This window comes from Nicotiana sylvestris, chromosome 8 (genome assembly GCF_000393655.2).
Source record: "Nicotiana sylvestris chromosome 8, ASM39365v2, whole genome shotgun sequence".
Taxonomy (NCBI): Eukaryota; Viridiplantae; Streptophyta; class Magnoliopsida; order Solanales; family Solanaceae; genus Nicotiana; species Nicotiana sylvestris.
The window spans coordinates 167,201,745-167,257,809 of NC_091064.1; the positions used below are offsets into that span (position 1 = coordinate 167,201,745).

The following is a 56,065-nucleotide window of genomic DNA, read 5'->3' on the forward strand; positions in this document are numbered from 1 at the left end:
GCAAGAATAACATGATCTATTCCTTTTATTTTTCTTTTTAGTAAAGTTTTTATTTTTATTATCATATTAGTTTAACTTTCTTACGCATTTATGATGTACATGTATGAATTAATTTTTTTTAACTTTTATTTTTCTTATCAACAACTACAAAAGTTTGTATATTTCTTTTTCCTTTATCAATGAATTTTACTAATTTTACCTTTCAAAATTCGCGCGGTCAAATTCACTAGTTTGTCTATAAAAGTTTTATATAGCTCTCTAAATAACATTTATGTTGCTACTTGCTTGATTGTGTAATTGTCAAGATCTACGGATACGTACTAAAGATTAATGTTGGCTAGTATTAATATTATTTTTATTGTCTTTAAAGTGGGAAGCTCCAAATTCAAGCCACCAGCCAATTTTGAGCTATATTCTGTCTTTAGAGCACGTCTTCAATTTACACGACATTTTTTCTTCTTATTTATAGTTTTTGGGATTTTTCTTTAGTCCGTTGGCCAAAATAAATTACATGCGTTAGCCCAAATATACAAAATTTATGTACTAACTATGCATATTATACGTATACTTAATATATAAAAATGTACATTTTCTGATAATTTTTTGTGGTAGTCCAAGAATATAATTATTCTTGTTTTCCCCTATTTTACCTTCATGGAATTAAAGAAAATACTTTTAATATTTTATATAAAGATATTAAAGTTAAAATTTTAAAAAGAAAGAGGGTAGAATATGAGTAAATGTTTGATTCTTGTTTTGTTTCGATCCGGTTAGTGGTCTCGAGTTTCACTTTTGTCCGTATTTTGTTTTGATATTCTCGAATCTAAAATCGGTAAATGTTTGATTCTTGTTTTGATCGTATTTGTCGTTTTGTTAATTTTTCGGTTTGTTCATGTGAAATTGTTAGTTTAAATGTCGTTAGATTCAAATTGAAATTTAATTAATTATTTCTTCAGTTTGTTTCATGTGTTGTTATGTATTTTTTCAGAAATTGTTAATGTTGGTTAAATCATTTGAATCCGTCATGTTTGTTGTTTAATATAGATTTAATTCGTGTTCATTTTTGTTTGAAGTTCGTTTTTAATTCAGTGATTTAATGTGAAGTTATGTTTTGGTTTTTAATTTTTTGATTCAATGTATCTTTGTTATAATTTTGTTGGATTTAATTTAAAAAGATCAATTGATTATTTGAAGTTTAGTGATTTGAATATGTTTATTTGTTTTGTTTAAGCTTAATTCGAGTTTAATTCGAATTTGAATAAAACTTGCTTGTTATTGTTGTTGAATCTTTTCATTTATGTCCATACTTTGTTTGATTGTTCTTGAATCCGAAATTAGTATAAGTTTGATCTTCTTGTTTGTTGATTATCATTTTTGATTATTTCTTCAGTTTGTTTCATGATCTTGTTTAGTTTTAATATAGAAATTGTTGGTTGTAATGTTGTTAGATTTAATTTTAAGTTCAAATGATTATTGAGAAATCTGAATATACTTGTTTTTTTGTTGTTGCTATTGAATCTGAAAGTAGGTTTGTTTGTTGTTAAAAATATTGTTCAATCAAAATAATTTTAGTTGTTTCTTTGTTGTTCATCATTTAGTTTGAATTTGTTGTTGAAATTTGTTTAGAAATTGGTCATATTTGCTGTATTTTGGTTGAAATTGATTAGGTGAATTGGTTATAGCTGATGGGGGTAGTTTGGTAAATTATAGTACGTTCAGGGGTAAAATGGTAATTGCAGTAAGGTCGGAGGGGTATTTTCGGAATTGAACATTTGATATAATTGTTTAATGTAATGGGGGGCAAGACATAAATTAGTGGGGGAATAATGTAATTGTTTATATTAAGCATGGGGGCAAGATGTAATGGGGTGGGGTTGATATATTTGTTTAATGTAGTGGGGACAAAATATTAGGTAGTGGGATTAAAAGGGGATGAGTGGGAAGATAGTGGGTTTTATGTTTAAAAATGCTGAAATATAGTAATAAATAGGGGACTTGATCAGATTTTTAGAAAAACAGAGACAGAAAAAAAAAAAGATAGAGAGGAGAGAAGAAGGAGGACAGAGATAAAAAAAGAGAGAGCTGAATATTGAAGATAGAGAGAAAAATTCCGAAAATACTAAGACTCCAAAAATAAAAAGAAAAACATTCTGGAAATTCAAAAGAAGAATAGTATACACCTGATATACAATCTAAATATTTTGATATACGGATTCAGAAATTAAGGGTTGAACAATTAATTAGTCTTTCAAATCTGAAAAGATTCCCTTGGCTTCTGTCCGTTGACTGTTGTCGGTGTTTCTGGATTTTTATCTTGATTCAAAATCTGTCACTGGTTTCTCGTTGCTGGTTATTGGTTGCTGGGTGTTGCTGTTGTTGTATGCTACTGAATTTCTGCTGATCTCACTTTTCTTTTGCTTCCAATATCAGGTACACAACTGACACATTGATTATTGTAAATTGAAACATGTAGCATGAATACGAAAAATGAAGAGTTGAAGTTCTAAATTTATTTTAATTATATTCTGAATTTTATTTGTATATATAAATTATTTAGCTTACTCTAATCAGAATCATGTAGCTATTTAATATGTATAGTGAAACATCTGACGATAGCTTAACGGACGAACTATCTATATATTGCCTAAAAATAAATAAATGGTGTAGAAACTTCGTCTAGTTAATTCGTTATTGTTGGATGATTACCATGTCTCAAAAAGCACGTTAGTTCATCAAGCGAATAGACCATTTTGGAACTTGTAGGAATGTTATTTAGTTAAATACTATTGGTTAATTTCAGCATGTAAATGGTTTAGAATTAAAATTATATTGTTAAGTTTTTTTTTTAATTTGACAAACTATGAATATGCCTAGTATAATGTAATTAGGTAGTAACATGTGAATAAGATGGCCCAGGTCTAGTTTTATGCCATACACGTTGGGCCTGGGCCCGCATTGGCAACGGACCGTCCAGTTTGCATCATTTTTTAGATTTTATGAATCATATTTGAAACCCAACTATAATAACTCAAGCATGTAAATAAATTAAGACATTTTCTCTTTCATTTTGTAGAGACAAATTTAATAGAGAAAAATGTAGGCATTTTAGGATTGTCCTTTAAAAATAAATGAGATGAGCCTCGCCCAATAAAACGCACTAATTGTGGGGCCCTCAATAAACGTTAAATTGAATATTTAGAATTCGGGATGGACTGTTTAGTGAATTTCACTGCCTTCCCCAAAGATAATAACGCGTTAGACTCTTTAGGCGCATTTTAATAATCTTACCTTCTTAAACTCGGGTGTGCATTTCATGCGACCCAAATCCAAATCCCAAAACATTGAATAAAATATGTTCCGGATTGCGGGTGCATTTCATGTGACGCAATCCAAAGACATATTTTTTAAACGATGTTCACATTCCTTTAAAAATATAATAAAAGCGGTAAAGAGTTAAAATTTGCACATGAGCTCATAATTGTATAAAATCAGATAAATAAGCCTAATATGACAGTTGAGCGACCGTGCTAGGACCACGGAACTCGGGAATGCCTAACACCTTCTCCCGGGTTAACAGAATTCCTTATCCGGATTTCTGGTTCGCGGACTGTAATACATAGTCATTCTTTTCCTCTATTCGGGATTAAATTGGTGACTTGGGACACCCTAAATCTCCCAAGTGGCGACTCTGAAATAAACAAACAAATCCCATTTCGATTGTCCTTTAATTGGAAAAAACTCCTTCACCCCTCGCGGGGACGGAAAAAGGAGGTGTGACAGCTCTGGCGACTCTGCTGGGGACAAAACCAGAACCACTGGTTCAGGGTTAGAAATCGAGCTTAGAATAAATTATTATATTTAGCTTTATCTGATTTTGTTACATGATCTGTGCTTAATGTGCTAACTAACTGCTTTTACCGCTTTGATATTTTGTGAACTATATATAAACTGTGCCGAAACCCATATCCTCTCTGAGTCTTCTGAATCATGAAGAAGGGTGTACTTCGTACGACTTCTTTTCTGTATTGTGTCAAATCCCAATTTAGAACGAGGTTCGGACAAGTTGCTAAGCCGGTGAAGCTTCTGTATTCCCGGTACGCTGCCCCCTCGGCCCGAGCTGTTCGCTCGGGTATGCCAGGTCTAGAACAAACACCCAGGTTCTGAACCTAGTATAACAAAGCCACATGCCGGATCCCTAGTAGGAACGTTTATTTGCATCATGCGCATTTGACTTAGGCGACTCAACACAGGGGTTGAGTCCGTCTAGGACTAGCAACCTGAAGTGAAAAGACCATCCTGCGTGTGCTTTATGCATTTACTTGTTTCAGACTTGCATGCTGACCGGCTTCGAAAATCGGGAATATTGGAAAATTGCGAAAAAGATGGAAGTAACTGTGTAGAGAGTTAATTGCCTATTTTTTTAAATAAAAAAAAAAAGAAAGAAAAGAAAAACCCCAATGCCCCAAATACTGGCGAAATTCTGCCGAAATTTTGGAAAAAAGGAAAAATATTTTTTTTTATAGTTTGTTTCACTCAAAAAAGCAAAAGAAAAAATAGAAAAGAGCCTCTTATTTTTAGGTTGAAGAATAGGTTAGTCATTTTATTGAAACGAAAAGAAAAGAAAAAATCTTCACTTTGTCTTGTTTTCAAAATGAAAAAAAAAAAAGAAAAAGAAAAATCGTTTGTCTTGCCATGAAAAATGAAAATGAAAAAAAGAGTCTTGTTTTAATATGATTTTTTTTATTTATTTGTTTATGAAAATGCCAAAAATGAAAATAGAAATAGTCTTGCGTTGAACGTGGATTTATTATTTGTTGCAATATATATATATATAAATCCAAAAAGTATTTTTCTTTATTTCCTTTCTAGAAAAGTTTTTTTTAGACCACCAATTTTTGAGAAAAAATCCAAAAATATTTTCCATTATCGATGTCTTTAGAAAGTCTTTTTAATTGTTTTTTAAGAAAAAAACAATAAAAAAAATATTTTCTTTTAATTTCTTCCAAAAAAAATCCGAAAATATTTTCATTCTTCTTTCAAAATTGAAAAGAAAAGTCAAAATTCAAAAATATTTTTTAGAAGCATTTCTTTCATTGAAAGTAAAATTCCAAAAATATTTTCTTTCTTCTTTAAAAGTTTCTCTTTCAAAATTCAAAAAAAAAATTCTTTAGAAATCCTTCTTTGAAAAAATGCTCCATTTCTTCTTTATAAGTCTTTCCTTCAAAAAGTAAATAATAATAAAATAAAAAAATAAAAATAATAAAAAAAAGTTTATTTACTTTATTCATGATGTCCCGAACTACGCGGGTTTGATTCTCACCGGATGTGAGATACGTAGGCAACCCTCATCGGGTCCAACCTCCCCTTTTGCTAAAATAACCAAAAACAAATAAATAAACAAAAAATATGTCAAAGTTTTAATTTTGTCATAAATAAGTCGGGTGATGCTGTTTTGTCAAAAATAGCCGAATGTTCCCGAAAGGGACGCCGGAAGGCTGACTTTGCATAAACAGCCACTTTTTGGGTCATGTTTAAGATTTGGTCCAGTTGACCCCCACAGCCTTAAAAATCTTCGTCCCCGAGGCGTTGAAAGACCGTGTTTTCAATATTGAGTTTTCTATTTTTGAAAAAATGATAAAAAGAGTCATAAATAAGTCGGGTGATGTTGTTTTTGTCAAAAATAGCCGAATATTCCCGAAAGGGACGCCGGAAGGCTGACTTTGTATAAACAGCCACCTTGGGTCATTTTTTTTAGGATTTTGGTCCAGTTGACTACACAGCCTTAAAAATCTTCGTCCCCGAGGCGCTGAAGGGCCGTGTTTGCAACACCAAGTTTTCATTATAATTTGAAAAAAAAAAACAAAGAGTCAGCAGTCAGGTGAACACCGTTCGGATTTTTAGTCAAAAATAAGCCAAGCCAGCTTCGGCCGCGTCTTAAACCGTTCTTGCCGAAATAGCCTCAGAGTATCTTTCAGTTGTCGAAAGGCTATTTTCGTAAAAGAATGGGCAAGTTTGTAAAGTGTCATAAAATAATCCTCCCCCACCTCAAAATTCATATGAAATTTGGAAGGGGCCACATTTGCAAAAAATAACCGTTTGGTTGCATTTGTCAAACGGGGAAAGGAACTGGCCGTTTGTTTTTGAGTTTGTAATTCTTTGATTAGAGTATGCGAGTTATTTGATTTTCGAGGCCGTTTGTTGTCTTTTGTCAAAGTCTGTTAGTATGGTCAGTTTTTTTTAAACTTTTGTAATCAAGTTTGTTTTAATATGAAAATTGAAAATTCCAAAACAAAAAAAATGTTTTATTATTATTTATCTTTTATTGGTCCGAACTACGCAAGGTCCGATTCATGCGGGGTCATGATACGTAGGCAATCTCCATAAGATTCGACCACCATTGAAAAAAAAAATAAAGGAAGTGTGGGAGATTTTCAAAGGGGCACAATTACAAGAAGCCGGAACGACGCACTTAACTGAAGTGAAGGCATGATAGAACGTTTTAACTGCTTAGGTGTACTGTATCTCTGATATATGATTATCTGTCAAATGCCCTAACACTAATGTGATGGCTTCACTTTGGTGTGTTCATTTCAAAAAGTGGTTGGTTGTGGTAACTCCTCCCTGCAAAGCAAAGTCAAAAGACAATGACTCAGAACCTCAGAACCAAGTGGGTCGGTACTGATGACCGACAACAACTGGTCGAACGGAACAACGGGTTGGTAGAAGAAGTGAAAATGCTGAGACAGCATGTGGCAGACATGTATCAGGCATGGATGACTGGGAAAGCACCACCCCTCCACCGCCAAGCTTCTTGAACTCTGTCATTACCCAAGCACCCAATACCATAACGGAAGATCCCCCATACTCTCCATCCCAACCCACTTATGGCAGCTTTCCCAGCTACCCGAGTAGCTCCATCACTCGTCAACACTACTCCCCTCCTCGACACTACTTCTCTCCACGAGACTCCCAAAGACATGCTTCACTTTCCAAATACCCAGCTCCACAGAAGGCCTATCCACCCTCACAAGCCTACCGGAAGCCCCCTGGATCAGGTTTCCGGCCCAATCAAGCATTTAGGAACGAGAGGTTGCTGAAACGAGGAAAGGCTCTCACCCCTATCGGAGTATCTTATGCAAGTCTGTTTGAAAGGCTAAGGCATGCTGGCTTGATTGATCCGCTCCCCCCATATACTCCAGATCCACGTGCAAGAAACTTTGATCCAGCAGCACGATGAGCATACCACTCCAATGTCAGAGGGCACAACATTGAGAGCTGTCGTAATCTGAAAAGGGAAGTAGAAATAATGATCCAAAAAGGGTGGATTGTGATCAATAACAGTGACATGGAGCACTCGGACCCTATCGAGAACTTGTTGACGGAGGTTGATGATGTTGAAGCTAGTAATGGTCTTGGCAGTATTGATGCAAAACTCAGTGGCTAAGATGCCAGGTTTGATAATTGGGAGAGCGCTCCGTTCCTTGGTTAGCAAGAGAGAAGCTTTTGGTGGCTTATTTTGTTGTCATTTCTGTTGTCCGGATTATTCTTAGGGTTGTAATCCGGATATTGTCTTGTGTCAAACTTTCTTATCTTTCCATTTTGTCATAGCGGTTTGGTTTAAGTTTTGTCCAGGCTATTTTAGGATTTTATTCTAGTTTGTTTCGTTTGTTTTGTTATTCAAACCATTTCATCGGTAGTCTAATACAAAATCCGGTCTTTTATTATTTCCATTCATCTTTTTGTTTGATCCTTTTATCATTTTGTTAAGCGCCGATTCTAGTGACATGACATGTGTGCACAGTTGGGCCTAATCTTAAAAGTTAATCATAAAACCCTGGGAAGGTGATCAAAACATTTAAAGGAAATAAAGACGGTTTGAAATTATTCGGAGCTCGAGTCATATGGAACTAGGGCAAGTAAAACACAAAGAAAATCGTTAAAAGCAAGATTCGCCTTTCATGATAATGAGAGTGAGAGTGTCGCCCAACGGTGCTTTAGAAATGACAAATGAAAAGCAAATGTTGAATATAATTGTCAAGTCCAGCACCATCAGAAGAGACTATAAATCTATGTTCAATTGTGTTGTTTGCACTTGGCATGTTTTGAAGACTGGAATGACAAAGACATTTCGTTCTGCTACCTAAACACTTTATCCTTCGTTACCCCTTTTAAGCCTTGTTTATTTTATTTTATTTTCTTCTTTCATACCCCTCTTTCGGAATCAGTAGCAAAGAGTAGAAACACAAACATAAAAAGATAAGAAAAGAAAAAGAAAAAGAAAAAAAACACAAAAAGAAAAAGAAAAAAAATCAACAAAAACGAAAAAATGATGAAAAGAAAAGAGAAAAATGATAACAAAAAAAACAAAAGAAAGTCAGAAGAAAACAGAGGAATTGGGAACTACGTTCGACCTGATTCCTCAAAGAGGATACGTAGGCGCCTCACGGCTCGGTCATGGTGTAATAAAAATTAAAAAAATAAATAAATAATCCCCAAGCAAGAAATTGGGGCAAGGGTTGCGCTTGTTGTAAACAAATATGGTTCCGAAGGTTGTAATTTTGAACCTCAAATTGATTTGTTTTTGAGCCTTTAATACCCTTTCTTTCTAGCCTATCCAAAAACCTACATTATGGTCCAAAGAAAGACCTTCTGATCAGTCTACAAAAGACGCCAAGTCAGACAAATGAGAGTCTTATCGGTGAACATAACACTCTGTTCCACAGCAGAAGGGACTCTAATCCCCAGCAAAGAGAATCATACCGGCAACACTCCAAATCCCCAACTGGAAAGTGATACAAATGAGAGAGTTTTATCGGTGAAAATCTTCACGGACACCATAAGGCGATGAAAGCTGGAAAAAAAACAAAATGAGAGAGGCTTGATAGTGAAAACCCTTCGGGCACTACAAGTCGAATAAGATTGAGAATCAGATGGGGAATCGCCAAATGAAGATCTTGAAAGACAATTGACGGTAGAGGATAGGCCACATGCGCATGTCATGACCATTAGAGTCGGTATCTGCGTTTGATAGGTTTTTATTTATAGTTTCTCTTGTTAAAGAGTCATCTTTTCCTTTGTCTTTTATTCGGTTCCCTTTTTGTTTATCTTTCTCCTTTCATAGAAAAATTCCCAAGTAGAGTCTGTTTGGTCAGAACAAGTGAGAAATAACTTCAAAATCTGCCATCAACTTTACAATTATGCAAGATGAGATCTGACTAGTACATCCAAGTGGTATAGTCAGCAAGGAACAAGCGCAAGGCCAGTGTCAAGAAAGATATCCCCAACAAAAGGATTGACGAGTGTCAAGAGGTATATCCTTTCCGAAATCAAAGGTTATTAAACCTCAAGGCCAAGGCCCAGGGACAAATCAAGAAGAGCAATGGGCATGATTTGGGAAATTCATACGAGACTAAAAGGTCGGGAAAATGACAGTTTCCGAACTATGCCACAAAAGAAGAGGGATATCCCCAGCAGAAAGGGATCATTCCCAGCAAGTAATATCATCCCCATGAAGTTTTTTGGAACACAGAGCAGGGAAGGAGAAAGGGAAAAACCATCCCCAGTAGGAGTATCAGAACCAACCACCACAGTCAAATCTTAAAAGGAAATGACATTAATGGCGGAAAGGCATGCCACAAGGGAGATTGTCAAACTGGGGCAGAAAATTTTCCTTTCATTTAGAAATTTTCTGGAAGTCAGATACCCATTCGGGGAAGAATAAAGATAGCACCAGTCTTAAGGTAAGTGGTCTTTGAACCAGTTTTACCCCCAGCATAACAAGTTTTAATAAAGGAAGTTGTTCCCCAGCGGACAGAACAAAAGGATGAAACTTGTGCTCGGAAAATGCAAAAGGCCAGTATCATTCCCAGCAGCCTTCAGAAGAGTGAAGCACTAGTTTTGAAGGAATCAAAATCTCCCAGCAGTGTTATCCCCAACAGCGTTATCCCCGGCTGATAACATTTTATCCCCAACAATGTTGAGAGAGAAAAGTTTTGAAGGAGGTAGTTTTGGAGAAAAGGGGAAGAAAGGAGACTCCCCAATAATATTATTCCCCAACAGGTAAGTAAATAATTCCCCAGCAGTGTTATCCCCAGCAGTCTCGGGGAAAGACAACACGAGCTTTTCAAAGAAGAAAGACATCCCCAGCAAAGCCACAAATCGGCCACCATTTTAAAAACTGATAAAATTTTCTTTGCTTGAGAGTTGAAACAGGAACAAAGCAGCGCAATATAAAAAGAAAAGAAAAGAAAAGAAGGAATTACAAAGATAAATTTCTCAAACCTTTGATCTTTACATTTTCCTCCTAGGATAAAAGTCTTAGTCTGATGAAATTTTCTCCTGAGATATCAAATCTTAGTCCGATGAATCTTTCTCCAAAGCTCGAAAGGAGCTTGATTTATTTTTAAAAATATTAGAGTTGAAGTCAGGAGCCCGCCTGGAGAATGGAGGTGTTAAAATTTAAGAAATTGTTGAAGTCAGGAGCCCGCATGTAGAACGAAGATTGTTAAATTTTAAGTTGAAGAAGTCAGGAGCCCACCTGTAGAATGGCAATTTAAATTTCAAGTTTTGAATTTGGAATACATTTCAGTCTTTACATTTAAGTTGAAGAAATTGGGTTCATCCGCCCTCGAATAGGATATTTTGGGTTCATCCGCCCTCGAATAAGATATTTTGGGTTCATCCGCCCTCAAATAGGATATTTTGGGTTCATCCGCCCTCAAAATAGGATATGTTGGGTTCATCCACCCTCAAATAGGATTTTATTTTTCAAAGTTGTTGAAATCAAGAGCCCGCCTGAAGAAAGGAAAGGCGTTTTATTTTTAAAAGTTGTTGAAATCTCGCCAGCCTAAAGAAAGGAATGACATTTTATTTTCAAAGTTGTTGAAGTCAGGAGCCCGCCTGAAGAAAGGAAAGGCATTTTATTTTTAAAAGTTGTTGAAATCTCGCCAGCCTAAAGAAAGGAATGGCATTTTATTTTCAAAGTTGTTGTTGAAGTCAGGAGCCCGCCTGAAGAAAGGAAAGGCGTTTTATTTTTAAAAGTTGTTGAAATCTCGCCAGCCTAAAGAAAGGAATGACATTTTATTTTCAAAGTTGTTGTTGAAGTCAGGAGCCCGCCTGAAGAGAGGAATGACATTTTATTTTCAAAGTTGTTGTGGAGGTCAGGAGCCCGCCTGGAGAATGGAGGTGTTAAAATTTAAGAAATTGTTAAAGTCAGGAGCCCGCCTGGAGAATGGAGGTGTTAATATTTAAGAAAGTTGTTGAGGTCAGGATCCCCCTAAAGAACAGAATGGCAATTTAAATTTCAAGTTTTGAAGTTGGGAGCCCGCCCATATAATAGAGGAATATATTTCAGTCTTTACATTTAAGTTGAAGAAATTGGGTTCGTCCGCCCTCGAATAGGATATTTTGGGTTCGTCCGCCCTCAAATAGGATAATTTGGGTCTATCCGCCCTCAAATAGGATGTTGAATCTATTCGACCCGAGTGGTCCATTGCCAAAATATATGTTTCATAAATCATTGCCAAAGGCATTTTATTTTCAAAGTGTTGTTGAAGTCAAGTGCCTGCCTGAAGAAAGGAAAGGCGTTTTATTTTTAAAAGTTGTTGAAATCTCGCCAGCCTAAAGAAAGGAATGACATTTTATTTTCAAAGTTGTTGTTGAAGTCAGGAGCCCGCCTGAAGAAAGGAAAGGCGTTTTATTTTTAAAAGTTGTTGAGATCTCGCCAACCTAAAGAAAGGAATGGTATTTTATTTTCAAAGTTGTTGAAGTCAGGAGCCCGCCTGAAGAGAGGAAAGGCATTTTATTTTTAAAAGTTTTTGAAATCTCTCCATTCTAAAGAAATGAATGGCGAATTTATTTTCAAAGTTGTTGGTTGAAGTTGGGAGCCCACCCATATAATAGAGGAATACATTGCAAGTCAGTAAAGCAGAAGAATCCAACAGGAATCCCCAGCGGGAAACAATAAAAATCCCCAGCACCGGAAAACGGAAGGTTGCAACAAGAGATCCCAGCGCAAAATCAAGCGCATGAGTCAAAAGGGAGAAAAGACGCATCTTGAAAGAAGCGGCCTGTGAACATTGAATTATGCCCAACATAACAAAGCTTAATGAAGAAAGCCATATCTCCAGCGGACCGAACCAGACAGTGAGAATTGGTATTCAGAGTAGCAAAAGGTCGATGTCATCCCCGTCAGTTCTCGGAAGAAAGAAGCACCGGAATCGACGCAAGCCGACAAGAAAGCAAGGCATCAAGAACAAATGGAAGATAGATGAGATTTTGTAATCCGTAGTCGAGCCTAACTTCTTGATTTTTCTTTTAAGCATGGTGTAATAAGGAGGTCAGCAAACAAGTAAAAGTAGCATACAACAGCAGTAACATTGCAGTCACATGGTAGTCCCAGCTACCAAAACTTCTCGAACTACATTGACCTGATTCCTGTTTAGCCCAGGATATATAGGAAACCTCTGAAGCAAAGGTTCGGTCAAATCTTTCAAAAAATGCTTCACACGGAGTACTCGGATGGGCAAAAATCGGTCACTTTATCTTTGCACGAAAATCCTTCGTGTCTTCGGGCAAAGAGGGGCAGCTGTAAGCACGTGATTTTTGCCCTATGAAAGAATTACTCCCAAAAAATTCAAAATAAAGTGATTTTCCTTGGTGTGCAATTTTTTTTTTTGAATTTTTGTGGTATTTTTGTATAATTATTTGTATTTTTGTCTGTGTATATTTATTCGTTTAAATTAATAAAAATATAAAATATGTCGCATTTTCATTTAGTATTTATTTAAGTTTGTTTTACAAAAATGAGAAAATCATAAAAAAAATAATGTATGTTGCATTTTAGCATTTAACGTCTAAATTGTGCGATTTTATCGTTAATTGCTATTTAAATGTGCGATAATAGTTATTGGGAATTATTTAGTATTTTTGATAAGTTAATTTAGTTTATAACTTAATTTAGAATTTTAGTTTTATTAATTAGAAAGTAGAAGAAAATAGAGCAAAAAATATAAAGAAAATCGGAATTGGGCTCTTCTTCAAATTCAAGCCACAGGCCCAAAAAATACTCAACCTTCCCTACGACCCGATCCATTTCAAACCGGGTCAACCCAGTCCATAACCCTAAAGACCCACCCCCATCTTCCTATTTTTCATTTTCCACTCCAAAAAACCCTAACACCTAAAACTACCCGCCCCTCCCTCTTCTTCTTCTCCAAAATCCCAAACACCCCAAGCAACTATGGCTCCCAAACACCCCAAGCAACCATGGCTGCTGCCCTACCCCCTCATCCCCACGACCACCCCCCCTCACACACACACACATCAACACATACACTCATACACACACAACAAAACACTCACACACACAGTGCACGCAGCAGTCGTTCATGGCTGCTGCTTCTTCTTCACCTTCGTCCCAAACGACCTTGCTAGCTGTTTCTTCCTCTTCGTTTTAGCTGCATCGAGCTCGAGCTCAAGCTGCCATGGCTATCTCCTCGCTATTGCGTCTTCTTCCTCACCTTCACGTTCGTCGCTGCTGCTGCGTTGTTGCGTCTCCTGGTACGTCCAAACACACCCTGATGATGCCTGCCTCATCGTCTTTGTTGCTGCCTCCAGCTGCCTCGACTGTTTCTGCTTTACCTCACGTAAACCAGTCCGGCAACCCCCCCCCCCATTAAATCCGGCGACCTTCACTTTGTCTCGAAATAGCCTGCCTCATCGACCTCCTCCAAACCAAGCTGCTTCTGCTGCTCCTACTGCATCTAGCCTCCTCGAGCAGCTGGTTCTAAACCAAACCCCATCGTTTCTGCTGTATTGCTGCTTCGTCAAGCATTTGATTCGAAACAAACCCCGTTCCTGCTCGCCAAGATATTTGCCGGGCAGATTCGAGTTATGTTGGTTTCAAGGTTTTCGGGCAGATTTGTTTTCATCCAAGTTCTTCGTAGTTTCGATCCGGTTAGTGGTCTCGACTTTCACTTTTGTCCGTATTTTGTTTTGATATTCTCGAATCTAAAATCGGTAAATGTTTGATTCTTGTTTTGTTCGTATTTGTCGTTTTGTTAATTTTTTGGTTTGTTCATGTGAAATTGTTAGTTTAAATGTCGTTAGATTCAAATTGAAATTTAATTAATTATTTCTTCAGTTTGTTTCATGTGTTGTTATGTATTTTTTCAGAAATTGTTAATGTTGGTTAAATCATTTGAATCCGTCATGTTTGTTGTTTAATATAGATTTAATTCGTGTTCATTTTTGTTTGAAGTTCGTTTTTAATTCAGTGATTTAATGTGAAGTTATGTTTTGGTTTTTAATTTTTTGATTCAATGTATCTTTGTTATAATTTTGTTGAATTTAATTTAAAAAATCAATTGATTATTTGAAGTTTATTGATTTGAGTATGTTTATTTGTTTTGTTTAAGCTTAATTCGAGTTTAATTCAAATTTGAATAAAACTTTCTTGTTATTGTTGTTGAATCTTTTCATTTATGTTCATACTTTGTTTGATTGTTCTTGAACCCGAAATTAGTATAAGTTTGATCTTCTTGTTTGTTGATTATCATTTTTGATTATTTCTACAGTTTGTTTCATGATCTTGTTTAGTTTTAAATTTAAAAATTGTTGGTTGTAATGTCGTTAGATTTAATTTTAAGTTCAAATGATTATTGAATTTAGAAATCTGAATATACTTGTTTTTTTGTTGTTGTTGTTGAATCTGAAAGTAGGTTTGTTTGTTGTTAAAAATATTGTTCAATCAAAATAATTTTAGTTGTTTCTTTGTTGTTCATCATTTAGTTTGAATTTGTTGTTGAAATTTGTTTAGAAATTGGTCATATTTGTTGTATTTTGGTTGAAATTGATTAGGTGAATTGGTTATAGCTGATGGGGGTAGTTTGGTAAATTGTAGTACGTTCAGGGGTAAAATGGTAATTGCAGTAAGGTCGGAGGGGTATTTTCGGAATTGAACATTTGATATAATTGTTTAATATAATGGGGGTCAAGACATAAATTAGTGGGGGAATAATGTAATTGTTTATGTTAAGCATGGGGGACAAGATGTAATGGGGTGGGGTTGATATATTTGTTTAATGTAGTGGAGGACAAAACATTAGGTAGTGGGATTAAAAGGGGGATGAGTGGGAAGATAGTGGGTTTTATGTTTAAAAATGCTGACATATGATAATAAATAGGGGACTTGATCAGATTTTTAGAAAAAAAGAGACAGAAAAAAAAAAGATAGAGAGGAGAGAAGAAGGAGGACAGAGATAAAAAAAGAGAGAGCTGAATATTGAAGATAGAGAGAAAAATTCCGAAAATACTAAGACTCCAAAAATAAAAAGAAAAACATTCGGGAAATTCAAAAGAAGAATAGTATACACCTGATATACAATCTAAATATTCTGATATACGGATTCAGAAATTAAGGGTTGAACAATTAATTAGTCTTTCAAATCTGAAAAGATTCCCCTGGCTTCTGTCCGTTGACTATTGTCGGTGTTTCTGGATTTTTATCTTGATTTCAAAATCTGTCACTGGTTTCTCGTTGCTGGTTATTGGTTGTTGGGTGTTGCTGTTGTTGTATGCTACTGAATTTCTGTTTATCTCACTTTTCTTTTGCTTCCAATATCAGGTACACAACTGACACGTTGATTATTGTAAACTGAAACATGTAGCATGAATATGAAAAATGAAGAGTTGAAGTTCAAAATTTATTATAATTATATTCTGAATTTTATTTGTATATATAAATTATTTAGCTTACTCTAATCAGAATCATGTAGCTGTTTAATATATATAGTGAAACATCTGACGATAGCTTAACGGACGAACTATCTATATATTGCCTAAAAATAAATAAATGGTGTAGTAACTTCGTCTAGTTAATTCGTTATTGTTGGATGATTACCATGTCTCAAAAAGCACGTTAATTCATCAAGCGAATAGACCATTTTGGAACTTGTAGGAATGTTGTTTAGTTAAATACTATTGGTTAATTTCAGCATGTAAATGGTTTAGAATTAAAATTAGATTGCTAAGTTTTTTTTTTAATTTGACAAACTGTGAACATGCCTAGTATAATGTAATAAGATAGTAACATGTGAATAAGATGACTCAGGTCTAGTTTTATGCCATACACGTTGGGCCTGGGCCCCCATTGGCAACGGACCGTCCTGTTTGCATCATTTTTTAGATTTTATGAATCATATTCGAAACCCAACTATAATAACTCAAGCATGTAAATAAATTAAGACATTTTCTCTTTCATTTTGTAGAGACAAATTTAATAGAGAAAAATGTAGGCATTTTAGGATTGTCCTTTAAAAATAAATGAGATGAGCCTCGCCCAATAAAACGCACCAATTGTGGGGCCCTCAATAAACGTTTAATTGAATATTTAGAATTCGGGATGGACTGTTTAGTGAATTTCACTGCCTTCCCCAAAGATAATAACGCGTTAGACTCTTTAGGCGCATTTTAATAATCTTACCTTCTTAAACTCGGGTGTGCATTTCATGCGACCCAAATCCAAATCCCAAAACATTGAATAAAATATGTTCCGGATTGCGGGTGCATTTCATGTGACGCAATCCAAAGACATGTTTTTTAAACGATGTTCACATTCCTTTAAAAATATAATAAAAGCGGTAAAGAGTTAAAATTTGCACATGAGCTCATAATTGTATAAAATCAGATAAACAAGCCTAATATGACAGTTGAGCGACCGTGCTAGAACCACGGAACTCGGGAATGCCTAACACCTTCTCCCGGGTTAACAGAATTCCTTATCCGGATTTCTGGTTCGCGGACTGTAATACAGAGTCATTCTTTTCCTCGATTCGGGATTAAATTGGTGACTTGGGACACCCTAAATCTCCCAAGTGGCGACTCTGAAATAAACAAACAAATCCCGTTTCGATTGTCCTTTAATTGGAAAAAACTCTTTCACCCCTCGCGGGGACGGAAAAAGGAGGTGTGACATGAGCCGTTGATCCTCACTTGATCGAACGGCTCGGAACTAAAGCTGGAGGAGTATATATATGTCCGAACACGCACCCCCCCTCCCCCAGTTCATCGTCCCAAACATCCCCAACTTCAGAACCCTGCCACCCAAACCCTAGTAGCCGCCCCAGAATTCCCTACCATCCGGTGGCGGCGCCGGCGTCCAATCGCCACTAAATTAACACCATGAACTCCTTTCCACCTCCCCATCCCAAATCTCCAAACAGTTCCTCTCGAATCCCCTTCCATCGCCTCGAATCTCAGATCTGAGGTTAGCATCGGGAATCCTAAAATTCCCAGATCCACCCAAAATCACACCATGCAACCTCTCATCTCCTTCCTGCCTCAAATACATGTTGGTTTCATATCAAAATGGCCCGTTAGTGGTAGAGCAGAGGTCCGGATAGCCAAGTCTCTCCTTGGGATTCTTTTATGGCTTAGCAAAGTCAAGTGAACCTAATACCGTCATTAATCGTTTGTCTTTTGTTAAGGACAATCGATTAATGACCGTCAAAGGTTCACTGTCTCCTCCAAGGTTTTACGGGTTCATGCGGTTTTTGCTGAAGCAGGTTTGGGATAATTTCCCTTTGCATCGATTGGTTTCTGTTGATTTCTTCTGTTTGTTTGCTTGGTTGTTTGTTTTACAGCTTTTTAGAATTTCGTCTCTTGATTAATAGCATTATGTTCTGATTGCAAGTTTGTTAGTTAGCTTGTTTGCGTAGTTGTCTATGACAATCGGCTTCGTAAGGTTTGAGTTTAATTTGGTTTCAATTCACGAGATTTTCTTTTTTCCGCTGGGTTTCATGTCACATTTTGTGAATTAATTTTGGAACTGAGTCAAGTATAGTTCATCGTTCGCATTAATTCTTGTTTCAAAAACATTTTCTGAATTCATGTTTATGTGTGAAGGGTATTCAAGCCAGTTTCTCATAATTTCAATAGTTGTTTTGGATTTCAATTTGTTTGAAAGTGGTAGCCCGTTTGTTTACTGTTATTGAGATTGTGAGCATTCAGAATTTAAGAGGGGTAAGTGAATAATGGGAAATTTTAGGGGGGTAATTTGGAGATTGTTTCAACTTAAAGAATTTTTAATAACTGATGGGAAGCTTCCTAAATGGACAGCTGCCCAAAATGGTTAGGGAAAATAGGCTGTAAGTTGAAAATATCTGAAGGAAATGGACAGTTGTCCAAAAATCAGTTTTGAAAGATGCCCTATGAGGGTATTTTAGAAAATCTGACTGCCTTGCCTTGGAAGGCACACAACAGACCCTCAGCCTTTAAAAGAAAGCTTTCTTCTCATTCAAGTCAGTTTTTTACACCTTAGAGAGAGAAAAAGGGCTGAAAAATCAAAAAATGAGAGACGGATAAAAAGAAATACAAAAGGTACTGTTCCATTGAAAATCTTTAGGGAAATTCTTGTGGTACTGATTCTGTGACAAGTTCTGAGCAACTGAAGTTTTAAAGGAGCTGAATATGTTTTTGTATACAAGTTTTTGGTTCACTGTTGGGTAGATTTTGGTTCTGAGCTGTATGTGATATCACTGTGGGTGCAAACTGGGCTAAAGTGGTCTTTTCTCAATCATTTCTGGGCTGATTTTGTTGATGATTCATGTTCCTGCTACTGAGTCCATTCCTGATTCCTCATTTCTCTATTCTGCTTTTCAATTTCCAGGTATTTCCTTCAAACCTTGAACGGAAATGAAGCTTTGTATGGCAATTGTGCTTGAATTATGTAGTTCGAGTTGAAGAAATTGATCGCTGCCCTTTCCCTATTACCTTACCAGTTGTGATGTTTAATATATGTCGTCTTCATGTTCCTACTAGGTTCACATAAGTTATTTAGTTATTGTCATACCTTTTAGATTCTTTATGGTATTGTATAAAGGTTTCCCTTTCACTCGCTTAACTTGAATGTTGAAGGGTCTTGATCATGTGTAGGAGCAGTAGGGAATTATCGCAAAGAATTTTAGTGGTGTCAAGTGTATTTCAGGTCTGTTTTGGGTCTGTTGAGACCAGTATTGTTGGCTTGAATGCATGCTTTAGTTCAGCTATAAACTTGCAGATTGAGGCATGTTTATTAGACAAACATTGTTCGCTATTGAGGAGACTCGATATCGAGTCTTAAAGCTTCTAGCAGATTACCTTGAAATCTGACTTGGGCTCGTTGGGCCCAAAGTTCATGTTCTTGCGAGATGGCCTTGTGAGTCCAAGGCAGATGTGGTCCTGAAGCGCAGACATGATTGAAATTATAAGTCTAGTTGCTCTATGTTTGAATAATTAAGGGAAAAGATGTTGGTTTTTCACTGCTCCACATTGTTTTAGCTGATTGGTATTCAATAAAATATGTACAATTGATGAGTTCCTGGGTATGATCTGCATTGGAGCTTGCAGTTAGGCCTTTAACGTTGGCCCCGCGCCTTCGACGTGCTATAAATTTCATTTCGGACTCCTGTTGTATTTCGTAATTTGGGCATGTTATCGATGTGAGCCGGTAGTGGGTTGGGTTATATATTAATGAGACGTTGTTGCATTTCGTTAAGCACTTGTTTACTTAGGTGGAATTCAAATCACCTTAGACCTTTAGTTAACTAATTAGACTTTTTAAAAAATGGATTGAGGCACACCCGACTAGTCAAATGTATAACTCGTGGCCTTAGAAATTCTGACTCGATTTTAAGAATAATTGTTGAATAGTCGTAGAGATACCTTTAGGGCTGTTTAAAATACAATTGTGATTGTGTACACATTCACGTGACATGATTACAATTCTAAAAACTAATTCGAAGTATGCGTTCGCGCAACTTCGAGCAAACCTTCTTAATAATAAAACGGGTTTTCGTAGGGTATTAATTAAATTAGCTCATATAGTCTGAGGTGCGTCGTATACCATTTAATCATACAAAATGACAAGTGTTTATAGTTTGCTTTAGATACGCGCAACTTTGGCCAAATCTTTTCATATATAATAATAAAGTGTTATTAATTGTGGACACGTTCGCGTGACATGATTTTTGACGCGCCAAAGGGAAAGAGTATACATACGCGTAACTCGATCCTTTAACTATGAATAATCAAGTGATTTAAAATCAGTTAATAGATAAATGCACATAGGTCCTAAAAATGAATATTTAAACAATTTAAGCCAAGTATAAATTGTTAAGCGACCGTGCTAGAACGACGGAACTTGGGAATGTCTAACACCTTCTCCCGGGTTAACAGAATTCCTTACCCGAATTTCTGTGTTCGCAGGCTATAGAACAGAGTCAACTTCCTCGATTCGGGATTTTAACCGGTGACTTGGGACACCATAAACCTCCCAAGTGGCGACTCTGATTTTTAATAAACGATCCCGTTTTGATTGTCCTTTAATTGGAAAACTCCCTTGAATTTATGCCCTTTACGGGGTGTAGGTAAAAAGGAGGTGTGACAGCTCTGGCGACTCTGCTGGGGACAAGAACCCAGAACTTTTGGTTCAGAGTTCAAGAATTCGAGCTTGTTGATATGATTTTTGCTTGGCTTTATTTATTGTTGATATTACTGTATTCTGTGAATCTTTTGTGCTAAATGTCATCTGTTTACCGCTTTAATATTGTTGGAATTGTATATAACTGTCTTCTCTCGCCACCCATCTGAGTCTTTTGAAAATGGTGCATACGTTCACGTATCCCGCTTTTTTGTAGAAATTATACCAAATAGAACGAGGTTGGGCAAGCGACAAGGCCGGGTAGACTTCTGTGCTCCCGGTACGTCGCCCCCTCCTCGGCCCCAGTTGTCCGCTCCGGTACCCAAAGTCTAGACCAAAACCCCAGGATTTAAACCTAGAAAAACACAGCCTCATGCCGGATCCCTAGTAGGAACGTTTATTTGCATCATGTGCATTTTGACTTTGGAGACTCAACACAAGGGTTGGGTCTGTCTAGGACAGGTGCACCCGAAATGAAAAGACCATCTTGATGCATCCTATATGCTACATGTTGCATTTATTCAAGGGTAAAAGGGTCATTTGGCGGACCAATGATAGTTGGGGGCAAGTGAAAAATGAAAAAAAATGAAAAAAGGGGAAAAAGAGAGGGTGAAGTGTGAGGATAAAACGAGCGGGGCCTAATTATGTTTTCTGTTACATTTTTGTTTAAAAAAAAAAGAGAAGAGCTTGAAAACTGAAAAGATTTTGCATTTTTTATCATTTTTCAAAATTATAAAAAAAAATCAAAAAAAAAAGAGAAAAGAAAATCCAAAAGGATTTTATATGTTTCATCATTGTTCAAAAAAAAAGGAAAAAATGTATTTTCTATATGTTAGTTGTTTTTATTATTCTCGCCCGTATCCAATCTGCCCGAACTACGCATACCTGATTCTCGTCTTTCGGGGCGTGATACGTAGGCAACCCACATAAGGTCCGGTCTTCCTAGTAAATCTTAGGTTTTTGGCTTTGCGGGGTCTTAGCCAAATTTTGCACTTCTAGCCACCTTTTAGCCAAATAAGCCATTTTGCAAAAATGGCCTCAATCATGTCTTGCATGTGTCTTAGGGAATGTCATTGTCTCACATAGTGTTGGTTTAGGTTTTCTTATACAGGTGTGGATTTATTTACCGAAGTTTGAGCATGACAGACACCCCGTGAACATCCGGTCAGGATTGCATTCAGGAGTTGCTTAAGGAGATTTTTATATTTGTTATTTTTATTTTATTTTTATGTTTTTTCATGTCGTCTTTTACTTTCTAGTTTTGTACAGTAATGTCAAGTATTTTGTTATTGTATTTTCTTCTTTATATGTGAAAATGTGTTGTAACCCAAAAATCCAAAAAAGAGATGTTGCATTTTTTATTTCCGTTATAAATTTTCTTTAGAATACTAATTCTAGAAATGAAAAAAAAAGAAAATTTTTGAGGTTGTTTTTCCTTTAGGCAATTAATATCTAGGACTTAAAATGAATTATTTTTATGTTCCCTTTAGTATATTAGGACCAAAATTCAAAAAAAAGAGAGAGAATTTTATTTTAGTACTTCTTTAAAAGTTTTCTTTAAGGTGTTAATTCCAAAATCCAAAAAGATTTTCCTTTTGAGGTGTTTCTTTGGGAAATTAGTGAAAATGAAAAAAAATTCTTTTTATTTTCATTAGAACTTTAGGATGTTGTACATAGAAAAAATATATTTTATCTTTTGTTTATCATTAGAGTTTCCCCTTTAGGTAATCAAAAACTAAAATCCAGAAATATCTTTTTTATCTTTTCTCGCTGCGAAATCCTTCTTCAGGGATATCAAATGCAAGTTCAAAATATTTTTCTATGGTTTAATATCTAGATTTCCTTCCTAAAAAACAAAAAAAATGTCTCCTCTAGGGTTTGTTCCTTAATAATTCCCGCAGAGTATTTGTTTCAAAAAGAAGAAAAATTCAAAAAAAAAGGATTTGCTTCTTTATTTCTCTGTTCTCATCAGAGTAGTCACTAAGGTAAAAAGAAAATGAAAAAGAGAACGTCAGTTTGTTTCCTTTATTCCTGATCTTCCAGAACTACGCAAAGATCTGATTCATGTGGGGTCATGATACGTAGGCAACCTACATAGGGTTCGATCAAATCATTTTTTTTATTAAAAGAAAAAAGAAAAAAGAAAGGAAAAAGGGGGGTGAGGTCATGGGATGTAAGAAATGAGAAGGAAGGAAAAGAGCGATAATCAGAAAGAAAAAGGGGAAGGAAAATGAGCGAGTGAAGAAGGGCTAGAAAAACAAAGAAAAGAGAGGTTGAAATGAACAAAATGGGATGATGCCAACTGACCTTTGTACCCTCGAAGTCATTTTAGAACCGATAAATGTGGCTAGGTGCATTGCACATAAAGTGAGATTATCTTATGTTAAATGCCCTAACGCTAACGTGATGGTTTCATTTTGTTATATTCATAGAAGAAGGGTGGTTGATTTGTGGTTTTTAAAGTGGTAACTCTTCTCCATAACACAAAGTCAAAAGGCAATGACAGACAACAACAGAACTGAGTTGGTTGATACCGGTGCCCGAAAGTAGTTGGTTGAACAGGATAAGGGGTTTGTTGAAGAGTTGAGGATGTTAAGACAACACATGGCGGACATGTATCAGGCCTGGATGACTGGGAGGGCACCACCCCCGCTACCACCTAGCTTCCTAGATGCTCCCCTTACCCAAACACCGGTCACAGTGCCAGATGATCCCCCATACTCTCCAGATTCACCCGCTTACCAAGGCTTTCCCAACCACCTTAGTAGCTCCGTCACTCATCTTCCAATTACCTTTCCTAAAAATTGCCCTACTGTCTTTTCCACCTTCCCCAACAATGAACACTCACTCAAAGCTCACGATACCCGATATTACCCCTCAGAGGTTGCCCACAAAGTTCCTAACTCATACAAACAGAGCCCTCGGGATAAGTTGCATGTTAAAAATGAAAGGTTAACAGGAAGAGATAGGAAAGAGGGGATACCCAGGAGGCTGAAAGGCATAGAACAATCCTCGAAGAACAAACAAGGAAGGGAAGATCAGGGCAGCATGTTCTACAAAGAATTGTCTATGTCCCCCGATGTTCGTCTGCCTGTGGGGTTTAAAGTGCTAAAGTTTAACTTGTATGATGAGTGTGGAGATCCGGTAGCCCATTTGAGGGATTATTGCAGTGAAATGAGAAGTGTTGTCGAGAAAGATGATTTGTTGATGGCGTATTTCAATGAGAGCCTGACTGGGGCAGCTTTTGAATGGAATAATCGTCAATATGTTGGTAAATGGCCTACATTGGGTGACATGGCTCAAGATTTTGTTCGATACTTCCAATACGGATCAAGCATTACCCCTGACCGCTCCTCCTTATCCAGAATGGAAAAGAAGCCGGAGGAAAGATTTAGAGAATTTGGAGTCAGATGGAGAGAGCAGGCTGCTCGAGTCAATACCCCGATTGGTGAAGAAGAAATGGTTGAGCTCTTCCTAAAAGCCTAGAGGCCCACCTACTTCAGTCATTTGATCCCAGCCTTGGGAAAGCCTTTCAATGATGTGTTAAAAATGGGGGAGATGGTAGAAGAGGGAATCAAATCAGGCAAAATAATGAGTTGTTCGAAAGACATTCAGAACATCCCAGTAAGCTTGGGTGGAAGAAAGAGAAACAGAAAAGATGATCCGATGGGCTTTCCGATTAACACTTCCAGCCTCGACATTGTCCCCAGGGATATCCTGACGCCCCAGATGATCCTCCCCAATGCCACTTCTCTCCATGGAACTGCCAAAATCGTACATCACTCTCTCAGTACCCAGCTCCACGAAATGCCTATCCACCCTCACGAGCCTACCGAAAACCCCCTGGATCAGGTTTTCGGCCCAATCAAGCATTTAAGAATGAGAGGTTGCTGAAAAAAGAAAAGGCTTTCACCCCATTGGGAGTTTCATACGCCAGTTTGTTCCAAAAGTTGAAGCAATTGGACATGTTGAAGCCAATCCAGATAAAAATGCCAAATCTTCTTCCAAAGAAGTTTGATTTTTCTCAAAGGTGCGCATATTGCTCAGATGCCCCGGGGCATGACATAGAGAAGTGTTGGAATCTGAAGAAAGCAATTCAGAAGCTTATTGATGCAGGTGACATTCTCGTACAAAATCCAGATGCAGCAGACACTAGCCAAAGTCCATCGCCTGAGACGCATATGGTGAGTATGATTTGTTTTGAAAAGGAATATGAAAATTCTTCTGAGATCCTCGAAGGCCCACGCGCTGCAAAGTTTTCAGTGCTATCAGAGGTTGATCTTAAGAACGAGCCAGCAAAAGAAACCCAAAAGCAATTTGTTAAGAACAATGTGATGGAAGTTCGTGAAGGTCCTAGTAATGTTGATGCAGAATTCAGTGGCTAAGATGTCGAGCTTGGCAATTGGAACGACGCTCCTGCCTTGGTTAGCTAGGGAGGAGTTTTGGTGGTTTATTTTGTTGTCATTTCTATTGTCCGGGTTATTTCAGGGTTGTAATTCGAATATTATCTTATGACTCAAACCCTTCTATCCTTTTATTGTGCCTAGTTTAATTTTTCATAGTAACTCGTTTAGTGTTGTCTAGGTTTGTTCTAGGGTTGTAACCCAGTTTAGTTTACTTGTTTTGTTGTTCAAACCCTTTCACCATCTGTCTAGTGCAAGTTTTTGTTTTCTGTTATTTTTAGTCATTTTTGTTTAGTTCTCTTTTCCTTTTATAGTCCTTTTCCTGTCGACTCTAGTGACGTGACATGCACGCGTAATTCTCAGCCTCGTTTTAAAAGTCAGTTTAATCATGAAGCAATGAAACAATGTTGAAGATGTAGGGACATTTGAGGGAAATAAGTAAAGGCATTTTGAGATCACTTCAAGCCCGAATTGTGTGAAACTAGGGCAGATAGAACATAAAGAATCCCTATTGAAATGCATCATGCCGCATCAATTTGAAGATAAAAGCAAGTTTGCCCCAAATTTGTAGGGGGCCGCTCGTGGTAATGAGAGTGAGAATGTTTTCCAATGGTGCTTTGTATATAACAAATGTAGAAGGTGAATGTGTGGGTACGGTCATCAAGTCTGGCGCAACCAAAAGATGTTACGAATGTTTTCCTTGGTTTGTTTAATTGTGTTATTTGTACTTGGCATGTTTTGAAGGTTGGAATGACGAAGGCATTTTGTTCTGCTATCTAAACACTTTATCCCTCGTCACCCCTTTTGAGCCTTATTTATTTTCTATCCCTCTTTCGGAATCAATAGCGAAATCAGAAACACAAGCATGAAAGATAAGAAAAGGAAGAAAGAAAAAGAGAAAGAAAAGGAAAGAGAAAGAAATAAAGAAAAAGAGAAAAAAAAGAAAAAGAAGAAAAGAGAAAAGAAGAAGAAAAACAATAAAAAGAAGAGAAAAGCAAAAGAAAAAAAGAGAGAGAAGAAAGAGAAAAGAAAAAAAAACACAACAACAAAGTAATTTCTATGACATAAACTACGTTCGACCTGATTCCTTTTAAGGATAGGTAGGCAGCCTCACGGTTCGATCTCATCAAAACAAAAAATCCAAAAGTCCCCTATGCAAGAAACTGGGGCAGAAGTTATGGTTGGTGTAAGAAAATCTGGTTCCGAAAGTTGTAATGTTGAACTCATATGAATTGTTTTGAGCCTTTGATATCCTTTCTTTTTTAACCCTATCCAAAAGCCCACGTTACGGTCCAAAGAAAGACCTTCTGATCAGTCTTCGAGGAATGCCAAGTCAAGTAAGGAGAGGTAATTCATATCAGGGGCAACACTCTGGTCCAAGCAGAAAAATAATGAAAATGAGAGAGTCTTATTGGTGAAAACCCTAATGGTCACTGTAGGGCAACGGGAGCAGAGAGAAATCCAAAAATGAGAGAGTCTTATTGGTGAAAACCCTCGCGGGCACCGTAAGGCGACGACAAGTTGAGAGAAAGAACAAAATAAGAGAGGCTTGATGGTGAAAACCCTTCGGGCACTACAAGTCGAATAAGGATTATGAATCAGATTGGATGATCGGAGCATTGAAGCCCAGTTTCACGGTTCAGAGGTATAACAGGGGTTGAACATCAGACTTGCTAAACAGAATAGGCTACAGGTGCATGTCATGGTCATTAGAATTAGTATCCACATCTGATAGGTTTCTATTTTGTAGTTTTCTTGTTAAGAATCATCTCTTTCCTTTGCCCTTTACTCTGTTCCTTTTGTCTTGTTTACTTCCTCTTCCTGAGTCTGTTTGGTCAAAATAAGTGAGAAATGACTTCAAAATTTTCCACCAGCTTTTCAATTGCACAAAACGGGGTCTGGCTAGTACATCAAAGTGTCATAAGTCGGGAAAGAACAACAAGCGCATTGATCTGGTAATAATCAACATGTTTTGGGATCCTTATGAAATACAAAGGTTTGGTACACATCAATTCAGGAACAATGCAACAGATGGAGGGTGTTAGGTGAACGGATCAAAGGTATTTTCGGTGAAACACGACGGTTTGGTACATATCAATTCATAAACAATGCAATAAGATGGAGGGATTTGGTAAACGGATCAAAGGTATTTTTTGTGGTAAGATCGACAAAAGGTGTTTAATCAGTGACAAGCGAGGTCCTCCGAGCAGAAATCAAAGTTATTGTGGCAAGTGAAGGAGCAACAGACCTCAATGCCAGGGCTAGTGGTTTAAGTCAAGAAAAACAACATGCGCGATGAGTGGGTGGCAATTGTCGTGCTTTGGAATTCATGAGAAACATAAAGGTGCAGTACACGTCAACACAAGAGCACGATGCAACAGATGGAGGGTGTTAGGTGGACGGATCAAAGGTATTTTCAGTAAAACACAAAGGTTGGTAAATGTCAGTTCATGAGCAGTGCAACAGATAGAAGGAGTTGGGTCTGAACGGAGAAGGGACATTTTCTGTGATAAGGATGGCAGAGAAAGTGCTAGTCCATAAACAAGCAAGGTCATCGAGGGGAAATCAGTTATCATGAGAAGTGAAGGAGCAACCGCCCTCAAAGTCAAGGCCACAAACCAACCACCACATTTTTAAACTGATAAGATTTTTCTTTGATTTGAAACAGGGGCAGGAAATTTCAGTTGTTTCGGAGAAACCCTCCGTGGAGAAAGGCAGTCACCAAACAGGTTTGATTCTTGATTTTCAGGACCCTCCTTGAAAATGGGACCTAGTTTAAAGTTCAGAAATAGCATAATCCAGCATAAATGTATCCCAAAAGAATATAAGTTAGCATTGCATGTTCGAGATAGGATTCAATTAGGAGTTTTCAGGACCCTCCTGAATAATGGGACTTAGCTTTAGGATTTCAATTAGATAACAACATTTAGCGTAAACTCTGTTGTAGGGTAGTATAATTCAGCCATGAAAGTTGTCACCCTTAAGATAAAATTTGACCTTTGATTTTCAGGACCCTCCTGGATAATGGGGAGTAGTTTAAAGATTCTTTTAGATAACAAGGTTTAGCAGAAGTCACACTTTAGAAGATATAACTTAGATTTTCAATTGTCGTTTAACTAGGAATTTCAGGACCCTCCTGGATAATGGGACCTAACTTTCAATTCTTAGTAATACTTGGTAATACGATTTAGTTTTACACTCACATATGTGCCCAGCCACCAAACTGGGGCAGAAAAATTTTCTTTGTTTGTCTATTTATTGAAGTCAGGAACCCGCCTGGAGAGCAGGGAATACATTTCAAGTTAAAGTCAGGAGCCCGCCTGGAGAGAGCAGGGAATATATTTCAAGTTGAAGTCAGGAGCCCGCCTGGAGAGCAGGGAATACATTCAAGCGTAGCAGTCAGGAGCCCGCCTGGAGAACAAGGGAGTACAATTTAAGTTTTAGCTTTCAAACTCTTTGTTTTGTCTACGTTGAAGTTAGGAGCCCGCCTGGAGAGCAGAGAATACATTTCAAGTTGAAGTCAGGAGCCCGCCTGGAGAGCAGGGAATACTTTCAAGCGCAGCAGTCAGGAGCCCACCTGGAGAACAAGGGAGTACAACTTAAATTTTAGCTTTCAAATTCTTTGTGTTGTCTATCTTGAAGTCAGGAGCCCGCCTGAAGAGCAGGGAATACATTTCAAGTTGGAGTCAGGAGCCCGCCTGAAGAGCAGGGAATACTTTCAAGTCAGCAGTCAGGAGCCCGCCTGGAGAGCAGGGAATACATATCAAATTCAGCAGTCAGACACCCACCTGAAGAAGGGGAAAACATCTTAGTTTACAATTCAAGATGGCAACAAACGGATGTCTCCGAAAGAATGGAGAACAGAAAGGCAACAAGAAGCACAAAATCAAGTTTGAAGATATAGATAGGACTTTTGTAATCCATAAATCATAGTCTAGTATAGCTTTTTGTTTTATTTTGACATGGTGTAATAAGGAGGTTCAGTAAGCAGCAGCAACAGTGAAATCACAGCTTCATGGTAGTCCCAGCTACCGAAACTTCCCGAACTACACTGACCTAATTCCTTTTTAGCCAAGGATATGTAGGCAACCTCAGAGGCAGGGTGCGGTCAAATCTTTCAAAAATGCTTCCCACGGAGTGTTCAGACAGGTAAAAATCGCTCGTATCCGCTCACTTTATCTTTGCACGAAAACTCTTCGTGTTTCCGGGCAAAGAGGGGCAGCTGTGAGCACGTGATTTTTGCCCTATATGAAATACTCCCATAAATTCAAAACAAAGTAATTTCGTTTCATTATTTGCAATATTGTGGATTTTGTGGCATTTGCTGTTAATTATTTGCATTTTTGTTTTTAAAAAATATGCTGCATTTGCATTTAGGATTTAATTTTTTGCATGTTCGAAATAATTAGTAATTTAATGTTTTATAAAAATGGAAAAATTACAAAAAATAGTTCATTTTTGCATTTTAATTTTAATTTCTCGAATTTTGTTAGCTTTCTTTAATTTGGTATTTAATTAGTATGGTAATTATTTTTAGAGGTTAATTAGTTTAATTTGATAGGATAATATTAGTTTTAATAATTACTTTAGGATTTATTTCTAATTTTGGAAAGAAAAGAAATTTGGAAATTGAAAAAAGAAGAAAAGACTCAAAAAACAAAGAAATTAGATTTGGGGCATTTCTTTAAACTCCCCCATCAGCCCAATTGCCTCCCCTCGTACCCGCCCAATTCTAGCCCAAGCCCGCCCATACCCGGTCCGGATCCCCCTTTCAGGCGAAACGACGCTGTTTCGACCAATGCCAATCTGAGCCGTTGATCATCACTTGATCGAACGGCTCAGAACTAAAGCTGGGGGAGTATATATATGTCCGAACACGCACCCCCCCTTAGTTCATCGTCCCAAACATCCCCAACTTCAGAACCCTGCCCCCCAAACCCTAGTAGCCGCCCCAGAATTCCCTACCGTCCGGTGGCGGCGTCGGCATCCAATCGCCACCAAATTAACACCATGAACTCCTTTCCACCTCCCCATCCCAAATCTCCAAACAGTTCCTCTCGAATCCCCTTCCATCGCCTCGAATCTCAGATCTAAGGTTAGCACCGGAAATCCTAAAATTCCCAGATCCACCCAAAACCACACCATGCAACCCCTCATCTCCTTCTTACCTCAAATACATGTTGGTTTCATCTCAAAATGGCCCGTTAGTGGTAGAGCAGAGGTCCGGATAGCCAAGTCTCTCCTTGGGATTCTTTTCTTGCTTAGCAAGGTCAAGTGAACCTAATACCGTCATTAATCGTTTGTCTTTTGTTAACGACAATCGATTAATGACCGTCAAAGGTTCACTGTCTCCTCCAAGGTTGTTCGAGTTCATGCGGTTTTTGCCGAAGCAGGTTTGGGATAATTTCCCTTTGCATCGATTGGTTTCTATTGATTTCTTCTGTTTGTTTGGTTGGTTGTTTGTTTTACAGCTTTTCAAAATTTCGTCTCTTGATTAATAGCATTATGTTCTGATTGCAAGTTTGTTAGTTAGCTTGTTTGCGTAGTTGTCGATGACAATCGGCTTCGTAAGGTTTGAGTTTAATTTGGTTTCAATTCACGAGATTTTCTTTTTTCCGCTGGGTTTCATGTCACATTTTGTGAATTAATTTTGGAACTGAGTCAAGTATAGTTCATCGTTCGCATTAATTCTTGTTTCAAAAACATTTTCTGAATTCATGTTTATGTGTGAAGGGTATTCAAGCCAGTTTCTCATAATTTCAATAGTTGTTTTGGATTTCAATTTGTTTGAAAGTGGTAGCCCGTTTGTTTACTGTTATCGAGATTGTGAGCATTCAGAATTTAAGAGGGGTAAGTGAATAATGGGAAATTTTAGGGGGGTAATTTGGAGATTGTTTCAACTTAAAGAATTTTTAATAACTGATGGAAAGCTTCCTAAATGGACAACTGCCCAAAATGGTTAGGGAAAATAGGCTGTAAGTTGAAAATATCTGAAGGAAATGGACAGCTGTCCAAAAATCAGTTTTGAAAGATGCCCTATGAGGGTATTTTAGAAAATCTGACTGCATTGCCTTGGAAGGCACACAGCAGACCCTCAGCCTTTAAAAGAAAGCTTTCTTCTCATTCAAGTCAGTTTTTTACACCTTAGAGAGAGAAAAAAGGCTGAAAAATCAAAAAATGAGAGACGGCTAAAAGGAAATACAAAAGGTACTGTTCCATTGAAAATCTTTAGGGAAATTCTTGTGGTACTGATTCTGTGACAAGTTCTGAGCAACTGAAGTTTTAAAGGAGCTGAATATGTTTTTGTATACAAGTTTTTGGTTCACTGTTGGGTAGATTTTGGTTCTGAGCTGTATGTGATATCACTGTGGGTGCAAACTGGGCTAAAGTGGTCTTTTCTCAATCATTTCTGGGCTGATTTTGTTGTTGATTCATGTTCCTGCTACTGAGTCCATTCCTGATTCCTCATTTCTCTATTCTGCTTTTCAATTTCCAGGTATTTCCTTCAAACCTTGAACGGAAATGAAGCTTTGTATGGCAATTGTGCTTGAATTATGTAGTTCGAGTTGAAGAAATTGATCGCTGCCCTTTCCCTATTACCTTACCAGTTGTGATGTTTAATATATGTCGTCTTCATGTTCCTACTAGGTTCACATAAGTTATTTAGTTATTGTCATACCTTTTAGATTCTTTATGGTATTGTATAAAGGTTTCCCTTTCACTCGCTTAACTTGAATGTTGAAGGGTCTTGATCATGTGTAGGAGCAGTAGGGAATTATCGCAAAGAATTTTAGTGGTGTCAAGTGTATTTCAGGTCTGTTTTGGGTCTGTTGAGACCAGTATTGTTGGCTTGAATGCATGCTTTAGTTTAGCTATAAACTTGCAGATTGAGGCCTGTTTATTAGACAAACATTGTTCGCTGCTGAGGAGACTCGATATCGAGTCTTAAAGCTTCTAGCAGATTACCTTGAAATCTGACTTGGGCTCGTTGGGCCCAAAGTTCATGTTCTTGCGAGATGGCCTTGTGAGTCCAAGGCAGATGTGATCCTGAAGCGCAGACATGATTGAAATTATAAGTCTAGTTGCTCTATGTTTGAATAATTAAGGGAAAAGATGTTGGTTTATCACTGCTCCACATTGTTTTAGCTGATTGGTATTTAATAAAATATGTACAATTGATGAGTTCCTGGGTATGATCTGCGTTGGAGCTTGCAGTTAGGCCTTTAACGTTGGCCTCGCGCCTTCGACGTGCTATAAATTTCATTTCGGACTCCTGTTGTATTTCGTAATTTGGGCCTATTATCGATGTGGGCCTGTAGTGGTTGGGTTATATATTAATGAGACGTTGTTGCATTTCGTTAAGCACTTGTTTACTTAGGTGGAATTCAAATCACCTTAGACCTTTAGTTAACTAATTAGACCTTTTAAAAAATGGATTGAGGCACACCCGACTAGTCAAATGTATAACTCGTGGCCTTAGCAATTCCGACTCGATTTTAGGAATAATTGTTGAATAGTCGTAGAGAAACCTTTAGGGCCGTTTAAAATACAATTGTGATTGTGTACACGTTCGCGTGACATGATTACAATTCTAAAAACTAATTCGAAGTATGCGTTCGCGCAACTTCGAGCAAACCTTCTTAATAATAAAACGGGTTTTCGTAGGGTATTAATTAAATTAGCTCATAGAGTCTGAGGTGCGTCGTATACCATTTAATCATACAAAATGACAAGTGTTTATAGTTTGCTTTAGATACGCGCAACTTTGGCCAAATCTTTTCATATATAATAATAAAGTGTTAGTAATTGTGGACACGTTCGCGTGACATGATTTTTGACGCGCCAAAGGGAAAGAGTATACATACGCGTAACTCGATCCTTTAACTATGAATAATCAAGTGATTTAAAAGCGGTTAATAGATAAATGCGCATAGGTCCTAAAAATGAATATTTAAACAATTTAAGCCAAGTATAAATTGCTAAGCGACCGTGCTAGAACGACGGAACTCGGGAATGCCTAACACCTTCTCCCGGGTTAACAGAATTCCTTACCCGGATTTCTGTGTTCGCAGGCTATAGAACAAAGTCAACTTCCTCGATTCGGGATTTTAACCGGTGACTTGGGACACCATAAACCTCCCAAGTGGCGACTCTGATTTTTAATAAACGATCTCGTTTCGATTGTCCTTTAATTGGAAAAACTCCCTTGAATTTATGCCCTTTACGGGGTGTAGGTAAAAAGGAGGTGTGACACTATTTTAATTGGGTTATTATATATTAAACTAAAAATAAATTAAAAAAAATCAGGAATAAGAAAATATTACCGAAAAATATTATATTTTTTGGTATTTCTGCGTGAGTCAGCTAAAGTTTTATAATTATTTTGTAAGAAAACAAAGTTATATGACTTTAATTAAAAAAATTATAGTTATATAATCATTTGTAGAATTTACCTTAGGCAACACCGAACCAACTAAACAAAGAGAAGGAGGTAAATAAAATTTCTATACTGTTTTAAATCAAATCCAAAATTTAAATTATATATTGTATATCCATTTTTTAATACAATGAAACATACGTTCATAAAATAATCACTTCATTGTAATTTCTCTCTTACTAATTCATTTATTTCTATCTTTTTTTTTTGGGTCAAGAATTCATTTATTTCTATCCTTGCATAACTTACAGTTGGATGGTTGTTCTCCATTGTATTGTATTGTATTGTTATCCCAAAATAATATTTGTTTTGATTGTTTCATTAAAATTGGTTGTATTGTATTGTATTGTTAAATTCATTATTCCAGAACAATAAAAAGTCCATTTTTTTAAAAACTCCATTTGATGGGGCGGGATTGTTTCCTATTTTTCTTTCCAATTATGCCCTAACTTATAACTCCACAATTATATTTTATCCTTTAGCTTTTTTTGCTATTTTAACTCCAAATCTCCAACCTATAACCTACTTTATTTTTTTCCAGAACTTCTGCCGCCAACGTTAAAGGTGTTTTACCGCTTCTGTTTTATTTTTTCTCCTAATTTGCTTTTAACTCAATTCTAATTAGTTGTGCTCCTTTGTTTTGCCTTCTTATGTCTCACTCCTTTGTTTTGCTTTCTTAAGGTGTTTTGTCTTCTTCTGTTTTATTTTTTAAAATTATTTTTATGTATAATTTTTGATAAATTTAATATTTAAATAATTGAAGGTATTTTAGTAAACTTATGAGTTACAGTATAGTAAGATACAGTCAAACCAAACAGTAAAATATTATTTAACAATAACAAACAATACAATCTATTCAAATATTATATTTATAAAACGATACAATACAATATAATGCAATACATTATAAAACGACGGGGAACAATGATACTGTCACTAAACCAAAATGAATATAACTCTAATCATAGTATTGTACTTTTCTTCTTCTCTCTTACTTTATTAATTAAAAACTAAAAAGAGAAAAAGAATTACAGAGCTGTATGTGAGATTGCTATTTCTTTCGCAAAGCTAACACTTTTAGGAGAGATCTCATCAGCACAGCTTTACACTTTTCGGAGAGATCTCATCCTTATTAGAATTTCAGATTCATTTATCCCAAATCAACTCAAATATCAATTAGGCAGATCCAACCATGGATTTCATGAAGGTCTTCGATCAAACGGTCCGTGAAATGTAAGTTTTTTCTTTGTAATTAGATTTGCATTCTCTTTTTAGTTAATTTTTTGAAATAAGATTAGTTTTATGGGTTAAATTTTTACCGGCATTTTTGCAGAAAGAGGGAGGTAAATTTGAAAGTGTTGAAGGTCCCTGAAATCGAGCAAAAGGTAAAATAATTAAATACATTCAGGATTATTCAGTACCTGTTTCTTCATGTTGTAGATTAATGTCTGATTAATTAAGTTAAAGAACTACCTGGTTCAAGTTAAAAGACATTTGAGTGATTATTAAGTTCTAATTGTATTGAGTGCTCTGGATTTTGTGAGGTATTGTGTTGCACTTCGTTTCCTAGTTGTTGAGTAGAAAATTAACGAACCGTACTGTATTGAACCATGGGACATATCTAAGAACATGTGGAGAACTCTATGGGAATGAACCATGGGAACGAATCTATAAGGTAATCCTTTTATTTGGCAAAATCTTCCGTTCTCTAATCCATGTCCTAATTGCTGCTCAGAATTTCTTCTGCTCCACCTAGATACACAATGTGTCCCAATTTATGTGATACTCTTTCCTTTTTAGCTTGTCCTCAAAAGAATGACACCTTTTTATATTCATAAACAATTTGATTTTGAACTTCCGATTTTACTAATGAGATGATTTATAGCCACCTGAAATGTTTATGGCTTTTAGACGACAAGTTTCAAAAGTATTTCTTTATTTCTTGAACTCTATGCCAAGGCAAACAGCCTCACATAAATTGGGCCGGAGGGAGTAATTGATCACATGTTGGGACTTGGGCTGGTGTAAATAAAATCTAGTATGCTAAATGTCTTTATGAAAGCACCATTCATGAAAAATTGAGACTCATGAAGGTTATATAATGGTTTTCCAGATGTCATACATGGCTATGCTCTTTTCCATACGTTCTAACTTTATATAGTTCAGAATTGTTATTTGTTTAGGCATAGGCTGGTGGTTATCCTTTTTTAAAGTTTAGGCTTATTATATAGATATAGAAAGAGGTGCACAGAAAGTAGATTGGATGTTAGACTATCTTCTATTCTTTTACTTCCATCAGTTTGAATGATGATGTGATATATTTCAACATGGAACTAGGTATTGGATGCTACGGATGATGAGCCTTGGGGCCCTCATGGTACTGCTCTGGCTGAGATAGCACAGGCAACAAAAAAATTGTACGGCTTAGCCATTATATTTTCTGGATTCAGTAGAATAATTTTTTGTTTATGTCTTTTAATCAGCTGGCTGATCTATTGAGGTATTTTGCAGCTCCGAGTGCCAGATGGTCATGAATGTGCTCTGGACAAGATTAACTGAAACTGGAAAGAACTGGCGTTTTGTCTATAAGGTAGGAACTGTTTTTAATGGCATCAACTTGCATAATGTTAAAAACTTTATTACTAATAAAATATAGTAAACAAAAAGAGACCAGAGGCTTAAGCTTCCAATCGTCAACTTTGTTGTCTCTTTTTTAGCCTCTCTATAACTTTTCAAATAATCTCTTAATTAATAGTTATGGAATTAATTTTTGTACCAGTCGCTGGCTGTGATAGAGTACTTGGTGGCACATGGATCTGAACGTGCAGTTGATGACATCATTGAACATACCTATCAGATCTCTGTATGTATTCTCATGTTATTTCATCACATTTCTTATTTTTTTTGCCAGTACTAAATCATACAGCTTTGTCCTAGTCTTACCGAAACAAGTATGGTCCTTTACGTTCTCCCTTTAAATCTTATATATTTATTGTTTCAATTATTCTACTCAAGTCTCTCACGAGTTTCGAGTATGTTGAGCCAAGTGGGAAGGATCTGGGCATTAATGTGAGGAAGAAGGCGGAAAATATTGTGGCACTATTAAATAACAAAGAGAAGATACAAGAGGTTAGGAATAAAGCTGCTGCAAATCGTGACAAGTAAGTATGATTTAAGGTCTGACTTTACTTTTGATTACTCAAGAGTTCCTAGAAACTTTAGTTGCATAATTGTACGCTGATGATATTAGATGTCACCTTTTAGGTATGTTGGAGTATCATCTTCTGGAGTGTCATATAAGTCAAGCTCTGCCTCTTTCAGTAGCAGCAGCGGCAGCTTTCGGAGTAGCGAGCGATATGGAGGTTTTGGAAATAAAAGCGATGGTGATTCATTTAAGGATAGTTACAGTGAAAAGGATCGATATGATGAAGATAAGATTGATCAAAGTACTTATAAGTCAAAGAAGGGATCTTCTAGTTATGGCAGGTCAGGCACCCTGCTTGTTTATGTATTTATTTATTTATTTATTTGTCTTAGAGAAGTATAGCTAACTACCTTTTATTCTGCACTGCCTTTGCCCCATTTAGCTGTTTAATCTTGGGGTTTTTGCATGAAAAAGACTCATCTTTGGGGTTTTGGCCTAGGGTTGTTCATGTTTTCACATAGCTGCTGAACCTGTTATCTGGTGATGCATAACCATTCAAGTGCATACTCTTTCAAAGCTTATTGCAGAAGAATGGAACATATATTAGCAGCAAACATGGCAAAAATTAAATTGCCGGCGGTTCATGAGACTAAGGGTCTAGTTATTATCTTCCCAGATGTTCATGTTGTTGCTAACACAAACTGGTGATGCATAACCATTCATGTTTTTCAATAGGTTGCTCCATGGTCTACACCATTCTTGCTTTTGGCTCTCAAATTGTTTTTGGCCTGTCCCTCATACTTTGAGCTGCTATATAGAGTTTGTTTGAACTTTAGCTCCCTCTTTATTTAAATCATTAGATTTTATTTTGCACTGGCATTGACTTTAGTTCAAATAAACTGTTTTTCTTGGAATGGTAGTTTTCTTCCGTGTTTTAATTCGTCTCTTTTTTGTTAACATTAATGACATCTGCAGCAAAGTTCAGGATACTGTTTCCGCTAGTGGATCAAAGACGATGAAGAAGATAGGGGAGCCTAAAAAGTCTTCTTCACAGAGCTCAATTGTACCATCAAGCAATTACGAGGAAGATTTTGACGATTTTGATCCTCGGGGGACTTCGAGTGCTAGTAAGTATCTGTTGTAGCTTCGGACAGGGCAATCTGCAGTCTTCTATTTTGTGTTTTATAGGAGGCCCTCGTTATGCACAGTTCCCTATAACATGTTTTGTTTACAAAGGTTCTGTAACTTTACAGCTTTGATGGTTTGGGCAAAAGAACTTCTGTAACTTTTTTGCATATGCACGGGTGGGTATTCAACAAATTAGAGAACTCTATTAAAGGTCGCAGCATAAGTTGTGTGTTACATCAAAACCTATGTTCTTTTTGAGTCTGGTAAAAATTTATAGGTGTCTTGGTTGAACCAAAAAATGCTAGAGGTCAAACAAAGTTTTATTATCTGGTTGTCCTATTGTGTTGGAAAGGAACTAGGGCATATTAACATTAGCAATGGTCAAAGAAAACCACAAATTATTGATGGGGACTTGATTTCCTCTCCATGTACTTCTGAATTACATTCTTAATACATCATTAAGAAAATATCTTACCCTATAAAAAAACAAAAAACAAATTATTACTGAATCTTTAAGACATCTATCTTTAAATTAAATTATTGTGTGGAAGTGCACCAGACCTTTTAGATGTGGCAAAGTTCAAATAGTTGTCATAAATCTCTTGGTGGGGGATGGGAGAGGGGTGATAACACAATTGAAATGAGAGCACATATACGTGTTGGAAATGAAACCATTGAGGTCCTAATCTCATGTAGACTGCAACTTACTGCTTGATTGCTATTTCTCGTTTCGAAATTTGCTATAACTTATTTTGGCTGTCAAACAGAGCCTTCTACAGGAAATTCTAACCAAGTAGATCTGTTTGGGCAAAATTTGATCGGTGACCTCTTGGATGCACCAACACCTGCTCCAGCTGCTACGTCTACTGTGAACACTGATCCATCAGAGGTTGATTTATTTGCTGATGCCACTTTTGTATCAGCAAAAACACAGATTTCGGGTGTAGCTTCCCAAACTCCAGTATGAATCCCTCCATCACCCTGTTTAAACTCTTGCTCTTAATATTGGTTGGTTCGTTACAAAGTAGCCATTTGTCTTTTCTGCAGAAGGGTGCGGATCTGTTTGCCTCCCAGCCTGCCCCTTCAACTGCAGCTTCAACAATAGATTTTTTTGCTGCACCAGATCCTGTTGTACAGTCTACTAACGGATTTTCAAAATCACAGATTACGGGTGTAACTTCCCAAACTTCAGTATGAATCCCTCCATCACCCCGTTAAACTCTTGCTCTTAATATTGCTTAGTTTGTTACAAAGTAACCATTTGTCTTTTCTGCAGAAGGATGTGGATCTGTTTGCCTCCCAGCCTGCCCCTTCAGCTGCAGCTTCAACAATAGATTTTTTCGCTGCAGCAGATCCTGTTGTACAGTCTGATAACAGATTTTCAAAACTAGACCAGATGAATACTGTTGATCCATTTGCTTCAGTTCCACTAAATACTTTTGATAACTCTGATCCTTTTGGTGCATTTGTTTCTCAACCTGTATCAATGCCCAATGAAAATGCTAGCAATGGTGGGAGTCATGATGCTCATGACAAATTAAGCAAATCGTCTGTTGAAGCTAAAACACCGCCAATGAAGGATACATTTCAAGTCAGGTCTGGAATATGGGCTGATTCATTGAGCCGTGGGCTGATTGATCTGAATATAACTGCACGTAAGTTCTGAGTGCTGGATATCATCACTTACATTTTTGTTTAATTTTGAAAATCATGTTGCTATTCGTATTTAGTGGCATGTAGTCATGTACTGCTTTTTCATCAAGGGTCGATTTTTGAGGTGTTGTGCATTAAGTTGAAATGAGTCTTACAGTTAATGGATATACTTTAACTTCTGAAAACTACATTTAGAAAAAGACTGCCTCCTGGTCATCCTATTTGATTTTTAGATGACCTTGGTGCAACTTTCAGAGACCTGGTGGGCTTGCTCAGATTAGCGAATTCTTTCTTTTTTTAGTTCCTTTCTTTTGTCGATTCACTGATTGGATACTCACCAATGTCAATTACAAGGACAGCTTAATAGCAACATGGAGCAGTCCCTTTTTTTGTGTTTTCCCCAGCTCACTTGTTGCCCAAAAGATGGTAGGAAGGGTCGCTACTGAGCACAGACCCTGATCGACTACATGAATTGTGCCAATTGCTCCCAATATTTGATGGTTTGACCATTCTGTGCACATGTTGAAAAGATGTAACAACTTGAATGACAAGAAATACTAATAAGTGGTATACTGAAGCTTTTTGTCTTGGTCGACTTAACTTTCTGGTTACCTGATGGTATATATTCCTTTCCCCTCTAACTTGCAGCCAAAAAGGTCAACCTTGCAGATGTTGGCATCGTAGGAGGATTGACTGATGGATCAGATGAGAGAGAAAAAGGGCCTACTACTTTCTACACTAGCAGAGCAATGGGTCAAGGAATCGGACATGGCAGATCTGGTTTCCCATCAGCAGCAACAGCTGGAGATGACATATTTTCAAGTCTTAACACACAAAACTATCAGTTTGGCGGCTTTCAGAAGTGAATAATTGTCTTATTCCGCCTTGCAACAGATATTAATTCGCCTATTTTCACTCAAGATATTCATTTGTGAGCTTGACGAATGGAGACCAACAGTGTGATTGTGTACATTAGGGAAGTGGCCAGATATTGGGTGGTCCACTATTTGAAGTACGATACAACTTTTACGCCAATCGTCTCTTGCTTTGGTGTTTTCTACTCTGAGGAGCTTCCTTGTATCCTATTTTCAAAAACATATTTAAGGTCTTTGTCATATACATCAATAAAAAGAACTCAATATCTTAGGTAGCTGATTGCTATTTTGGTATGTGGTTTTGCATACTAGCTGAACCTGTAAGTCAGTTTGATAGTCGTGGCTATGTATTCAGATATTCATTGCTTCGTGTATTAATGTTTCTATATGGAGCGGCATCTTGTTTGACTGCCTTCATTATATCTTTCACAGTTTTTGAGAGAACTATGTTTCAGAACTGGAGATGAAACCTATAAATCAAGAATTGTTTTCGACATCAAAGTGATTGAAAACGTTTGTGATTAATGATATTTTCTTCAAGATTCAAAGTGTGTGGACTTGCTAACGAAGGGAAACGATAGCAGCAATTGCTGAAGATTCATATTCTAAACCTCACCAGCAATCGAAACATTGTAACAAGTGAGCAAATCAAATTTTGCATTGTGGCCGCCAAACTGCTTATTTATGGTACAACAGTACAAGGGCAAGTTTTATGTTCTTTTCCATCTTTTCAGAGTCTAAAGATACAATATAAGTCCTGCATGAACTTCCTGATTAGAAATCTAGTTTCCCCCTAAGAATGGCTTCGGCTTTTCTAGCCTGCTTCACTGGTCCAATGATGAAAACCTGCACCAAAGCAATCCTAGGTGAGACAAGTAAACAAGTAGACTACAACTGCACTTGGAACTTGAAGACCTTCGCTTATGCCAAAAGTATCCATAAAACAACATATAAATTGAACAGCTCTAAAGTAATTCAACATTTTTTACAGCTTTAAAGTGGAAAAACTCGAAACTGTTTGCAATTTTGCATCAAAAGGTACACGGTAAACTTGGCAAACAGCTTCACCCATGGTGGTTGAGCCAATTACCACATGTAGGTCAAAGCTGCATGGTCTTTTATGTTAACCCCGGAAAACTTTAGCAGCAGATCAGCATTGTAATAATTAATTATTTTCTTGGAACTCTTAGAACTTAAAAAGAAGAAACAACATATTTATGGATGTAAACACTTTTGGTGCAAGGAAGATTTCAAGAGGTATAATGGCATTCAATCTTTGACAATATAGCACTAACCTTATCAGCAGGACCTTTAGCACCTCCTATGAATATTTCAGCACTGCAAATGACAAGATTGTCAAAGTAAAAAAAACACGATTACTTCATTACTAGTAAACCAATACATAAATCCTGGCAGAGACAAAAAATACTAGCTGCTAAGCCGTGGTGGGCAGAGTTACCCGGTACCTGTGCTAGTGGGAGGCAGCAGGTAACCTGTGGGTGCGCACAAGGTGGCTGGGAAACCACCATCATGAAAATAGATAAACCTATACATTTCCAAACTCTACTGACTGCTGTACATGAGAGTCAGATTGCAAAACCAAAATATTCTTGGAGATTGAGAGTCAGAGATAGCAAAACCGAAATATGAACCTTTCAAAAATTAGTTTCTGGAGACCAACTTTCCCTTTGAAATACTATATTTCTCTTGTTTCCTCTTCTTTCAAAACAATCTTTTTCCCACAAGGATAGAGAATGGCTAACTCGACCCCTCGGGGTAGGCGTAAGGTCTGTGTACACACTACCCTCCCCAGACCCCACTTGTGGGATTACACTGGGTCGTTGTTGTTGTTGATAGAGAATGACTAAAGCTGTCAAAGCACAATTATAAATGTTCTGACCTCAGGTATTATTGACTTAAAATATTATCATACCAAGCTCATCAACTAGGTTAAAGGGGCTACGGTCCAGCACACGTGATAAGATATTAGACATAATCAATAAATACACAGAGCTACAATCAAACTCAGTTCATCATTTTAATTAAACTAAGCTCAGGTAACAGTCGGCAAATATGTTGTTTGACATGCTCATTCTCTCTTACCCTCTCTTTCCCATTCTCTCTATGCAAGATGCATTTGTTCTAAACTTAAACAATGGGATATAAAATAAAAGAGGAAAGTAGCACATTGGAGCAGATGGGATCATCATATTATCCGTGTTGTTTAAGCCCAAAAGTTGAACATTTAAATAATGTTCGGGAAATTGAAAGTGAGTTTTTATCCTCACATAGGCACACATTAACCGATGAAGCAAAGAAACATACTTGCATGACTCCTTTATCGACAATATAGAAGCTCCTCTTCTGCCAATAACACGTCCCATTTTCCCCGAGGGAACATCAATAACAGACAAGACTTCTTCCTCAGGCATACTTCCATTAGCAGCAATGTTTTCTGCAAATCAAAACCCACCTAATATTAGTTCTTCTGCTCTTAAAGGTACAAACATAAGAATTTCATCTGGGATGTGCTATCTTCAGTCTGAGTTCTACACCCCAGCAGTAACATATTTGGATGTATGTCTATGTCGATCATATAAAACAAACATCTGCATGGTTCAAGAACTGAATAACTACATAGTTCATTGCTTTATCAAGTGAAATTTTCTTGACAACCATCAATAGAAGGTTTCACCAGTTTAACCTCCTTATCTCAGGTCTAGATAATTTTAGAAGTCATGCTTCTTTAAAAGGTACTACTTACAAAATTTCTGTCCTTGTGGAACCCATCAAACTTTTATCAGCATGCTTATAACTGCTTATATGCTTCAATCAATCAACTCGGCTTCGGTTCCAAATTAGTTGAGGTCGTCCATAAAAATCCTTCATATACATTCCACTCTATTCAGATCCACTTCAGTTCAATACTAAATAATTTATCTTTTCAGGCAAACTAGGGTTTCTCTAAACTAGCGGTTCTCTAGTATAAGCATATGCTTAAAAGATTACAATCATTTCTAAGAGATAGACCACAAATGCTATTTATATGTACATCAAGCTTAGGGTTGAACCATGTAACTAACAGAAATCCTTTCCACCTTTTTTATTTGACCTTAGAATAATGAAAAGGTACTACAGAATAAAATGAAAGAACATAGGTCACATAGCCAAGGAAATTCTTGTATTGCCAAAAAAAAAAAAACCATTCAAATATATATGTACACATTCAGATTTAAGAGTCAAAAGACCAGTCAATACTGAGAGAGACGGGGAAGAAATAACCTGGAATTGGAGGTAGAGGTGGCCAGTCTGCAAAATCATTGTCATTGATGCAGAAACAGCGACAATAGAGGGCACCACGCACAGCTAGGCGCCATAAGGATTTGTCATTCAACTTTTGCACCATCTTATGATATATAAAAAGAAGAAATCGAACATCATCTGCCGCAGCACGGATCATCTGTTCAGACAATGGTCTATATGTCCAATATTTAGGGTCCTGGAAATGTGAAAGACACAATTAACCAGAGAAACTTTAAGTAGATTTAGTGACTGAAAAACTGCACATATATCCATATTTTCAAGCACAAAAAGAGACATGAAAATAGTACAATAATTCTACTTCTGTTAGTCTATCTGCTAGTTTTAGATGCAAAACAGGCTTAGATAAAGAATTCATCAGCTGAACGATCTCGCTGTTGACCTTCTAGTAATTTATCTGGCTCATCAGAATTTCTCGCACGTGCTACTATTTAACCCTTACAAATGCAACTGGATGAAATGAGAAATACATAGTTAAGGCAAAAGATGGCTTTCCTAGAGTAATAAAGGGAATTCACACAACATGAGAAAGATTCTTCCATCTTTTAGCCATAGAAACTTCGGCCAGGAAAGAGAGATTAGAAAACAGAAGAAAACATGGAACCTCTTGCTTCTCTCGTGGCTAGGACCTTGGCACAAATAGCAAAATATTACTACTCAGCGTGTGAAAGGACACATCTACCGTTATTTTCTTAGGCAAGAAGATAAATAGAGACAAACATGTGCTGTTTATTTCCTTCCCTTCAAATTTAGTAGTTGGCTCTCCAAATTGAGGTGCAAAATTTTGACAAAATCCGCACCTTGTATTCCCCTTAAAAGGCAGAAAGTACACATATTAAGTTCTCTAACTATGTTAAATGGATCCATCATATTTCTTCGACATACCCGCTGTAGAAAGGGTGTGATTTCTTAATGGGAACTTCATGCAAATTCTTCAAAATACACTAAAAATTAGCAAAAAACTGCATGTACCCATACCAGATAATTATGCACACCCCATACTACATACATACCTGTAAACAAATCCATGTAACATAGTCTCTAATATACATGTAGCTACACATAAGGAAACAATTTAATCCAGGAAGAGAAACAACAAAATGGAAGCAATGGACATGTTCAAAGCAGGAAAACAGTTTTTCATTGCTGTGTGCAAGCAAAATTTTAACTCACCTGTCTTAGAAGAACTCTGACTTCTTCTTTCTCATCATAAGATATTCCTGCCCAAACAAGCAAGAAGATGTTTAGTTCCCAAAAATTTCAAATCTGCATCTGCTCAAAACTTACACCCTAGAAGAGAAGTTCAAGACACAAGCACAAGAGACAATTGGTTTAGTAGGGCGCAAAAAGACTTTACCCATACACTGTTATTCTTTGGCAACGACAACTAACTTTATCTCATGAAAAAAAGTTTGATGTGTCTAATTTTGTGAAGAAGAAAAGGAGAAAACAATAAGAATCTGCTTTTCTGAAGTTTCAGTTATCCTAAAGAAGATGTTGAATTTATCCTCTTTACAAGACAGAAGTAATACTCCTTTTCAATCTGCACAGAGACCCCTCATCAAAACCATTGCAAGGCTGATCTATCCAAGGACCTTACAATCTAAGCTCCTTCTAGTCAAATAGATACTTCCTCCACTAAATACCGTGTCCAAACTTAAACTGTTCCTACCCTTGCAGTTGCTTAGGGTGTGTATGAAGAACAAAAAAAGGAAGAGTATTCCAGCCATCTGAGACAGAAAATAAATTAGAAACAGCATTTTTATAGTTAACGAGGGCCAAAATAATCAATTTCCTTGATACATTTTCACAAAGCTCTTGAACTTTACGTTAACTCATCTATGCTTTTTTAGAAAGTTGTTCATGATAAACGGCAGTATTCCTTACCATAAGAAAAAATGATTCCTGGCAGTTATTTTTTTTCTTTCTGAACAGGTAAGTAATGGATAATTGATATAGAAAAAAAAAATCTAGCACTAACATGGTGCTAGTACATCAACATGGTTAGAACCCTTCTATACAAAAAGAAAGAGTTCCTTGCTGTACAGTTCCTATCCCTGTAGTGAGCCGATGAGATCTACCAAGCTATTTTCATCTTTGACATCCTAAAGATTACACCAAAAAGCCAAAAGCATCTAAACTCCTGGAAGTTATTTGAGACACTTATTCTTATTTTGATCAGTACAAAGACTCTTCTGATCAATCAAGATGAGGAATTACATTTCGACGGTTCGATAATTGGATAAAAAGAAATGAGTTCCCTTTTCTACGGCTCTTCCTGTTTGAGTAAAACTGCAGCCTATTATACACAAAAAAGTAAGAATTTGTAAAAAAAACATGCATTATGACAGTGCCAAAATAATTAAGGTAGTTTGACAAACTATGTCATACGTGAATCAATTAGTTATGATCTTATTACAGATTAAAAAACTAAAACTCATTATGCCTTCCATCAGCCCTGCTTCCCTAAGCCGAAAGAATATAGAATACACATTCACCACTGCAGCCCAACCCTTTAGTCCTTAGACAAACTCAGCTTAAAATATGACCTCCATCAAGTTTTTTCCTCCCTTCAATAACAACAACGACCCAGTAAAATCCCACAAAGTGGGGTTTGGGGAGGGTAGTGTATACGCAGATCTTACCCCTACCTCGATGGGGCAGAGAGGATGTTTCCGATAGACCCTTGGCTCAGGAAGACAGAAATAAAACAAGAAGAGACAATTCATCAGTATCATCAACAGAAACCATAGAGATAGTAACAGCATCATAAAAACCATAAAATAGATGACACGCAATAACAATAACTAGTAATTAAGGCCGGAGCCTATGTTGCTCGGACTCTCCGAAAATATCGATGGGTGCGTTTCGGATCCTCCAAAAATAATGTATTTTTGGAGGATCCGACACGGGTGCAGCAGCTGTTTTGGAGAGTCCGCGCAACATAGCCAGGAGCTATGAAAAACAGAAAAAATAGCGTGGACTCAACATTAACCACAAGCCGTCTAAGATCAACCCTATCAAACCAGCCTCACCCCCGGTATGAAGTAGAAAAAGCTCAACTACCCCTAGCCTACAATCCTAATGCTCGACCTCCAGACCTTCCTATCAAGGCCATGTCCTCGGAAATCTGCAATCGTGTCATGTACTGCCTGATCACCTCTCCCCAATACTTCTTAGACCGCCCTCTACCTTTTCTCGCACCCACCAAAGCCAACCACTCACACCTCCTCACCGGAGCACCAAGACTTTTTATTCGCACGTGCCCGAACCATCTGAGTCTCGCTTCCCGCATCTTGTCATCCACAGGGGCCACGCCCATCTTCTCCTGAATATCTTCATTCATAATTTTATTCATCCTAGTATGCCCGCACATCCACCTCAACATCCTCATCTCTACTACCTTCATCTTCTAGATATGAGAGTTCTTAACCGACCAACACTCCGCCCCATACAACATGGCCGGTCTAACCACCGCTCTATAAAACTTACCTTAGAGTATCAGTGGCACTTTCTTGTCACACAAGACTCCAGATGCTAGCCTCCATTTCATTCACCCCACCCCTATACGATGAGTGACGTCCTCGTCGATCTCTCCGTCCCCCAGTATAACCGACCCAAGGTACTTGAAACTACCTCTCTTGGGAATGACCCGTGATCCAAGCCTCACGTCCATACCTACTTCCCTTGACTCATCGCTGAACTTGCACTCCAGGTACTTTGTCTTAGTCCCACTCATCTTGAAACCCTTAGACTCGAGGGTCTGTCTCCAAACCTCCAACCTTTCTCCTCCCCTTCCTGAAAGATGTATTCGCTCCACCGATGAAGAAATATGATGCAAGATCAAGTAGGCCAAGAATTTAAGAAATTCAAGAAGTCCAAGAATCCATTCAAGATTAGGATTTCTTTTCCTTAAAGATAAAGATTTCGTATTACTTGCTTCCTAGCAATTTAATTCTTGTTTATTAGGATTATATTAGTAGTTCTAGTCAAACTAGGATTGTTAGTTGGTATCTCATTCTTACTAGAATTCTTTTTCCTATTTTAGTTAGGATAGATTTTCTTAGCTTTATTCTTATTCTAGTTTAATTAGGATTAGTTTTCCTTAACCTTATCAATTTTACTCATTGTAAGGCCTATTTAAAGGGCTCAATATGCTGAAAATAAAGGTTGGTGATTAGTTTTTCTAAGCTCTTGCTTCAAAAACGTGATTTACTTTTTAGTTCATTATTCTTCTTTTATTCAACGCTTCTTGCAATCTTGCGGGAATGAAGAACGTGTGGGTGAGGTTTCTTTTCATCTTAAATTCTTCTAACATGAGTTTGAAGAACGTTTTCACTAGTTTTGTGAAAAACTTTAGTAGGGTGTTTTACTATCTTCTTTGTGCTTGTGAGGTCCAAAACTATGAAAGTAAATCAAAATAAGAAGTCGGAGGGAAAGAATTTAGTATGAGTTGGTTAAAGAAAAAGGAAAAACGTCTTAGTCTACATTGTTATAACTCCAAATTCTTTGGTAGCGGACCTCTTTGATAGTTCGACCGTTATTACCCGTCTAACTGCAAGGAAAAGATCCCATTTTCTAGATAAGAATGCAGAATGACTGCGAATAAAATACATATGCCTACTTTTGTAAGCAGATCAGCAAATGAAAGTGGACGAAATTCGTGACGGTTCAACAAACACAGAGCTGAAATGCTAGAGATCAGGGCCAAAATGTAAAGATCATAAAGCTCGTAGGTGACAGCAATTTGACGAGGAGCAGAGAAAGTAAAATGTTCAAAACTGCAAAAAGATGAAATGGAAGAATCCAAAAGATCACTGAATCCACCAAAAAAGATTAAGTAATAAGCAATAACGCCACACAACAAAGTAGTAAGGGATGCCAAACAACTTGAGTACAAGCTCCAGTTGATGGAACTCATTAGTTTCAAGCTAATTGTATTTTTTAGAAGAAAAAGGTAATCGCGAGAATTTTAGTTTTGCTAATAATGTTATTATTACCCCTTGGCACTTGTTATCTAATCTTACAGAAAAATACATTCAAAATACATGATAGCTTCCATTAGATGATAGGTTTCCTTCATCCTTGCTTACAAGCTCATATCTAAGTAGCAGGATCCACAGAACCCAAGGCACACATAAGCAAGTAAAAATTTTAAAACAGAAGATAGATCAATACCACAATAACGAGGATCAGCAAGTAGACCAACAAACGATATGTAGTCATCTGGGACCCGTGCACGTCCTTCTTGTTCACTGATCAAAGAATATGCAATCTGCTTGAGGAGAGAGTATAAACATTATAATCCAAGTGCATCAAACTGGTCATAACCATACTACTCTCTATTATCACTTCCAGGCAAATAAACCCTAGTTAAAGTCAGTGTAACATATTAATCAATGTCAGCTTATAAAAAGAAGCAAACAAACATATTCTGGGAAAATAAAAACACAAAGATAGAGAATAAATGATGGAAGATGTGACTCATCTAATTGACAGTAATGTTTTCCGAATCAGTCCATTCAATCAATGGAATGTGCAATCACAATTATTAACATCACATCAGAAGAAACTACCTTGAACAATCTAAAGCATGATCATTCGCAGTCAGAAGAGGTTGAGGAAAGAAAACTAAATGAAGGACCCATGTGGAGAATAGGAACAAACTAAATATAATTGAATGGACTAAAAACCCAAGAGTTTTACTTTTACCCTTCACAATACTTGGCAGTAAGACAGTAATACAAATTAAAAAGGCCCTCACAAAACCCGGTATCATTAGTTGGTTTGTCAAATTTACAGATTCGTCCATCCCAAATTATGTGACCTACTGTTGATTAGTCCGCCCAATTGCTTGACCACTTTCTTGTCTATGTCCGATATTCAAACTACATTAACAACCAGCACAATTATTAACTCTAGTTTTGTCTTTCAACAAACAGGGCAATCTATACACATCTTAACTACTTATTATTTATAATAACTGTATTAACTCCAGTTCTAATATGACATTCTTTCGAAAAACTGTTTCCAGTTTCACACATTTCAACTATTAATACCGCATCTTAAACTAATGGCATCTAATAGTCCATCAAACTCAGGTCTCAGTATTCTGGTTTTCAGACTAGTCAAACTGGATGGTGCTTGGTGTAAAATTAAGTACACTGAGACAACTTCAAGTGAGAATGCTTGCCTGTGTATCCACAACATTGTGCAACTTTATGCCAAACTGAAAATATAATGCCTGAAAGAAGAATGGACAAGTAAATTAGACATGCAACGACACTTCATATATACAACAATTTGAAAAAGAGAAGAAATCAATAAGAGACCTCACTATCTCGTTTGCAATCATGAATAACTTTTGTGATGTAACTAGACTCAAGTGCAGGCTTACAGGCTTCAATAACAGTCTCTCCACCTTGAATAGCGTCAACCAAATATATCGCATCAGGAAAGGCAAGCTGCAAAAACAAATTTTATCAACAGGAAGCTTCTTTTTTTTTTGGTGGCATAAGTGTTATCAACTGAAAGCATTATGACACCAAGTTATGCTGCAAGCAGCAACGCTTGTTTGATCTCAAATAAGGTAGAAGAAACAAGCTGACAAATGTAATAGCAAATCTGAATATACCACAGCCTTAAAAGCCCTTTGTGGATGGACTTAAGCTTTCAATCCACTCGATAAGAAAAGAGAAATTTAACATCAGGGTTTAGAGGCCAACTATCTGAGATTCAGTGTTTTGATGCCAAGGATACAAGCACAGGGAATTAGATTTAGCACAAGGCATATTTAAAGTTACACTTGATAATTCCCAAAGTACACTCTAACCCCAATCTAAATGACCCAATTTGACTAGTATGAAGATTTGGAAAGAAATTTTTTATATTTTAACATGTTGCAGCCAGTTAGAGGTATGTCTAAAAACAATAGCTTTGACTTTGCATGAAAGTCAGGTACTATGTTGAGAAGATATCACATCAGCACTAAAAAATACACAGTATTGCACACCTGGCCAATAAAAAGTGGTATTACCATACATAAATTTGAATTCTTGGAGACAAATTTAGAGGGGTCAAAGTCAATTGATACACACCAAAAAGCAGCGGAAGTTAGCTGCATTTGGAACGGTTGGAACGTATATATAAACATGAAAGTAAACAATGGGAGTGCACGGAGTACAAAAAAAGCAAGGAAACAGTAAAAAGGATATGATCATATCATTCCTTTTTCAAAAAATACATGCTGCCACCACATAGCAAGTTTTGAAATTAAGAATAACAAAGCCTAGGAAGAAAGTCAGGCCGATGCAAAACTGGCTATATAAATGCTTAATTGCATCAAATACACTTTTTAAGGCATGTAGGTACTCTAACCCCAGCACTCCACACTCCTGTAAGTTGAGGATTCACTTCTGAAAATATTCATATTCCCTCTTTTCTTCGTTCACAAAAAATTTCCTCCTTGAACCTGCTTTTTTCACAATTTTCAACATAGCAAGATTTTCTGAAATGGAAAGCCTAAAGGGATTCCGGCTAATGCACACCTGGCTATGTAAAGGCTTTATCATATCAAATACACTTTTTAAGGCATGTAAGTTCTCTAACCCAACACTCACCACATCACCCCATTCCTCAAAGTTGAGGATTGACTTCTAAAAGTTAGTGCTCTCCCTCTCTTGTTCCTTCACTAAAAAGTTCCTCCATGATCTCTCCTGTCACATTTTTCAACTGCTTACTCTTAAGTTCATCATTGGCTCTTCCTTCAGTGCTGGTAAAAGGATTGAGAAAGAAACAAAGAAGATCCAATGAAACTAGCTGGGATATCTCAATGTTGAACATGCCAGGGATGTCTATTCTCATATTTGTCTTCCAATTCATTCGTCTGCTCCTTCCTTCTCTAATAAACATAAAATCTTCCAAACAGCCAAGACAGACTTTCTATACGCTGCTCACAAGACTATTAGTATTAGTCTTGTATTCTATTATTGTTAGATCTCTATTACTACATGTTTTTCCTTTAGCTTTGTTTTTGTATTATCTTTGTTGTTGTTGCTGCTTGTTGCTACTGCTTTCTTGTCATCTTTCCTTGATCTGGGAGCTATTAGAAACCGCCTCTTAACCTTCAAAGTAGGGGTAAGGTATTATACTGGATTTATTATTGTTGTTGTTGTTGCTCACAGTGAAAACGTTAATTGCATTGCCCGTGTGTATCATGACATCTTAGACCACCATCAGAGAATGTAAGAGGTTCTCCAATGCCACATACCAATTTTCTTCTACCACTAAAACCATTTCAATATACTCCATTAGCCAATTGGGACATCTGAGCCTACCGCTGATGTTTAGTACAAAAAATGCATTTGGAGAATATTAAAAAAACATGTACCTCTTAAAAAGACAAGAAACTATAGCGTTTAGCCTAAAACCCTGATGTGATCTGAGGAGTACATGATTTGGGCATGGAAAAAGTAAATATTTTCCAGCAGAACCATCTTAGTTATGCCATAGTTCATCTTGTTGCTAATAATCATTCCCTTCCAAACTAGGATTACCACACTGAGTAAACAAAAATTTGAGCAAAATACATCAAGTCTGAACTCTACATTTACTGATTACCAACCAAAGGTGCACACTGCACAGTACACTTACAAGCTCATAACTTCAAAGGCTTACCTGCGTCCATAAAATGTATGAACATCAAATTGCATTAGGCTTTCCATTAATCTAGAGCTGTATGGATGATTACTTCTTCAATAACCACAAAATATTGCACTATTGCAGGACATGTAATTTCATAAAACGAGAAATCTAATTAGCAATTTTAAGGCCGCATGACATGATGCACATTCAGGTTTTGGATTTACCTGCATAATACAAAGAGTCCCATGGCGACAAAGATCAACACCCTCACAATCAAAACCAATAACCAGTTGCGACTCAGGAGAAGGCTCCAAGAATTCAACAGGTAGTTGAGATGGATTAGTGACAACATGAATTGGAACTGAAGAAAAATTTGCCTCATCCCCTTCAATTTTGTCACCTACGAAAACCAACATCATAGAACCTTGAGTTTACATTCACATCCTCCTTTATCTTTCCTTTTCGTTATGATAAAATTTTAGGTCAAATTACAAAATGCCATAGTTAGTTATGAAGCAAAGAGCAACATTCGCGGGTTAGTATGTCTATACAAACAAGAACGCATAAAAATAGGAAGTCCAATGGTTAAACTAAGTGCTGAGTCTCATAGGAACATCAATTGCAACCTTTCTTTTATGCAACTTAGAATGATAGAATCTGTACTAATTGACCTAAATGCCTATTAACAGGATATCAATGCAACCAACAAGAAAGTCATAAACATGAAAAAATTAGAACTTCAGTGTACGTCTGATTGATGCAAAACCTTCAAGATTAATGCCACAAGCAAATTTGCACATACAAGGTACCCCACCCCCACCCCCCAACCACCACCACCACCACCAAGAAAGCATGAACTTTATAACCCCATTTCATTAAAATGGAGAATTGTAACGCACCGCATAATAAAAACCCAAGAAAATCCGCAACAGAAAAGGGGGAAAAAGAAGAGTTTTGATCTGTAAAATCAGGAAATGAAAGATTAAAAGGGGGGAAAACAGCAAACCAGGGTCAGGAGGCAAAGGAATGTGTGTTTGTTGAGAAGACGCCATGTGATCGGACCATCCAAAGCAGATCGGGGCAAGTTTCAGAGGGAAAAACTCATTTCTGAGTTTTATGTAATGTAACGTTCACTATTTATTAGAACCGTACTTGGAATCTTGAAAGAAGATTGCCTCGGTAAGAATCTGGTTAGAATTTGGAAAATATGGGATGGTGTTTACCCATGTGCCAATCACGTGACTCTTTCCTCTTTTTCTTGGGCTTTTTTGGGGGTCTTTTAGGGGGAAAAGGGGTTAAATATGAAGAAAATATTGGTATGGATATTGTTTTCTTAATTCAAACATCTTTTCATAACAATATTCACTCTTGCTATTCATTCTCTATGATACATATAATTCAATCACCAACTTTTTTTTTATAATCGCATTATTGCTAGCTAAATGGTTACTTTTTTTTTGTTGAGCAAACAGAAATATTTATATTAATACTACGTAGAAACATGACACACATAACCCATGTCGCTCAAGACATTGGTTATCTAGGCCTGTTAGTACATTACAAGCATCATTTGCTAAATACTTGACAAAAACATATTGTTCTTTTTGGCTTCATTATAAAAGATTCAACAGAAAATGGAGGTTGTGCATAATATTTCTCCATCCTTGTTTGTGCATCAGTCTCCTTTGTTAGGTGGTGTGCCACTTTATTCCCTTACCGGAAGACGTATCGGAGAGCCACTTCCTTCTCCTAGTGCATTAACAACCTGCATACATTGACAATATCATCATATAGTCTATTGCCTTGATATATATAGAGGATTACCTCAGTGGAGTCTGTTTCAATTTTCAGAGAAAACAGTTTCCATTCTTGTGTTGTTTGAAGACCCTCAAGAAGAGCGTGGAGTTCAGCTTCTAGTGAACTGTTTGTATGAGTAGATTTTGTAAAACCTACCACCCAGTTCCTGCTTGTTTTCTGAATACACCTCCCAAGCCACTCTTTTGATTGTTATTTTTGTAGTTTGCATCTACATTTAATTTATACCATCCCTCGGAGGTTTGTGCAATTTTATATTGATAGTTGTTTTTTTCGTAGGGTTGTGACAACTTCCAATTAGAAGATTGTATTCTATTGATCTTTGCTTGATGTAGTTGATGTTAATAGGGTTGTTAGTGTTGTTTTGGTTATTATTATTTCTATTCAACCAAACATTCCAAAGTGCAAAGGGGTAAAAAGATCTCCAGTTAATATTATTATCTTTAATGTTGTGATCAAAATCTTTTACTTACATAAGTTAGTGATTGTCCGTTGGTTTATAGAAATTTGATCATCCCAAACTATCCCAAAAAAAAACTAGTGGTTTTACATTTGAAGAAAATATGAGTGATGGACTCTTCATCCCTTTTGCAAATAGGGCATATGAGATCTATGTTCATACCTATATGTGCTAAGTACGCTCTACATGGCAGTCTATTGTGTAGGCATTCCCATAAGAAGAACTTGATTTTGTTTGGATCCAAAGTCATTCGAACTCTAATTGATGTGCTTTAGGTGGTTCAATTAAATCATAGCAAGATTTTGTAGTAAAAGTACCTTTTGTGGTGAGGGACCATATAGGAGTGTCACAAATCTGTCCCTTAGTACGTATTATGACCTTTGAGATATTTTCTTTGATATCACTAGGGAATATTATAGAGAATTTTGTGAAATCTCAATTGTGGTTGCTATAGATATCCCTAATTTTTAAAGAGTGATCGGTAGGTGATAGAGGGCCCTCAATAGAGCTTCTAAGGTTTTTTGTATTGGGGATCCAATTAGTTTACCAAATGTTCATGTTGTATTGATGGTGAGGTGACCAAGTAATGCCTTTGGAGCAAATATCCCACCCTTTTAGAATACTCTTCCAAATAAAAAAGTGAGGGTTCTTGGTTGTACTAGTACCATAGGAGGTAATAATAAGTTTTGCCCATGGAGTAGTTGTGTTAGTGAGTAGTCTTCAGGTTAGGCCAGTTAAAAGGCAAATATTTTTTGCACTAGCATTACGAATGCCTAGGCCCTCATTGGACTTTTGTTGGTAAATGATAGACCATTTGATTAGGTGAAGTTTTTTCTTTTTTGTAATAGTACCCCATATAAAATCCTCTTGGACTTTATCAATATTTTTCAAGGTTTTTTTGGAAGAAGAGTATATTGCATATAGTGGTTAAGGATTTAATTAAGGCAAGATTGGGCTATTGTGGTTCTTCCCGCAATATTAATAAACCTAGTCTTCCAGAAAGTCAGTCTTGCCCTCATTTTATCTATAATAAAGTGGTAGTCAGTGGATCTTGGATTTTTGTTTAGGATTGGGAATCCCAAATAAGTTCCAAATGACTCACTTCTCTTAACTCATAAGCTGTTGGTAATATCCTTAATCATGTTTGGCGAGCAGTTGTTAGAGAAAAGAATTTTTGATTTAGTAGTGTTTATACATTATCCTGATAGACTACAAAAGTAGTCTAGACCCCTTTTAATGGTTTGGCATAATTTGTTGTTTGCTTTGGCTATTTATGTTAGGTCATCCGCAAAAAATAAGTGTGAAAAATAGGGGCTTTTCCTTCCTGTAGCAATAGGGTCCCAATTGTGTATATCTACTTGGTGATTAATATCTCTAGATAACATCTCCATACAAAGAATAAAGATATATGGCAATATAGGATCACCTTGCCTAATTTCTTGACTTGGTTCAAAGAAATTTGAAATAGTACCATTCACTAGGATCGCTATAGAGCTAGTGGAGATACAATTTAGTAAGAGTTTGGAGAATTTAGGGGGGAAATTAAAGTATTTGAGCATGCGATAGATGAATGACTATTCCAAACAATCAAAAGCCTTTTCGAGATCAATTTTTAAGATCATATGACCTTGTTTCCTTTTAACTTTTTTAAATTGGATACTAACTCCTGGATAATGATTGCATTATCGAAGGCTCTTCTATGTTTCATGAAGCTAGTTTGGAATTGA

General features: G+C 36.8%; 2 protein-coding genes across 2 annotated transcripts; one reads left to right on the forward strand and one right to left on the reverse strand.

Moving 5' to 3' along the window:
• Nucleotides 1-34,291: 34,291 nt before the first annotated feature.
• LOC104231032 (clathrin interactor EPSIN 1-like) lies at nt 34,292-40,521 on the forward strand. Its single transcript, XM_009783954.2, has 12 exons — nt 34,292-34,531; nt 34,632-34,683; nt 35,636-35,715; nt 35,810-35,888; nt 36,078-36,161; nt 36,314-36,459; nt 36,563-36,784; nt 37,419-37,570; nt 38,339-38,532; nt 38,619-38,762; nt 38,848-39,226; nt 39,873-40,521. The coding sequence occupies exons 1-12, from the start codon at nt 34,491-34,493 to the stop codon at nt 40,088-40,090; spliced, it is 1,791 nt and encodes a 596-aa protein (XP_009782256.1). The 5' UTR covers nt 34,292-34,490; the 3' UTR covers nt 40,091-40,521.
• Nucleotides 40,522-40,739: 218 nt separating this feature from the next.
• On the reverse strand, nt 40,740-53,288 carry LOC104231031 (uncharacterized). The gene is made up of 10 exons (XM_009783953.2): nt 53,070-53,288; nt 52,288-52,463; nt 49,753-49,884; nt 49,614-49,664; nt 48,599-48,695; nt 44,594-44,640; nt 43,382-43,598; nt 42,425-42,554; nt 41,395-41,437; nt 40,740-40,945 (listed from the first exon to the last, which is right to left on the reverse strand). Exons 1-10 carry the CDS (start codon nt 53,113-53,115, stop codon nt 40,874-40,876), a joined length of 1,011 nt encoding a protein of 336 aa, XP_009782255.1. The 5' UTR covers nt 53,116-53,288; the 3' UTR covers nt 40,740-40,873.
• Between the last annotated feature and the right edge of the window lie 2,777 nt (nt 53,289-56,065).

What these genes read in the sequence shown, in the direction of transcription:
- LOC104231032 (XM_009783954.2), top strand. Translation starts at nt 34,491, where the DNA reads ATGGATTTCATGAAGGTCTTCGATCAAACGGTCCGTGAAAT. An exon ending in TCCCTGAAATCGAGCAAAAG is followed by an intron (nt 34,684 to 35,635) that starts GTAAAATAATTA and finishes ACATGGAACTAG; the next exon opens with GTATTGGATGCTACGGATGA. An exon ending in TCGGGGGACTTCGAGTGCTA is followed by an intron (nt 37,571 to 38,338) that starts GTAAGTATCTGT and finishes GCTGTCAAACAG; the next exon opens with AGCCTTCTACAGGAAATTCT.
- LOC104231031 (XM_009783953.2), bottom strand. Translation starts at nt 53,115, where the DNA reads ATGGCGTCTTCTCAACAAACACACATTCCTTTGCCTCCTGACCCTG. An exon ending in GGACTCTTTGTATTATGCAG is followed by an intron (nt 49,885 to 52,287) that starts GTAAATCCAAAA and finishes TTGTTTTTGCAG; the next exon opens with CTTGCCTTTCCTGATGCGAT. An exon ending in ACCTCTACCTCCAATTCCAG is followed by an intron (nt 42,555 to 43,381) that starts GTTATTTCTTCC and finishes TTTGATTTGCAG; the next exon opens with AAAACATTGCTGCTAATGGA.